Source organism: Pseudophryne corroboree, unplaced genomic scaffold (genome assembly GCF_028390025.1).
Source record: "Pseudophryne corroboree isolate aPseCor3 unplaced genomic scaffold, aPseCor3.hap2 scaffold_1444, whole genome shotgun sequence".
Classification (NCBI taxonomy): Eukaryota; Metazoa; Chordata; class Amphibia; order Anura; family Myobatrachidae; genus Pseudophryne; species Pseudophryne corroboree.
In genome coordinates this window covers 65,611-133,051 of record NW_026968073.1, presented here as the reverse complement: position 1 = coordinate 133,051, position 67,441 = coordinate 65,611, and the positions used below count along the sequence as shown (strand labels likewise).

General features: G+C 48.2%; 24 non-coding genes and 1 pseudogene across 24 annotated transcripts; 24 read left to right on the top strand and 1 right to left on the bottom strand.

Annotated features, from left to right (window-relative positions):
* Positions 1–20,653: 20,653 nt before the first annotated feature.
* On the top strand, positions 20,654–20,817 carry LOC134997532 (U1 spliceosomal RNA). The gene has a single exon (XR_010200011.1). It is a non-coding gene; the product is annotated as a U1 spliceosomal RNA (small nuclear RNA).
* Positions 20,818–20,969: 152 nt separating this feature from the next.
* On the top strand, positions 20,970–21,132 carry LOC134997545 (U1 spliceosomal RNA). Its single transcript, XR_010200023.1, has one exon. It is a non-coding gene; the product is annotated as a U1 spliceosomal RNA (small nuclear RNA).
* A 646-nt stretch (positions 21,133–21,778) lies between these two features.
* LOC134997533 (U1 spliceosomal RNA) lies at positions 21,779–21,942 on the top strand. Its single transcript, XR_010200012.1, has one exon. It is a non-coding gene; the product is annotated as a U1 spliceosomal RNA (small nuclear RNA).
* Positions 21,943–22,094: 152 nt separating this feature from the next.
* On the top strand, positions 22,095–22,257 carry LOC134997548 (U1 spliceosomal RNA). Its single transcript, XR_010200026.1, has one exon. It is a non-coding gene; the product is annotated as a U1 spliceosomal RNA (small nuclear RNA).
* A 671-nt stretch (positions 22,258–22,928) lies between these two features.
* On the top strand, positions 22,929–23,092 carry LOC134997534 (U1 spliceosomal RNA). Its single transcript, XR_010200013.1, has one exon. It is a non-coding gene; the product is annotated as a U1 spliceosomal RNA (small nuclear RNA).
* Positions 23,093–23,244: 152 nt separating this feature from the next.
* On the top strand, positions 23,245–23,407 carry LOC134997541 (U1 spliceosomal RNA). Its single transcript, XR_010200019.1, has one exon. It is a non-coding gene; the product is annotated as a U1 spliceosomal RNA (small nuclear RNA).
* A 671-nt stretch (positions 23,408–24,078) lies between these two features.
* LOC134997540 (U1 spliceosomal RNA) lies at positions 24,079–24,242 on the top strand. The gene has a single exon (XR_010200018.1). It is a non-coding gene; the product is annotated as a U1 spliceosomal RNA (small nuclear RNA).
* Positions 24,243–24,394: 152 nt separating this feature from the next.
* LOC134997543 (U1 spliceosomal RNA) lies at positions 24,395–24,557 on the top strand. The gene has a single exon (XR_010200021.1). It is a non-coding gene; the product is annotated as a U1 spliceosomal RNA (small nuclear RNA).
* Positions 24,558–25,228: 671 nt separating this feature from the next.
* On the top strand, positions 25,229–25,392 carry LOC134997539 (U1 spliceosomal RNA). The gene has a single exon (XR_010200017.1). It is a non-coding gene; the product is annotated as a U1 spliceosomal RNA (small nuclear RNA).
* A 152-nt stretch (positions 25,393–25,544) lies between these two features.
* On the top strand, positions 25,545–25,686 carry LOC134997552 (U1 spliceosomal RNA; annotated as a pseudogene).
* Positions 25,687–26,378: 692 nt separating this feature from the next.
* Positions 26,379–26,542, top strand: LOC134997538 (U1 spliceosomal RNA). The gene has a single exon (XR_010200016.1). It is a non-coding gene; the product is annotated as a U1 spliceosomal RNA (small nuclear RNA).
* Positions 26,543–26,694: 152 nt separating this feature from the next.
* Positions 26,695–26,857, top strand: LOC134997550 (U1 spliceosomal RNA). The gene has a single exon (XR_010200028.1). It is a non-coding gene; the product is annotated as a U1 spliceosomal RNA (small nuclear RNA).
* A 673-nt stretch (positions 26,858–27,530) lies between these two features.
* Positions 27,531–27,694, top strand: LOC134997537 (U1 spliceosomal RNA). The gene has a single exon (XR_010200015.1). It is a non-coding gene; the product is annotated as a U1 spliceosomal RNA (small nuclear RNA).
* A 152-nt stretch (positions 27,695–27,846) lies between these two features.
* On the top strand, positions 27,847–28,009 carry LOC134997553 (U1 spliceosomal RNA). The gene has a single exon (XR_010200029.1). It is a non-coding gene; the product is annotated as a U1 spliceosomal RNA (small nuclear RNA).
* Positions 28,010–28,623: 614 nt separating this feature from the next.
* LOC134997531 (U1 spliceosomal RNA) lies at positions 28,624–28,787 on the top strand. Its single transcript, XR_010200010.1, has one exon. It is a non-coding gene; the product is annotated as a U1 spliceosomal RNA (small nuclear RNA).
* Positions 28,788–28,939: 152 nt separating this feature from the next.
* LOC134997547 (U1 spliceosomal RNA) lies at positions 28,940–29,102 on the top strand. The gene has a single exon (XR_010200025.1). It is a non-coding gene; the product is annotated as a U1 spliceosomal RNA (small nuclear RNA).
* A 671-nt stretch (positions 29,103–29,773) lies between these two features.
* Positions 29,774–29,937, top strand: LOC134997529 (U1 spliceosomal RNA). Its single transcript, XR_010200008.1, has one exon. It is a non-coding gene; the product is annotated as a U1 spliceosomal RNA (small nuclear RNA).
* Positions 29,938–30,089: 152 nt separating this feature from the next.
* Positions 30,090–30,252, top strand: LOC134997549 (U1 spliceosomal RNA). Its single transcript, XR_010200027.1, has one exon. It is a non-coding gene; the product is annotated as a U1 spliceosomal RNA (small nuclear RNA).
* Positions 30,253–30,866: 614 nt separating this feature from the next.
* Positions 30,867–31,030, top strand: LOC134997530 (U1 spliceosomal RNA). The gene has a single exon (XR_010200009.1). It is a non-coding gene; the product is annotated as a U1 spliceosomal RNA (small nuclear RNA).
* A 152-nt stretch (positions 31,031–31,182) lies between these two features.
* LOC134997546 (U1 spliceosomal RNA) lies at positions 31,183–31,345 on the top strand. The gene has a single exon (XR_010200024.1). It is a non-coding gene; the product is annotated as a U1 spliceosomal RNA (small nuclear RNA).
* A 671-nt stretch (positions 31,346–32,016) lies between these two features.
* Positions 32,017–32,180, top strand: LOC134997528 (U1 spliceosomal RNA). Its single transcript, XR_010200007.1, has one exon. It is a non-coding gene; the product is annotated as a U1 spliceosomal RNA (small nuclear RNA).
* Positions 32,181–32,332: 152 nt separating this feature from the next.
* LOC134997542 (U1 spliceosomal RNA) lies at positions 32,333–32,495 on the top strand. Its single transcript, XR_010200020.1, has one exon. It is a non-coding gene; the product is annotated as a U1 spliceosomal RNA (small nuclear RNA).
* A 671-nt stretch (positions 32,496–33,166) lies between these two features.
* Positions 33,167–33,330, top strand: LOC134997536 (U1 spliceosomal RNA). The gene has a single exon (XR_010200014.1). It is a non-coding gene; the product is annotated as a U1 spliceosomal RNA (small nuclear RNA).
* A 152-nt stretch (positions 33,331–33,482) lies between these two features.
* LOC134997544 (U1 spliceosomal RNA) lies at positions 33,483–33,645 on the top strand. The gene has a single exon (XR_010200022.1). It is a non-coding gene; the product is annotated as a U1 spliceosomal RNA (small nuclear RNA).
* A 773-nt stretch (positions 33,646–34,418) lies between these two features.
* LOC134997527 (U1 spliceosomal RNA) lies at positions 34,419–34,582 on the bottom strand. The gene has a single exon (XR_010200006.1). It is a non-coding gene; the product is annotated as a U1 spliceosomal RNA (small nuclear RNA).
* Positions 34,583–67,441: the final 32,859 nt, after the last annotated feature.

Sequence of the window (67,441 nt, the reverse complement as noted above, 5' to 3'; positions counted from 1 at the left end):
GGAGGAGAAGCGTAAACTTGCCAATATGCCATTTACCACACGGAGTGGCAAGGAACGGCTGAGGCCCTGGCCTATGTTCATGGCTAGTGGTTCAGCTTCACATGAGGATGGAAGCACTCAGCCTCTCGCTAGAAAAATGAAAAGACTCAAGCTGGCAAAAGCACAGCAAAGAACTGTGCGTTCTTCGAAATCCCAAATCCACAAGGAGAGTCCAATTGTGTCGGTTGCGATACCTGACCTTCCCAACACTGGACGTGAAGAGCATGCGCCTTCCACCATTTGCACGCCCCCTGCAAGTGCTGGAAGGAGCACCCGCAGTCCATTTCCTGATAGTCAGATTGAAGATGTCAGTGTTGAAGTACACCAGGATGAGGAGGATATGGGTGTTGCTGGCGCTGGGGAGGAAATTGACCAGGAGGATTCTGATGGTGAGGTGGTTTGTTTAAGTCAGGCACCCGGGGAGACACCTGTTGTCCGTGGGAGGAATATGGCCATTGACATGCCTGGTGAAAATACCAAAAAAATGAGCTCTTCGGTGTGGAAGTATTTCAACAGAAATGCGGACAACAGGTGTCAAGCCGTGTGTTGCCTTTGTCAAGCTGTAATAAGTAGGGGTAAGGACGTTAACCACCTCGGAACATCCTCCCTTATACGTCACCTGCAGCACATTCATAATAAGTCAGTGACAAGTTCAAAAACTTTGGGCGACAGCGGAAGCAGTCCACTGACCAGTAAATCCCTTCCTCTTGTAACCAAGCTCACGCAAACCACCCCACCAACTCCGTCAGTGTCAATTTCCTCCTTCCCCAGGAATGCCAATAGTCCTGCAGGCCATGTCACTGGCAATTCTGACGAGTCCTCTCCTGCCTGGGATTCCTCCGATGCATCCTTGCGTGTAACGCCTACTGCTGCTGGCGCTGCTGTTGTTGCTGCTGGGAGTCGATGGTCATCCCAGAGGGGAAGTCGTAAGCCCACTTTTACTACTTCCACCAAGCAATTGACTGTCCAACAGTCCTTTGCGAGGAAGATGAAATATCACAGTAGTCATCCTGTTGCAAAGCGGATAACTGAGGCCTTGACAACTATGTTGGTGTTAGACGTGCGTCCGGTATCCGCCGTTAGTTCACAGGGAACTAGACAATTTCTTGAGGTAGTGTGCCCCCGTTACCAAATACCATCTAGGTTCCACTTCTCTAGGCAGGCGATACCGAGAATGTACACGGACGTCAGAAAAAGACTCACCAGTGTCCTAAAAAATGCAGTTGTACCCAATGTCCACTTAACCACGGACATGTGGACAAGTGGAGCAGGGCAGGGTCAGGACTATATGACTGTGACAGCCCACTGGGTAGATGTATGGACTCCCGCCGCAAGAACAGCAGCGGCGGCACCAGTAGCAGCATCTCGCAAACGCCAACTCCTAGGCAGGCTACGCTTTGTATCACCGGTTTCCAGAATACGCACACAGCTGAAAACCTCTTACGGCAACTGAGGAAGATCATCGCGGAATGGCTTACCCCAATTGGACTCTCCTGTGGATTTGTGGCATCGGACAACGCCAGCAATATTGTGTGTGCATTAAATATGGGCAAATTCCAGCACGTCCCATGTTTTGCACATACCTTGAATTTGGTGGTGCAGAATTATTTAAAAAACGAGAGGGGCGTGCAAGAGATGCTGTCGGTGGCCAGAAGAATTGCGGGACACTTTCGGCGTACAGGCACCACGTACAGAAGACTGGAGCAACACCAAAAACGCCTGAACCTGCCCTGCCATCATCTGAAGCAAGAAGTGGTAACGAGGTGGAATTCAACCCTATATATGCTTCAGAGGTTGGAGGAGCAGCAAAAGGCCATTCAAGCCTATACAATTGAGCACGATATAGGAGGTGGAATGCACCTGTCTCAAGCGCAGTGGAGAATGATTTCAACGTTGTGCAAGGTTCTGCTGCCCTTTGAACTTGCCACACGTGAAGTCAGTTCAGACACTGCCAGCCTGAGTCAGGTCATTCCCCTCATCAGGCTTTTGCAGAAGAAGCTGGAGACATTGAAGGAGGAGCTAACACAGAGCGATTCCGCTAGGCATGTGGGACTTGTGGATGGAGCCCTTAATTCGCTTAACAAGGATTCACGGGTGGTCAATCCGTTGAAATCAGAGCACTACATTTTGGCCACCGTGCTCGATCCTAGATTTAAAACCTACCTTGGATCTCTCTTTCCGGCACACACAAGTCTGCTGGGGTTCAAAGACCTGCTGGTGAGAAAATTGTCAAGTCAAGCGGAACGCGACCTGTCAACATCTCCTCCTTCACATTCTCCCGCAACTGGGGGTGCGAGGAAAAGGCTCAGAATTCCGAGCCCACCCGCTGGCGGTGATGCAGGGCAGTCTGGAGCGACTGCTGATGCTGACATCTGGTCCGTACTGAAGGACCTGACAACGATTACGGAGTCGGACATGTCGTCTACTGGCACTGCATATGATTCTCTCCCCATTGAAAGAATGGTGGAGGATTATATGAGTGACCGCATCCAAGTAGGCACGTCAGACAGTCCGTACTTATACTGGCAGGAAAAAGAGGCAATTTGGAGGCCCTTGCACAAACTGGCTTTATTCTACCTAAGTTGCCCTCCCACAAGTGTGTACTCCGAAAGAGTGTTTAGTGCCGCCGCTCACCTTGTCAGCAATCGGCGTACGAGGTTACTTCCAGAAAATGTGGAGAAGATGATGTTCATTAAAATGAATTATAATCAATTCCTCCGTGGAGACATTGACCAGCAGCAATTGCCTCCACAAAGTACACAGGGAGCTGAGATGGTGGATTCCAGTGGGGACGAATTGATAATCTGTGAGGAGGGGGATGTACACGGTGATATATCGGAGGATGATGATGAGGTGGACATCTTGCCTCTGTAGAGCCAGTTTGTGCAAGGAGAGATTAATTGCTTCTTTTTTGGTGGGGGTCCAAACCAACCCGTCATTTCAGTCACAGTCGTGTGGCAGACCCTGTCACTGAAATGATTGGTTGGTTAAAGTGTGCATGTCCTGTTTATACAACATAAGGGTGGGTGGGAGGGCCCAAGGACAATTCCATCTTGCACCTCTTTTTTCTTTCATTTTTCTTTGCGTCATGTGCTGTTTGGGGAGTATTTTTTTGAAGGGCCATCCTGCGTGACACTGCAGTGCCACTCCTAGATGGGCCAGGTGTTTGTGTCGGCCACTAGGGTCGCTTATCTTACTCACACAGCTACCTCATTGCGCCTCTTTTTTTCTTTGCGTCATGTGCTGTTTGGGTAATGTTTTTTGGAAGGGCCATCCTGCGTGACACTGCAGTGCCACTCCTAGATGGGCCAGGTGTTTGTGTCGGCCACTAGGGTCGCTTATCTTACTCACACAGCTACCTCATTGCGCCTCTTTTTTTCTTTGCGTCATGTGCTGTTTGGGGAGTGTTTTTTGGAAGGGCCATCCTGCGTGACACTGCAGTGACACTCCTAGATGGGCCAGGTGTTTGTGTCGGCCGCTAGGGTCGCTTAGCTTACTCACACAGCTACCTCATTGCGCCTCTTTTTTTCTTTGCGTCATGTGCTGTTTGGGGAGTGTTTTTTGGAAGGGCCATCCTGCGTGACACTGCAGTGCCACTCCTAGATGGGCCAGGTGTTTGTGTCGGCCACTAGGGTCGCTTAGCTTAGTCATCCAGCGACCTCGGTGCAAATTTTAGGACTAAAAATAATATTGTGAGGTGTGAGGCGTTCAGAATAGACTGAAAATGAGTGGAAATTATGGTTTTTGAGGTTAATAATACTTTGGGATCAAAATGACCCCCAAATTCTATGATTTAAGCTGTTTTTTAGTGTTTTTTGAAAAAAACACCCGAATCCAAAACACACCCGAATCCGACAAAAAAAATTCGGTGAGGTTTTGCCAAAACGCGGTCGAACCCAAAACACGGCCGCGGAACCGAACCCAAAACCAAAACACAAAACCCGAAAAATTTCAAGTGCACATCTCTAATAGAGGGGTCAGTAATGCAGTGATGGTTATAGAAAGGTCAGTGATGTAGTGTAGGGTATAGAGGGGTCAGTTATGTAGTGTGGGGTAAAGAGGGGTCAGTAAAGATACTAAGCTGAAGTACTTAGAACACTTCTTGAATTAAGACACAACCTGCAAGACAAAAGTATGCAATATGGGTGAAAAGGCAAATGTCAGAGGTCTGATACAAGTGACCAGCTCCACACCTTGCACCACACAGCGTTATGTTAAACTGGGATATGTTCTTTTTTGTGTGTGTGTGTGTGTGTGTGTGTGTGTGTGTGTGTGTGTGTGTATGTATGTGTGTGTGTGTGTGTGTGTGTGTGGGGGGGGGGGTGCCAAAGGAAATTTTTGCCATTGGCTCCTTTGGTCTAGAACCAGCCCTGATCACAAAATATTTTTGTCTGAGCAGACTGGACACTGATCAGCGTTGGCTCATTCTCAGCCCCCCGCCCAGCCTCTGCTGCCAACAGACTGCTATTAGCTAGTTAACCTTCTGCCTTCCCTATCTATGACACAGACTGCTGCTAATGCTACCAGAATGTTCCCAGTGGCTTCACACCAACAGTGAATCCCAGCCGATGATGTAGGGCAGCGTGTGGGGGAGGGGGTCAGTTGCTGTGGCTCCAACATGGTAACCGCCAATAGACTGCAATGCTTTATCGAAAGGGGGGGCGCCAGTCCCTTACTTTGCCAGGGGCGCTTGGACCCCTAGCTACACCTCTGTTGACCCTAACCGATACCCCTAAACTAACCATAATTCCTGCAGTAAAAATCCATGTTTCTATGTATATAGGGGGTCATTCCGAGTTGATCGCTTGCTGCCGTTGTTCGCTGCGTAGCAATCAGTTGAAAAAAAATGGCTAATCTGTGCATGCGCATGCTCCGTAATGTGCATGCGCATCGTACGGGTACAAAGTCCATTGTGGTTTTGCACTAGTTCTAGCGATTATTCCAATCACAGAACAGGCCACAAGGAGATTGACAGAAAGAGGGCGTTTCTGGGTGTCAACTGACCGTTTTCAGGGAGTGCTTGGAAAAATGCAGGCGTGGCAGAAGAAATGCAGACGTGGCTGGGCATTCGCTGGATGGGTGTGTGACATCAAAAGCCGTCCCTCGGTTGTTAGAATCAACGCACACGAAGTGTAACTACAGTGCTGGTCTTATTTTGAAACGATTTTGCAGGCGCTCTGCTACTCAAGTATTCGCACTTCTCCAAAGTGAATATACACTCTCCAGTGGGCAGCGACAATGCGTTTGCATGGCTGCTAAAAACTGCTAGCGAGCAATCAACTCAGAATGACCCCCATAGTGTATTGCAAGAAAATATCTGTAAATCCAATGGTACCGTAAGTGCGGTATATACTCGCACTTCTTTGCGGGGTGAGAACATCTCCCCTAAGTGAAGTCAGCCCTATGAATAGAGTTTGTGTGATCCCTGTGCAGCAGTCACAGAAAGGGTTCATCTCTGCAGTTTGTCACTCAAATTACATTGCTGCATTTTTTCTAGAAGTGGATCTGAGAGCTGTTACCCGCAGACCAGCTACAATAATTATCCTGGGTACTCACTAGACCAGTGGTTCTCAAACTGCACCCTGGGGTGCCTCAGGACACTTGCAGGGGTGCCTTGGATTGGTGGTCCAGGACCAATTCAAAATATTTATAGTTAGTGTTATAGGCAAAACCAGTGCTGTTGGCTGGCAATCATAACATATGTGCACAAGCAGAAGCAAATCCTGTCCCCTACCAAAGGGCCAGTGCTAGGGTGTTTGGCGCCTCCCTGCAAACTATTAATTTGGGCCCTCTCTCCAATACTTAATAAAGGGACAGTGCGCTCCTTAAAAAAAGAAGGTGTGGTATCACAAGGAAGGGGCATGGCCACACAATAGCACCCCAAATCAAAATACGCCACACAGTAGCACTATCTTATTGTCATTACACCGCATGTAATAATAATAATAATAATACCCACAGTCGCAGTGCCCTTTATACACATAACCACCATATCAGTGCAGCTTACACACATAATGCCAACAGTAGCAGTGCCCCTTCTACACATGCCCACGGTGGCAATCCTTTACATGGCAAATATCAACCTGGTTTTGCCATGTAAAGGATTGCCACTTTAAAAACAAACAATCAAAAAAAAAAAAAACAACAGGAAAAAACACAAAATCTCTCACTTTCTGATTCTCACACCCTATTACATTCCTCCCTATATATTTAAATGTTTCTATTACTGTATGTTCCCTCTTCCCTTCTCCAAACTATACACATCAACATTTTTTAGTATTTCCAGGTAAGTTTTGTGATGTAGGCCATGCACAATTTTAGTTGCCCTAATTACAGCCCTAATTACAGCCCTAATTACAGCCTTCTGGAGATATGGCTTCTGGAACTGAACACAGGATTCTAAATGTGGCTGTACCAAGGACCTATACAGTGGCATTACAGGTTGAGTATCCCTTATCCAAAATGCTTGGGACCAGAGGAATTTTGGATATCAGATTTTTCTGTATTTTGGAATAATTGCATACCATAACGAGATATTATGGTGATGGGACCTAAATCTAAGCACAGAAGGCATTTATGTTTCATATACACCTTATACACACAGCCTGAAGGTCATTTTAGCCAATATTTTTTATAACTTTGTGCATTAAACAAAGTGTGTGTACATTCACAGAATTCATTTATGTTTCATATACACCTTATACACACAGTCTGAAGTTCATTTAATACAATATTTTTAATAACTTTGAGTATTAAACAAAGTTTGTGTACACTGAGCCATCAAAACACAAAGGTTTCACTATCTCAGTCTCACTCAAAAAAGTCCGTATTTCGGAATATTCCGTATTTCTGAATATTTGGATATGGGATACTCAACCTGTATTACTTTTTTCTGCTACTGGTTCTTTAACCTATGCAAACAAGCATCTGACTTGCCTTTCCTATTGCTTTGTTACATTGCTCACCTGAAATAGTAATACTTAGATAGCTTTCCTCTTGCCATTATAATGCCCTTAATATTATAGTTAGCCTTTGCATTTTTGAGACGTGTATGATTTTGCATTTTTTGGCATTAAATGTTGCCATGTTCTTGACCATTCCTCTAGTCCAGGGGCGGAACTGCCAGAGACAACGGAGTCAGTTGCCGCCGGGCTCCAGCCCTAAAGGGGCTTCCTCCATTGCCCCCCGGCTGTTACGTGCCCTTCCTACTAAATAGACAAAGGCGCTACCAGCAGGGTCTCGCAGTTTGTACATTCCATGCCGTAACACCCTTCTTTCCACCTTCACAATGAAGCTATTGGTACTTTGCAAAAAAAAAATTATTAGCATTGCAACTCAGCAGATCAATGCAGTGTGCAGCCACACACTCCATATATCTGCTCAGCCACAAAGCTGATTATTTCTTCACAAAGTACAAGGTGAGCTCCAAATAGAATTCTCTAGCTTAGATTATACCTTTCTATGCAAGGGTAAATAGCTCAATTGTTTGACTGCAATGCCACAGGAAATGGTTTGGATCCAAGACAGTGTGACTGAATAATAAAGAAACCTTAAGATGAGTTCATGAATGTTGTATAAGTATTAGTGAGAGAATGGGTCAGGAGCATGCTAGGCTGCAAAAAATAAGGTAGGCTGCAAGTGAAAGTAATGATCTCCTATATATTTTCCCAGATCTGTCACTCTGTGTGGCTAACTCTGGGGGAAGTCACAGCAATGGGCGGAGACGGCATCTGCAGGACGATACACCAGTGCCAGCAGCAGACCGTAACAAAGTGACAGATCAGGGAGAATATATAGGAGGTAGGGAGGTGGCCATGGTACATGGCTGGCCAAGGGACACTAGCTCATGTACCCCTTTACCACTGAGGCTGGCCACCAAGGATGGACCTGTCACCAGTGCACATGCAATAACCTCTTCTGCTGCCCTCTTTGCAACTCAGATTGCCCAGTGCTCCCCTTCGCTAACAGTCCACAAAGTTTCTCCATCTCACGATCTGCCTCCTCACCCCCACTTTCATCTCTACAGCACACGCGCATATCATACAAGATCCCATCATGCGTACGTAGGTCTGAAATGCAAGAGGGAGGTTGGGGGGAGATTGGCATGCGCCAGAAACACCACACAGCTCACTGTGACCACAGTGGAGAGGCGCTGCAACAGAACAATACACCAACCTCGGAGCAAGGAACTGCGTCGGTCAGGAGGAGAACTATTTCAATAGCATAAAAAGGTTAATGCGTCCCACCCTATGGACACCAGACTCATCAAGTCACTGTTGCCAGAGTCTCATACAATGACTCTGAACCTCTAAGCACACTATTTGACTGTCCACACCCTGCTGTGCCTAATACCCATCTCCTCCACCACCCTCAACACTGACCCACACATCATTCACCCACAAAGATACAATAAAGGTAGTTTGGATAAATTAGCTAAATGAAATGGATTTAACCAATTTATCTAAATGACCATTTTTGGATGTTTTCCAGTGTTTGTGAGCAAATGGTCAATTGTCATTTGCTGCCACATATTAGCATAATTTTGTTTCAACTAGAAAAAAAAAATTGGACAGATAATCTAAGTGTGGATCCAGTTTAAAGGTCCGTATTCACGGCCCGATTTTGGGGAGAGATGTGTGCTGAGCGAACTGCTCAGCACACATCTCTGCCCCCGCTCAGCACAGCGTGATGTGTGCTGAGCGTACGGGGGGTGGGGGGGGGGGGGCGCTCATTTCACCCCCTGTGTAGGGCATTCTGTGTGTATCCAGTTTTCCAGGTGTGAGCATGATACAACTACTGACTTGCGAGTAACTATACAGCAGCTCCATACCTTGTGACTTGAAGAAACACCAGTTAACCCCGGGAATGCTGCAGTCAAAGCAACAATTCCTCTTCTTACATTCCGCTGCACTTATTGTGGGGTAGCCGCAATCCCTTCTGCTGTACGGTTCCACATTACATTGTTTCTTGTCACTTCCTGTTGATGCAGTAAGGAAACATCCAGGAATTACAGCAGCTTAGTTTTTTTTTTTTTAACTGGGGCAATTTAGCTAGATCACAGGGCAATTTAGCTCCTTTGGTCCTTTTTTAGGACAAGTTAATCAGACAGTTGAGCAAACTGAAAAACAGCTAACAGGAAATTTCCACTTAAATGGTATTTTCTAATCTTATCTGACCATGACTAAAAATAAAGGATACACAAGATAAACTCTTAGAGCCATGGACCTTATCCATGTTTAAGCTCCATCAAATCTGTAATCAATAGCACTACATGCTCCCACTTTACCACTGTACTATATACTCTACCTGTGTTTTTAAGGTAAAAACACCATTTAACCCCAGTGACACTTGAATTAAAGCAGCAGCCTCTGGAATAGCATTCCTTAGCATTAATCCCAGGAAATCTGCAATCTTCACGCTCTTTGATAGCCATGCTACATTGCTGTTTACTTGGATGGAGCAGAGAGCACAACATCAGGACATAGGAAATATTACAATGCATGATAAGAAAGGTGTGAGCTCTACAGCAAGGCCTCTAACCCTTTGCCAGTGCCAAATACATAGGGCTTAACTCAGATCTGATCACAGCAGCAAATTTATTAGCTAAAACCATGTACACTGCAGGGGGGGGGGTGTATAATATGTGCAGAGAGAGTTAGATTTTGGTGCGGTGTGTTCAAACTGAAATCTAAATTGCAGTGTAAAAACAAAACAGCCAGTATTTACCCTGCACACAAACAATATAACCCACCTAAATCTCTCTGCAAATGTTATATCTGCCCCCCCCCCCCAACCCTGCAGTGCACATGGTTTTGCCCACTAGCTAACAAATTTGCTGCATCTGGGAATTACAGCAGCTTAATATTTCTTTTTACAGAAGGTTCAGCAAATTAAATTATTTAGTGAAATACTGTAATCATAACAGTTACAGGGATATTGTAGGTAGATTTATTGTCAGTGGATAAATGTAAAAATTAAACCCTTAGGCATAGTTCCAAAATGCTGTCATTGCAATCCAGATTTTAAGGATATCATGCTTGAGCACAGGTGACTTAATTAGAACTTCGGTCAATGTGAATTAACCATTGGACTCAACCATGGTTATCCTTAAAACCCAGGGGTCTATTTAAGATCGATCTTAATCGATGTTGGGCTTCCAGGTTGAAAAAAAAACACACATTTACTAACATTTTAAAATTTATATAAAAAATCATCTGTTCGTAAATGCAGTGCACATGGTTTTGCCCAACTGCTAACAAAAATCCTGCTGCGATCAACTCAGAATTACCCCCCATGGCCCTCATTCCGAGTTGTTCGCTCGCAAGCTGCTTTTAGCAGCATTGCACACGCTAAGCTGCCGCCTACTGGGAGTGAATCTTAGCATCTTAAAATTGCGAACGAAAGATTTGCAATATTGCGATAAGACATCTCTGTGCAGTTTCTGAGTAGCTCGAGACTTACTCTGCCAGTGCGATCAGTTCAGTGCTTGTCGTTCCTGGTTTGACGTCACAAACACACCCAGCGTTCGCCCAGACACTCCTCCGTTTCTCCAGCCACTCCCGCGTTTTTCCCAGAAACGGTAGCATTTTTTCCCACACGCCCCTAAAACGGCCTGTTTCCGCCCAGAAACACCCACTTCCTGTCAATCACATTACGATCACCAGAACGATGAAAAAACCGTGAGTAATATTCCTAACTGCACAGCAAATTTACTTGGCGCAGTCGCAGTGTGAACATTGCGCATGCGCATTAAGCGGAAAATCGCTGCGATGCGAAGAAAATTACCGAGCGAACAACTCGGAATGACCACCTATGTGCACTGCAGGGAAGGCAGATTTAACATGTGCAGAGAGAGTTAGATTTGGGTGTGGTGTGTTCAATCTGCAATCTAATTTGCAGTGTAAAAATAAAGCAGTTAGTATTTACCCTGCACAGAAACAAAATAACTCACCCAAATCTAACTCTTTCTGCACATGTTATATCTGCCTCCCCTGCAGTACACATGGTTTTGCCCAACTGCTAACAAAATTCCTGCTGCGATCAACTTGGAATTACCCCCATCGATTGATGTTTTCACACTGCTCGTGTATATAAGACATAGGGCCTAATTCAGTTTGGATCGTAATACGCGTTCCAACCGCAAAAACTATGAAGAGGATGGGGGCATATACGCAGGGTCCATCCTGTGCGTGTGCCTACATTTTCTCCGGGTGCCCCGCAGAAAATGCGAATGCCTCTGCCTGTCAATCAGTAGAGGGCGTACCTTTGCAGGTATATCGCGATCATGAGCCATGTCTCCCATTTTTGTAATTATAGGTGCTCTGTGAGCTGCTGGCCATGCCCCAGCCCCTCTGTCTCCCGTGAATAGAGATTGAGGCTTATTCAGACCAGATCGCTTCAATTTATTTTCACCCAGCGGGCAATCTGGTTTGCACAGCACATGCGTATGCGCCACAATGCGTAAGTGCGACGGTCCGGAGATCACAAGAAGATTGACAAGAAGAGGGTGTTTGTGTGGGTGGCAACTGAATGTTTCTAGGGAGTGTCCGGAAAAACACTGGAGGGACCCGGCGTTTTGTGGGAGGATTTGTGACGTCACCTCAATGGCTGAGTAAGTGCTGAGCTGTGCAGCTCTTGTGCACATGTGATCACACACCTGCACAGCAAATTTTCCCTTCCGCTGTAGGCGACAACTACCTGATTACAGGGATGCAAAAAACACACCCTAGCGATCAGGTCTGAATTACCCACAATGTGCATATTTGCAGAGCAACAAGCTACAGGGAGCCTTCCACCCCCCCCCCTTTCCCATGGGAAGGGGGGGGGGGTTGTTTGGGTTAGCTGGACATTCCCCAAAAAAGTGACTGTCCTGCAAAAATTGGGATAGTTGGGAGGTATGTTCAAATACATTTATTGTTTTGCATGCAGGGTAAATACTGGCTTCTTTGACATTTAGCCACAAATGCTGCACAGCTGAATTACAGTATTACACTGCAATTAACAGTTATGCTAGGACATTCCCCCTCCCAAATCTACCTCTCTCTGCATGTTACATCTGTCCCACAGTGGCGTGCGGTGAGGTCAGTGGCTAGTGAGGCACTACAGCCATAATGTCCGCCGAATCCTGCCGATGACCCTTAGCCAATGCCCGCTACTGCCTCTGAGCCGATACCCGCTGCCACCGCCAATAGCTTACAAACTCGCCCACAATCAACTGACCCAGCCCTCCACCACTAATTTCTATCTCAGTCCGATGCCGCCAATGCCCGCTGCCTGCCTGCTCATTGTTCTCGTTATATATTATAAATTTTTAAAGAAAAAAAAAATGAGTGTTTGGGACTGGGAAGGGTGAGGGAGGAGGACATGAATGCAATTTTGTTGTCCAGGGCTTCCATTAACTTAAAGGAGAAGGGTCTGAATGGGTTAAAAAAAATGCGTGAGGCCCCCCCTCCTTAGTATAACCAGCCTCGGGCTCTTTGAGCCGGTCCTGGTTATTTAAATACTGGGGGAAAAATTGGACAGGGGTTCCCCGTATTTAGACAACCAGCACCGGGCTCTTAGACCGGTCCAGGTTCCAAAAATACGTGGGACAATAGATGTAGGGGTCCCCCATATTTTTAAAACCAGCACCGGGCTCCACTAGCCAGAGAGATAATGCCACAGCCGGGGGACACTTTTATGTAGGTCCCTGCGGCCCTGGCATTACCCCTCCAACTAGTCACCCCTGGCCGGGGTTCCCTGGAGGAGTGGGGACCCCTTAAATCAAGAGGTTCCTCCCCTCGAGGCACCCAAGGGCCAGGGGTGAAGCCCGAGGCTGTCCCCAGCACCCCTGGGTGGTGGGTGCCGGGCTGATAGCCATGTGTGTAAAAAAAGAATATTGTTTTTTCGTTGTGGAACTACAAGGCCCAGCAAGCCTCCCCCGCTTGCTGGTACTTGGAGAACCTCAAGTACCAGCAGGCGGGGAAATAACGGGCTTGCTGGTACCTGTAGTTCTACAACAACAAAAAATACCCAAATAAAAACACAAACACACACAGCGTGACAGTAAAATTATTGAGACAGGCTGTAGCATGTGGGTGCATGTAACCCTATAAAAGTGATGGATTGGGTGACTATTACAATACCCACTGTTGCTGTCTGAAAAATGATGGATTTATAGATTGCTCTGCCGAGACATGTTTTTTTCTAAAATGCACCACAGGTATGGATGGATAGTATACTTGACGACACAGAGGTAGGTAGAGCAGTGGCCTACTGTACCGTACTGCTATGTATTATATTATTTATTATTATTATTATCCTTTATTTATATGGCGCCACAAGGGTTCCGCAGTGCCCAATTACAGAGTACATAAACAAATAATCAAACAGGAAAACAGCAACTTACAGTTGACGACAATATAGGACAAGTACAGGGTAAATAAACATAGCTACATCAGCAGATGACACTGGAATAAGTATCAGGTGGCAGAAGACTGCTGGATTTGGTGCAGCTGAAGATTATTAAAGTAAGAAAAGAGTAAGCACATGAGGGAAGAGGGCCCTGCTCGTGAGAGCTTACATTCTAAAAGGGAGGGGTAGACAGACAGGGTGAGACAGATGGGGTACATAGAGAGCATGGAACAGAGGTTTAGGATGAGATTTGGCTGGGTTTGGTGAAGAAGTGGGTCTTGAGAGCCCGTTTGAAGTTTTGTAGAGAGGTGGAGAGTCTGAGGGGGAGAGGTAGGGAATTCCAGAAAAGTGGTGCAGCACGTGAAAAATCTTGGAGGTAGGAGTGGGAGGAAGTAATCCGTAGGCAGGAGAGTCGGTGTGCATTAGCAGAGCGAAGAGGACGGGTGGGAGTGTAAAGCGAGATAAGATCAGAGATGTAGATGGGAGAGGAGTGGGTGAGGGCTTTGTAAGCAAGTGTGAGAAGCTTGAAATGGATTCTGAAAGGGAAGGGGAGCCAGTGAAGGACTAGTAAGAGAGGAGAGGTGGACGTAGTGCGTTTGGTGAGGAAAATGAGCCGGGCAGCAGCATTGAGGATAGATTGGAGTGGAGAGAGGTATTTGTCAGGAATGCCAGTCAGGAAGAGATTACAGCAGTCCAGTCTGGAGATGACCAGTGAGTGGATAAGAGTCTTAGTAGCATCCTGGGTCAGAAAGGGTCTGATCCTGGAAATATTTTTTAGATGAAAACGGCAGGTTTGTGAGAGGTGCTGAATGTGTGGTTTGAAGGAGAGGGAGGAGTCAAGGATTACTCCAAGACAGCGCGCTTGGGGGGTAGAGGAGATAGTAGTGCCATCAATAGATAATGAGATTGTAGGAGGTGAGATTATGCGGGAGGGAGGGAAGATGATCAGCTCGGTCTTAGACATGTTAAGTTTAAGAAAGCGCTGGGACATCCAGGAAGAGATAGCAGAGAGACAGTTGGAGATACGAGTGAGGAGAGTAGGGGAGAGGTCTGGAGAGGAAAGATAGATTTGAGTGTCATCAGCATAGAGATGATATTGGAAACCAAAAGAACTAATGAGCTTACCTAGTGAGGACGTATAGAGAGAGAAGAGAAGAGGACCAAGGACAGAACCTTGGGGTACCCCTACAGTTAGTGGAAGTGAGGGGGAGGTGGAGTCATGAGAGGAGACAGAGAATGAACGGTCAGAAAGGTAGGACGACAACCAAGAGAGGGCAGTGTTACGCAAACCAATGGAGTGAAGGATTTGCAGTAGGAGAGGATGGTCCACAGTGTCAAAAGCAGCAGAGAGATCAAGTAGAATAAGTAGAGAGTAGTGTCCCTTAGATTTAGCAGCATGGAGGTCATTGCATACTTTTGTAAGGGCAGTTTCAGTGGAGTGGAGAGGACGGAAGCCAGACTGGAATGGGTCAAGCAGTGAGTGTGAGGAAAGAAAGGAAGTAAGGCGGTTGTAGACAATACGCTCAAGGAGTTTGGAGGCAAAAGGGAGGAGAGAGATGGGTCGGTAGTTGGAGATAGTGTTTGGATCAAGGGTAGGTTTTTTAAGAATAGGAGAGATGAGAGCGTGCTTGAAGGCAGAGGGGACAGTGCCTGATGAGAGGGAGAGATTGAGAAGGTGGGAAAGATGGGAACAAGCAGAAGAAGAGAGGTGGCAAAGGAGGCGGGAGGGGATAGGGTCAAGTGGGGAGGTGGTGAGGGGACAGGAACGAATGAGGGCCATGACTTCCTCTCCAGATGCATGGGAGAAAGATGACAGAGTTGGTGCGAGGGATGGGGAGGGTTGGTAAGGGATGGGAGAAGGCTGGTTACTGATAGTCTGGTGTGATGTGATGTCCTGACGTATGGAGTCAATTTTGGATGTGAAGTAAGTGGCAAAGTCAAGAGCAGAGAGTGAGGAAGGGAGACGAGGTGGAGGTGGGCAGAGGAGTGAGTTGAGAGTGGCAAAGAGGCGCCGGGGGTTGGAAGACTGGGAGGAGATGAGGTTCTTGAAGTATGACTGTTTAGCAAGAGAAAGGGCAGCACTGAAGGATGAGAGCATAAGTTTGAAATGGAGGAAGTCTGCCTTAGAGCGTGATTTCCTCCAGTGTCGCTCAGCAGTACATGAGCATTTTTGCAGATATCTGGTGCATTTGGTGTGCCAGGGTTGAGGTGTTAATTTGCAAGGGTGAATAGTGGTTGGTGGAGCAACAGAGTCAAGAGCAGAAGTAAGGGAAGCATTGTATGTGGAAGTGGCTTGTTCAGGGCATGAGAGAGAGAGAATAGGAGAGAGAAGTGAGTCAAACAGGGAGGAAAGGAATGTGGTGTCAATAGCTTCAATGTTACGCTTAGTGATGGTAGCCTTAGGAGGTAGAGATGGGGAAGTCGAGAGAGATAGGTTGAAGGAGAGCAGGTGGTGGTCAGAGAGGGGAAATGGGGAGTTGGAAAAATCAGAAATATCACAGCGGTGAGTGAAGACCAGATCCAGTGAGCTCCCATTCACATGGGAGGGTGAGGAGGTCCACTGGGAGAGACCAAGTGAAGAGGTGAGGTTAAGGAGTTTAGAGGCAGGGGATTGTGTGGGGATGTCAATAGGGATGTTGAAATCGCCTAGGATAATGGTGGGAATGTCAGAAGAGAGGAAGTGAGGAAGCCAGGAAGCAAAGTTGTCGATGAATTTGGAAGCAGTGCCAGGGGGCCGGTAAATGACAGCTACTCTAAGATGGACTGGTTGGAAGAGGCATATGGTGTGGACCTCAAATGTAGAGAATATAAGGGATGGTTCTGGTGGTATGAGTTGGTAGGAGTAACTAGAAGGTAAAAGGACCCCAACACCACCCCCATGGCGACCCCCAGGTCGGGGTGTGTGTGTGAATGTAAGGCCCCCAGCAGAGAGAGCAGCAGCAGAAGTAGTGTCAGAGGGCATAATCCAAGTTTCAGTAATGGCTAGTAGGTGTAGGGAGTTGGAAATGAAAAGGTCATGAGTGGGGACCAGTTTGTTACAAACAGATCTGGCATTCCAGAGGGCACAGGATAGGGGGTATGAGTTTGTGGGAGAGATGTGAATTAGATTTTCAGGGTTGCTGTAGCGATGAGGTGGGATTAACTTTGAGGGCAGGGATGATGAGAGAGTAGTGATGGTACGGGTGCCTGAGCTAGGAGGGGAAACTGCAGGAGGTGGGCAGGGAGGGAGGTCAGTGTGATGTGGATGGGGGTGTGGGGAGGTGACAGGGAAGGGAGAGAGGGAGCAGGGCTGAGTTGTGGGGTAGCAGGACCATGGGGCAGAGGTGAATGAAAGTGGGGTAACAGGAAAGGTGGGGGAAGGAAACAGAGGGATGGAGGGGAGACAGAGGAGGGGAGAGAGGAGGAGGTGGAGGAGACTAGTGGGGAAGGATAAAGATACATTATTAGGTAGACACTGAGTGATGTGGGGAGTATAAGAAAACCTTGACATAGTGTTAAGTAGGTAAATAGGTTGAAGTAGTGGAAGTAGGAGAGGAGACTGTAAGGCAATCCGAGCAGAAGAATTGCAGAAATGCAGGTGAGAAAAGCAGTGTAGGCTCAAGGGGTGTAGATTTAGTATGAAATGAGTCAAAAGCGTAGATAAAGTGGGTGCAGAAATGTATTTGGAGTGTAAGAAATGAAAGGATTGTGAGAGGTTTAAGAAGCAATGGTAATTATGTTAGATGTTTTAAGTGTTTGCAGGTAAAATTGCATTGGTGCAGCTGTGCTTAAAAAACAAAATTACAATAATACAGATACAGGCATTTGTAGGTGAAATGGATGGTTTATGAAATGTCCAAGTAAGGTAGTTCTGTGCTATGTAATCAGATGCAACAATCAGGAGGTGAGTGATCTGAGGAGTAAGTGACTCACATTTGTTATTAGTTCTTCAGTTTTCTTTGTTTTGTTAGATTGGTGTGCTTCTGTTTTCCTTCTTTTTCACTTCGATTGAACGCTGATTGAACACTGCTGTTATGTGTCAATTTTATCACGCTTTGATAAAAATGCACGCTTAGATCAATAAATGCACAGCCTACACCATTGGACTTAAGTAGAAGACTATTACAAGTGAAACCAATAATTGAAATCTGTAACCACACCCCACCCCCTCAAATGCCAGGCAATAAATTACCTTAAAAACAACAACCAGGCATTCCACAAAGATTAAACTGGGTCTATATCATTCAAAACTTTAAAAAAGTACTTAAAAATCACATACTATGCGATAATGTTTCAATTTGCATTACCCAGCAGAATTAGCTTTGCATATATAGATATAGTGCAGCAGAATATATTGGTGGTTGTAGTCAATTGTAATTACCTGTAGGTGACAAGAAGAGAAGAAACGTCAATTCACAATCGATATCAGCTGAAGATAAATTAACGCTGATTGAACGCTGCTGTTATGTGTCAATTTTATCACGCTTTGATAAAAATGCACGCTTGGATCAATAAATGCACAGCCAAACGGCTTTGCACAGCCTACACCATTGGACTTAAGTAGAAGACTATTACAAGTGAAACCAATAATTGAAATCTGTAACCACACCCCACCCCCTCAAATGCCAGGCAATAAATTACCTTAAAAACAACAACCAGGCATTCCACAAAGATTAAACTGGGTCTATATCATTCAAAACTTTAAAAAAGTACTTAAAAATCACATACTATGCAATAATGTTTCAATTTGCATTACCCAGCAGAATTAGCTTTGCATATATAGATATAGTGCAGCAGAATATATTGGTGGTTGTAGTCAATTGTAATTACTCAGCAGAATTAGCTTTTCATATATAGATATAGTGCAGCAGAATATATTGGTGGTTGTAGTCAATTGTAATTACCCAGCAGAATTAGCTTTGCAAATATAGATATAGTGCAGCAGAATATATTGGTGGTTGTAGTCAATTGTAATTACCCAGCAGAATTAGCTTTGCATATATATAGTGCAGCAGAATATATTGGTGGTTGTAGTAAATTGTAATTACCCAGCAGCAGCTCTACTGCACTCAACATCACCAGTGCTCACAATATATATAATGCTATATACTATGCCATAGTGGTGCTTACTATATAACACCCCCTACTGCGTTCCCCCTGGCAATGAGCATGACACCCAGAGAGTGAAACCCCTGGCAATGAGCATGACACCCAGCACGTGAAACTCTTGGCATTGAGCAGTTTTTGTAAAAGTAATTAGAAGCTTTACTGTAGGGCATAGTGTATCACAGATATTGTGGTGAGTGACATAATATGTTCCAAAGGGCATTAATGTGTGGGGCTTACCCTGCACAGAAACAAAATAACTCACCCAAATCTAACTCTTTCTGCACATGTTATATCTGCCTCCCCTGCAGTACACATGGTTTTGCCCAACTGCTAACAAAATTCCTGCTGCGATCAACTTGGAATTACCCCCATCGATTGATGTTTTCACACTGCTCGTGTATATAAGACATAGGGCCTAATTCAGTTTGGATCGTAATACGCGTTCCAACCGCAAAAACTATGAAGAGGATGGGGGCATATACGCAGGGTCCATCCTGTGCATGTGCCTACATTTTCTCCGGGTGCCCCGCAGAAAATACGAATGCCTCTGCCTGTCAATCAGTAGAGGGCGTACCTTCGCAGGTATATCGCGATCATGAGCCATGTCTCCCATTTTTGTCATTATAGGTGCTCTGTGAGCTGCTGGCCATGCCCCAGCCCCTCTGTCTCCCGTGAATAGAGATTGAGGCTTATTCAGACCAGATCGCTTCAATTTATTTTCACCCAGCGGGCAATCTGGTTTGCATTGCACATGCGTATGCGCCACAATGCGTAAGTGCGACGGCCCGGAGATCACAAGAAGATTGACAAGAAGAGGGTGTTTGTGTGGGTGGCAACTGAATGTGTCTAGGGAGTGTCCGGAAAAACACTGGAGGGACCCGGCGTTTTGTGGGAGGATTTGTGACGTCACCTCAATGGCTGAGTAAGTGCTGAGCTGTGCAGCTCTTGTGCACATGTGATCACACACCTGCACAGCAAATTTTCCCTTCCGCTGTAGGCGACAACTACCTGATTACAGGGATGCAAAAAACACACCCTAGCGATCGGGTCTGAATTACCCACAATGTGCATATTTGCAGAGCAACAAGCTACAGGGAGCCTTCCACCCCCCATCCACCCCCTTCCCCATGGGAAAGGGGGGGGGGGGGTGTTTGGGTTAGCTGGACATTCCCCAAAAAAGTGACTGTCCTGCAAAAATTGGGATAGTTGGGAGGTATGTTCAAATACATTTATTGTTTTGCATGCAGGGTAAATACTGGCTTCTTTGACATTTAGCCACAAATGCTGCACAGCTGAATTACAGTATTACACTGCAATTAACAGTTATGCTAGGACATTCCCCCTCCCAAATCTACCTCTCTCTGCATGTTACATCTGTCCCACAGTGGCGTGCGGTGAGGTCAGTGGCTAGTGAGGCACTACAGCCATAATGTCCGCCGAATCCTGCCCATGACCCTTAGCCAATGCCCGCTACTGCCTCTGAGCCGATACCCGCTGCCACCGCCAATGGCTTACAAACTCGCCCACAATCAACTGACCCAGCCCTCCGCACTATCCTGACTTCTCCCGTCTGCTTACTTTGTGCTTTCCAATGCACAATGCAAACTACAGGTAGTACTGCAGGGCCCACACCCTTTTACTTGCCTTACAGAGCAGCTCTGGGTCTGTTACAGTGCCCAGCTGCTGCAAGAAATCAGCTTGAATGCTTCAGGGGCTGGGGCATAGCCAACATGAGCCCCACACCGAAGGAGGGTGGAGGTGTTTAATGCGAACTAGGGGTCATCCAAGCGCCGCAAAAGGCCGCCATGCCCTGCACGCCCCTTTTCTCTTTTCATATGCAGACGAGAGTTGAAGCCAACTTTGACCCACTGCTTGGATGGCATTACCATATGCAAATCAATCTGCTGCAGGCCTTCCCCCAGGAATGCTTGCACTAGTTGTTGCATTTGGTTTGTTGTTTGGGGGTGCTTCAGTATTAGGCAGCCTTCTGCCCTCCCATGTTCATCTGAAAATATGTGTTCTCCCTGCAGTTGTTGTCCCCAGATGAGAGTTCCCTTGTGCTGCCTCAGTTGAATCTCCTTTACTTGACAGAGATGTGCCTGAGCAGCGGCCCTCCCCAGCCCTATCTCAAATCATACTTATTTTGCATAGGAGATACCATGGTCATGAAGATTGTTTTCCCAGGGTGAGGTTCATTCATTGCATTCTGGGTATGCTGACCCCTGTGATTTCCCCAAATGTGGGAAACTCGACTGCATTATTTGTGGTAGTGGGGGACTGTGTTTGTGCTTTCCTCTGGTCAGCTCTGGTAAAAGTCAGATTTCTTTGTCTCAGATCTTCCTCTAGCCTTGTTCTTCTTTCGAGAGTTCCCTTGTGCTGCCTCAGTTGGATCTCCTTCACTTGACAGGGGGGTGCACGAGCAGCGACCCTCCCCAGCTCTAGCCCAACTCCTATTTACCTGCCAGGTGAGATACTATGATCAGGAAGGTGCTTCTCCCAGGGCAAGGCTCACCCATTGCACTCTGGGTGTGCTGCTCCTGCGATTTCCCCAAATGTGGGACACTTGACTGCATAATTTGTGTTTCCTCTGGTCGGCTCTCATATAATTCAGATCTCTTTGTCTCAGGTCTTTCTCCAGCCTAGTTTGCTGTCTGTTTCCACTTCTCTTTTCTTGAGCCGCTCCCTTCTATGCAGTTGCGCACTATCCTGACCTCTCCCGTCTGCTTACTTTGTGCCTTCCAACGCACAATGCATACTACAGGTAGTGCTGCAGGGCCCACACCCTTTTACATGCTTTACAGAGCAACTCTGGAGCTGTTACAGTGCCCAGCTGCTGCAAGAAATCATCTTGAATGCTTCAGGGGCTGGGGCATAGCCAACATGAGCCCCACACCGAAGGAGGGGTCATCCAAGCGCCACAAAAGGACACCATGCCCTGCACATCCCTTTTTTCTTTTCATATGCAGACGAGGGTTGAAGCCAACTTTGACCCACTGCTTGGATGACATCACCATATGCAAATCCATCTGCTGCAGGCCTTCCCCCAGGAATGCTTGCACTAGTTGTTGCATTTGGTTTGTTGTTTGGGGGTGCTTCAGTATTAGGCAGCCTTCTGCCCTCCCATGTTCATCTGAAAATATGTGTTCTCCCTGCAGTTGTTGTCCCCAGATGAGAGTTCCCTTGTGCTGCCTCAGTTGAATCTCCTTTACTTGACAGAGATGTGCCTGAGCAGCGGCCCTCCCCAGCCCTATCCCAAATCATACTTATTTTGCATAGGAGATACCATGGTCATGAAGATTGTTCTCCCAGGGTGAGGTTCATTCATTGCATTCTGGGTATGCTGACCCCTGTGATTTCCCCAAATGTGGGAAACTCGACTGCATTATTTGTGGTAGTGGGGGACTGTGTTTGTGCTTTCTTCTGGTCAACTCTGGTAAAAATCAGATTTCTTTGTCTCAGATCTTCCTCTAGCCTTGTTCCTCTTTCGAGAGTTCCCTTGTGCTGCCTCAGTTGGATCTCCTTCACTTGACAGGGGGGTACCCGAGCAGCGACCCTCCCCAGCTCTAGCCCAACTCCTACTTACCTGCCAGGTGAGATACTATGATCATGTAGGTGCTTCTCCCAGGGCAAGGCTCACCCATTGCACTCTGGGTGTGCTGCCCCTGTGATTTCCCCAAATGTGGGAAACTTGACTGCATAATTTGTGTTTCCCCTGGTCGTCTCTCGTATAATTCAGATCTCTTTGTCTCAGGTCTCTCTCCAGCCTAGTTTGCTGTCTGTTTCCACTTCTCTTTTCTTGAGCCGCTCCCTTCTATGCCCTTGCGCACTATCCTGACTTCTCCCGTCTGTTTACTTTGTGCCTTCCAACACACAATGCAAACTACAGGTAGTGCTGCAGGGCCCACACCCTTTTACTTGCCTCACAGAGCAGCTCTGGAGCTGTTACAGTACCCAGCTGCTGCAAGAAATCAGCTTGAATGCTTCAGGGGCTGGGGCATTGCCAACATGAGCCCCACACCAAAGGAGGGTGGGGGTTTTTAATGCGAACTAAGGGTCACCCAAGCGCCGCAAAAGGCCGCCATGCCCTGCACGCCCCTTTTCTCTTTTCATATGCAGACGAGGGTTGAAGCCAACTTTGACCCACTGCTTGGATGGCATTACCATATGCAAATCAATCTGCTGCAGGCCTTCCCCCAGGAATGCTTGCACTAGTTGTTGCATTTGGTTTGTTGTTTGGGGGTGCTTCAGTATTAGGCAGCCTTCTGCCCTCCCATGTTCATCTGAAAATATGTGTTCTCCCTGCAGTTGTTGTCCCCAGATGAGAGTTCCCTTGTGCTGCCTCAGTTGAATCTCCTTTACTTGACAGAGATGTGCCTGAGCAGCGGCCCTCCCCAGCCCTATCCCAAATCATACTTATTTTGCATAGGAGATACCATGGTCATGAAGATTGTTCTCCCAGGGTGAGGTTCATTCATTGCATTCTGGGTATGCTGACCCCTGTGATTTCCCCAAATGTGGGAAACTTGACTGCATTATTTGTGGTAGTGGGGGACTGTGTTTGTGCTTTCCTCTGCTCAGCTCTGGTAAAAGTCAGATTTCTTTGTCTCAGATCTTCCTCTAGCCTTGTTCTTCTTTCGAGAGTTCCCTTGTGCTGCCTCAGTTGGATCTCCTTCACTTGACAGGGGGGTGCCCGAGCAGCGACCCTCCCCAGCTCTAGCCCAACTCCTACTTACCTGCCAGGTGAGATACTATGATCAGGAAGGTGCTTCTCCCAAGGCAAGGCTCACCCATTGCACTCTGGGTGTGCTGCTCCTGCGATTTCCCCAAATGTGGGAAACTTGACTGCATAATTTGTGTTTCCTCTGGTCGGCTCTCGTATAATTCAGATCTCTTTGTCTCAGGTCTTTCTCCAGCCTAGTTTGCTGTCTGTTTCCACTTCTCTTTTCTTGAGCCGCTCCCTTCTATGCCCTTGCGCACTATCCTGACCTCTCCCGTCTGCTTACTTTGTGCCTTCCAACGCACAATGCATACTACAGGTAGTGCTGCAGGGCCCACACCCTTTTACATGCTTTACAGAACAGCTCTGGAGCTGTTACAGTGCCCAGCTGCTGCAAGAAATCATCTTGAATGCTTCACGGGCTGGGGCATAGCCAACATGAGCCCCACACCGAAGGAGGGTGGAGATGTTTAATGCGAATTAAGGGTCATCCAAGCGCCACAAAAGGACGCCATGCCCAGCACATCCCTTTTTTCTTTTCATATGCAGACGAGGGTTGAAGCCAACTTTGACCCACTGCTTGGATGACATCACCATATGCAAATCCATCTGCTGCAGGCCTTCCCCCAGGAATGCTTGTACTAGTTGTTGCATTTGGTTTGTTGTTTGGGGGTGCTTCAGTATTAGGCAGCCTTCTGCCCTCCCATGTTCATCTGAAAATATGTGTTCTCCCTGCAGTTGTTGTCCCCAGATGAGAGTTCCCTTGTGCTGCCTCAGTTGAATCGCCTTTACTTGACAGAGATGTGCCTGAGCAGCGGCCCTCCCCAGCCCTATCCGAAATCATACTTATTTTGCATAGGAGATATCATGGTCATGAAGATTGTTCTCCCAGGGTGAGGTTCATTCATTGCATTCTGGGTATGATGACCCCTGTGATTTCCCCAAATGTGGAAAACTCGACTGCATTATTTGTGGTAGAGGGGGACTGTGTTTGTGCTTTCCTCTGGTCAGCTCTGGTAAAAGTCAGATTTCTTTGTCTCAGATCTTCCTCTAGCCTTGTTCTTCTTTCGAGAGTTCCCTTGTGCTGCCTCAGTTGGATCTCCTTCACTTGACAGGGGGGTGCCCGAGCAGCGACCCTCCCCAGCTCTAGCCCAACTCCTACTTACCTGCCAGGTGAGATACTATGATCAGGAAGGTGCTTCTCCCAGGGCAAGGCTCACCCATTGCACTCTGGGTGTGCTGCTCCTGCGATTTCCCCAAATGTGGGACACTTGACTGCATAATTTGTGTTTCCTCTGGTCGGCTCTCGTATAATTCAGATCTCTTTGTCTCAGGTCTCTCTCCAGCCTAGTTTGCTGTCTGTTTCCACTTCTCTTTTCTTGAACCGCTCCCTTCTATGCCCTTGCGCACTATCCTGACTACTCCCGTCTGCTTACTTTGTGCCTTCCAACGCACAATGCATACTACAGGTAGTGCTGCAGGGCCCACACCCTTTTACATGCTTTACAGAGCAGCTCTGGAGCTGTTACAGTGCCCAGCTGCTGCAAGAAATCAGCTTGAATGCTTCAGGTGCTGGGGCATAGCCAACATGAGCCCCACACCGAAGGAGGGTGGAGGTGTTTAATGCGAATTAGGGGTCATGCAAGCGCCGCAAAAGGCCGCCATGCCCTGCACATCCCTTTTTTCTTTTCATATGCAGACGAGGGTTGAAGCCAACTTTGACCCACTGCTTGGATGACATCACCATATGCAAATCCATCTGCTGCAGGCCTTCCCCCAGGAATGCTTGCACTAGTTGTTGCATTTGGTTTGTTGTTTGGGGGTGCTTCAGTATTAGGCAGCCTTCTGCCCTCCCATGTTCATCTGAAAATATGTGTTCTCCCTGCAGTTGTTGTCCCCAGATGAGAGTTCCCTTGTGCTGCCTCAGTTGAATCGCCTTTACTTGACAGAGATGTGCCTGAGCAGCGGCCCTCCCCAGCCCTATCCCAAATCATACTTATTTTGCATAGGAGATATCATGGTCATGAAGATTGTTCTCCCAGGGTGAGGTTCATTCATTGCATTCTGGGTATGATGACCCCTGTGATTTCCCCAAATGTGGGAAACTCGACTGCATTATTTGTGGTAGTGGGGGACTGTGTTTGTGCTTTCCTCTGGTCAGCTCTGGTAAAAGTCAGATTTCTTTGTCTCAGATCTTCCTCTAGCCTTGTTCTTCTTTCGAGAGTTCCCTTGTGCTGCCTCAGTTGGATCTCCTTCACTTGACAGGGGGGTGCCCGAGCAGCGACCCTCCCCAGCTCTAGCCCAACTCCTACTTACCTGCCAGGTGAGATACTATGATCATGTAGGTGCTTCTCCCAGGGCAAGGCTCACCCATTGCACTCTGGGTGTGCTGCCCCTTTGATTTCCCCAAATGTGGGAAACTTGACTGCATAATTTGTGTTTCCCCTGGTCGGCTCTCATATAATTCAGATCTCTTTGTCTCAGGTCTCTCTCCAGCCTAGTTTGCTGTCTGTTTCCACTTCTCTTTTCTTGAGCCGCTCCCTTCTATGCCCTTGCGCACTATCCTGACTTCTCCCGTCTGCTTACTTTGTGCCTTCCAACGCACAATGCGAACTACAGGTAGTGCTGCAGGGCCCACACCCTTTTACTTGACTTACAGAGCAACTCTGGAGCTGTTACAGTGCCCAGCTGCTGCAAGAAATCAGCTTGAATGCTTCAGGGGCTGGGGCATAGCCAACATGAGCCCCACACCGAATGAGGGTGGAGGTGTTTAATGCGAACTAGGGGTCATCCAAGCGCTGCAAAAGGCCGCCATGCCCTGCACGCCCCTTTTCTCTTTTCATATGCAGATGAGGGTTGAAGCCAACTTTGACCCACTGCTTGGATGACATCACCATATGCAAATCCATCTGCTGCAGGCCTTCCCCCAGGAATGCTTGTACTAGTTGTTGCATTTGGTTTGTTGTTTGGGGGTGCTTCAGTATTAGGCAGCCTTCTGCCCTCCCATGTTCATCTGAAAATATGTGTTCTCCCTGCAGTTGTTGTCCCCAGATGAGAGTTCCCTTGTGCTGCCTCAGTTGAATCTCCTTTACTTGACAGAGATGTGCCTGAGCAGCGGCCCTCACCAGCCCTATCCCAAATCATACTTATTTTGCATAGGAGATACCATAGTCATGAAGATTGTTCTCCCAGGGTGAGGTTCATTCATTGCATTCTGGGAATGCTGACCCCTGTGATTTCCCCAAATGTGGGAAACTCGACTGCATTATTTGTGGTAGTGGGGGACTGTGTTTGTGCTTTCCTCTGGTCAGCTCTGGTAAAAGTCAGATTTCTTTGTCTCAGATCTTCCTCTAGCCTTGTTCCTCTTTCAAGAGTTCCCTTGTGCTGCCTCAGTTGGATCTCCTTCACTTGACAGGGGGGTGCCCGAGCAGCGACCCTCCCCAGCTCTAGCCCAACTCCTACTTACCTGCCAGGTGAGATTCTATGATCATGAAGGTGCTACTCCCAGGGCAAGGCTCACCCATTGCACTCTGGGTGTGCTGCTCCTGCAATTTCCCCAAATGTGGGACACTTGACTGCATAATTTGTGTTTCCCCTGGTCGGCTCTCGTATAATTCAGATCTCTTTGTCTCAGGTCTCTCTCCAGTATAGTTTGCTGTCTGTTTCCACTTCTCTTTTCTTGAGCCGCTCCCTTCTATGCCCTTGCGCACTATCCTGACTTCTCCCGTCTGCTTACTTTGTGCCTTCCAATGCACAATGCAAACTACAGGTAGTGCTGCAGGGCCCACACCCTTTTACTTGCCTTACAGAGCAGCTCTGGAGCTGTTACAGTGCCCAGCTGCTGCAAGAAATCAGCTTGAATGCTTCAGGGGCTGGGGCATAGCCAACATGAGCCCCACACCGAAGGAGGGTGGAGGTGTTTAATGCAAACTAGAGGTCATCCAAGCGCCGCAAAAGGCCGCCATGCCCTGCACGCCCCTTTTCTCTTTTTTGATATGCAGACGAGGGTTGAAGCCAACTTTGACCCACTGCTTGGATGGCATTACCATATGCAAATCAATCTGCTGCAGGCCTTCCCCCAGGAATGCTTGCACTAGTTGTTGCATTTGGTTTGTTGTTTGGGGGTGCTTCAGTATTAGGCAGCCTTCTGCCCTCCCATGTTCATCTGAAAATATGTGTTCTCCCTGCAGTTGTTGTCCCCAGATGAGAGTTCCCTTGTGCTGCCTCAGTTGAATCTCCTTTACTTGACAGAGATGTGCCTGAGCAGCGGCCCTCCCCAGCCCTATCCCAAATCATACTTATTTTGCATAGGAGATACCATGGTCATGAAGATTGTTCTCCCAGGGTGAGGTTCATTCATTGCATTCTGGGTATGCTGACCCCTGTGATTTCCCCAAATGTGGGAAACTCAACTGCATTATTTGTGGTAGTGGGGGACTGTGTTTGTGCTTTCATCTGGTCAGCTCTGGTAAAAGTCAGATTTCTTTGTCTCAGATCTTCCTCTAGCCTTGTTCTTCTTTCGAGAGTTCCCTTGTGCTGCCTCAGTTGGATCTCCTTCACTTGACAGGGGGGTGCCCGAGCAGCGACCCTCCCCAGCTCTAGCCCAACTCCTATTTACCTGCCAGGTGAGATACTATGATCAGGAAGGTGCTTCTCCCAGGGCAAGGCTCACCCATTGCACTCTGGGTGTGCTGCTCCTGCGATTTCCCCAAATGTGGGACACTTGACGGCATAATTTGTGTTTCCTCTGGTCGGCTCTCATATAATTCAGATCTCTTTGTCTCAGGTCTTTCTCCAGCCTAGTTTGCTGTCTGTTTCCACTTCTCTTTTCTTGAGCCGCTCCCTTCTATGCCCTTGCGCACTATCCTGACCTCTCCCGTCTGCTTACTCTGTGCCTTCCAACGCACAATGCATACTACAGGTAGTGCTGCAGGGCCCACACCCTTTTACATGCTTTACAGAGCAGCTCTGGAGCTGTTACAGTGCCCAGCTGCTGCAAGAAATCATCTTGAATGCTTCAGTGGCTGGGGCATAGCCAACATGAGCCCCACACCGAAGGAGGGTGGAGATGTTTAATGCGAATTAGGGGTCATCCAAGCGCCACAAAAGGACGCCATGCCCTGCACATCCCTTTTTTCTTTTCATATGCAGACGAGGGTTGAAGCCAACTTTGACCCACTGCTTGGATGACATCACCATATGCAAAACCATCTGCTGCAGGCCTTCCCCCAGGAATGCTTGCACTAGTTGTTGCATTTGGTTTGTTGTTTGGGGGTGCTTCAGTATTAGGCAGCCTTCTGCCCTCCCATGTTCATCTGAAAATATGTGTTCTCCCTGCAGTTGTTGTCCCCAGATGAGAGTTCCCTTGTGCTGCCTCAGTTGAAATCATACTTATTTTGCATAGGAGATACCATGGTCATGAAGATTGTTCTCCCAGGGTGAGGTTCATTCATTGCATTCTGGGTATGCTGACCCCTGTGATTTCCCCAAATGTGGGAAACTCAACTGCATTATTTGTGGTAGTGGGGGACTGTGTTTGTGCTTTCTTCTGGTCAACTCTGGTAAAAATCAGATTTCTTTGTCTCAGATCTTCCTCTAGCCTTGTTCCTCTTTCGAGAGTTCCCTTGTGCTGCCTCAGTTGGATCTCCTTCACTTGACAGGGGGGTACCCGAGCAGCGACCCTTCGCAGCTCTAGCCCAACTCCTACTTACCTGCCAGGTGAGATACTATGATCATGTAGGTGCTTCTCCCAGGGCAAGGCTCACCCATTGCACTCTGGGTGTGCTGCCCCTGTGATTTCCCCAAATGTGGGAAACTTGACTGCATAATTTGTGTTTCCCCTGGTCGGCTCTCGTATAATTCAGATCTCTTTGTCTCAGGTCTCTCTCCAGCCTAGTTTGCTGTCTGTTTCCACTTCTCTTTTCTTGAGCCGCTCCCTTCTATGCCCTTGCGCACTATCCTGACTTCTCCCGTCTGCTTACTTTGTGCCTTCCAACACACAATGCAAACTACAGGTAGTGCTGCAGGGCCCACACCCTTTTACTTGCCTCACAGAGCAGCTCTGGAGCTGTTACAGTGCCCAGCTGCTGCAAGAAATCAGCTTGAATGCTTCAGGGGCTGGGACATTGCCAACATGAGCCCCACACCGAAGGAGGGTGGGGGTGTTTAATGCGAACTAAGGGTCACCCAAGCGCCGCAAAAGGCCGCCATGCCCTGCACGCCCCTTTTCTCTTTTCATATGCAGACGAGGGTTGAAGCCAACTTTGACCCACTGCTTGGATGGCATTACCATATGCAAATCAATCTGCTGCAGGCCTTCCCCCAGGAATGCTTGCACTAGTTGTTGCATTTGGTTTGTTGTTTGGGGGTGCTTCAGTATTAGGCAGCCTTCTGCTCTCCCATGTTCATCTGAAAATATGTGTTCTCCCTGCAGTTGTTGTCCCCAGATGAGAGTTCCCTTGTGCTGCCTCAGTTGAATCTCCTTTACTTGACAGAGATGTGCCTGAGCAGCGGCCCTCCCCAGCCCTATCCCAAATCATACTTATTTTGCATAGGAGATACCATGGTCATGAAGATTGTTCTCCCAGGGTGAGGTTCATTCATTGCATTCTGGGTATGCTGACCCCTGTGATTTCCCCAAATGTGGGAAACTCGACTGCATTATTTGTGGTAGTGGGGGACTGTGTTTGTGCTTTCCTCTGCTCAGCTCTGGTAAAAGTCAGATTTCTTTGTCTCAGATCTTCCTCTAGCCTTGTTCTTCTTTCGAGAGTTCCCTTGTGCTGCCTCAGTTGGATCTCCTTCACTTGACAGGGGGGTGCCCGAGCAGCGACCCTCCCCAGCTCTAGCCCAACTCCTACTTACCTGCCAGGTGAGATACTATGATCAGGAAGGTGCTTCTCCCAGGGCAAGGCTCACCCATTGCACTCTGGGTGTGCTGCTCCTGCGATTTCCCCAAATGTGGGACACTTGACGGCATAATTTGTGTTTCCTCTGGTCGGCTCTCATATAATTCAGATCTCTTTGTCTCAGGTCTTTCTCCAGCCTAGTTTGCTGTCTGTTTCCACTTCTCTTTTCTTGAGCCGCTCCCTTCTATGCCCTTGCGCACTATCCTGACCTCTCCCGTCTGCTTACTCTGTGCCTTCCAACGCACAATGCATACTACAGGTAGTGCTGCAGGGCCCACACCCTTTTACATGCTTTACAGAGCAGCTCTGGAGCTGTTACAGTGCCCAGCTGCTGCAAGAAATCATCTTGAATGCTTCAGTGGCTGGGGCATAGCCAACATGAGCCCCACACCGAAGGAGGGTGGAGATGTTTAATGCGAATTAGGGGTCATCCAAGCGCCACAAAAGGACGCCATGCCCTGCACATCCCTTTTTTCTTTTCATATGCAGACGAGGGTTGAAGCCAACTTTGACCCACTGCTTGGATGACATCACCATATGCAAAACCATCTGCTGCAGGCCTTCCCCCAGGAATGCTTGCACTAGTTGTTGCATTTGGTTTGTTGTTTGGGGGTGCTTCAGTATTAGGCAGCCTTCTGCCCTCCCATGTTCATCTGAAAATATGTGTTCTCCCTGCAGTTGTTGTCCCCAGATGAGAGTTCCCTTGTGCTGCCTCAGTTGAAATCATACTTATTTTGCATAGGAGATACCATGGTCATGAAGATTGTTCTCCCAGGGTGAGGTTCATTCATTGCATTCTGGGTATGCTGACCCCTGTGATTTCCCCAAATGTGGGAAACTCAACTGCATTATTTGTGGTAGTGGGGGACTGTGTTTGTGCTTTCTTCTGGTCAACTCTGGTAAAAATCAGATTTCTTTGTCTCAGATCTTCCTCTAGCCTTGTTCCTCTTTCGAGAGTTCCCTTGTGCTGCCTCAGTTGGATCTCCTTCACTTGACAGGGGGGTACCCGAGCAGCGACCCTTCGCAGCTCTAGCCCAACTCCTACTTACCTGCCAGGTGAGATACTATGATCATGTAGGTGCTTCTCCCAGGGCAAGGCTCACCCATTGCACTCTGGGTGTGCTGCCCCTGTGATTTCCCCAAATGTGGGAAACTTGACTGCATAATTTGTGTTTCCCCTGGTCGGCTCTCGTATAATTCAGATCTCTTTGTCTCAGGTCTCTCTCCAGCCTAGTTTGCTGTCTGTTTCCACTTCTCTTTTCTTGAGCCGCTCCCTTCTATGCCCTTGCGCACTATCCTGACTTCTCCCGTCTGCTTACTTTGTGCCTTCCAACACACAATGCAAACTACAGGTAGTGCTGCAGGGCCCACACCCTTTTACTTGCCTCACAGAGCAGCTCTGGAGCTGTTACAGTGCCCAGCTGCTGCAAGAAATCAGCTTGAATGCTTCAGGGGCTGGGACATTGCCAACATGAGCCCCACACCGAAGGAGGGTGGGGGTGTTTAATGCGAACTAAGGGTCACCCAAGCGCCGCAAAAGGCCGCCATGCCCTGCACGCCCCTTTTCTCTTTTCATATGCAGACGAGGGTTGAAGCCAACTTTGACCCACTGCTTGGATGGCATTACCATATGCAAATCAATCTGCTGCAGGCCTTCCCCCAGGAATGCTTGCACTAGTTGTTGCATTTGGTTTGTTGTTTGGGGGTGCTTCAGTATTAGGCAGCCTTCTGCCCTCCCATGTTCATCTGAAAATATGTGTTCTCCCTGCAGTTGTTGTCCCCAGATGAGAGTTCCCTTGTGCTGCCTCAGTTGAATCTCCTTTACTTGACAGAGATGTGCCTGAGCAGCGGCCCTCCCCAGCCCTATCCCAAATCATACTTATTTTGCATAGGAGATACCATGGTCATGAAGATTGTTCTCCCAGGGTGAGGTTCATTCATTGCATTCTGGGTATGCTGACCCCTGTGATTTCCCCAAATGTGGGAAACTCGACTGCATTATTTGTGGTAGTGGGGGACTGTGTTTGTGCTTTCCTCTGCTCAGCTCTGGTAAAAGTCAGATTTCTTTGTCTCAGATCTTCCTCTAGCCTTGTTCTTCTTTCGAGAGTTCCCTTGTGCTGCCTCAGTTGGATCTCCTTCACTTGACAGGGGGGTGCCCGAGCAGCGACCCTCCCCAGCTCTAGCCCAACTCCTACTTACCTGCCAGGTGAGATACTATGATCAGGAAGGTGCTTCTCCCAGGGCAAGGCTCACCCATTGCACTCTGGGTGTGCCGCTCCTGCGATTTCCCCAAATGTGGGAAACTTGACTGCATAATTTGTGTTTCCTCTGGTCGGCTCTCGTATAATTCAGATCTCTTTGTCTCAGGTCTTTCTCCAGCCTAGTTTGCTGTCTGTTTCCACTTCTCTTTTCTTGAGCCGCTCCCTTCTATGCCCTTGCGCACTATCCTGACCTCTCCCGTCTGCTTACTTTGTGCCTTCCAACGCACAATGCATACTACAGGTAGTGCTGCAGGGCCCACACCCTTTTACATGCTTTACAGAACAGCTCTGGAGCTGTTACAGTGCCCAGCTGCTGCAAGAAATCATCTTGAATGCTTCAGGGGCTGGGGCATAGCCAACATGAGCCCCACACCGAAGGAGGGTGGAGATGTTTAATGTGAATAAGGGGTCATCCAAGCGCCACAAAAGGACGCCATGCCCTGCACATCCCTTTTTTCTTTTCATATGCAGACGAGGGTTGAAGCCAACTTTGACCAACTGCTTGGATGACATCACCATATGCAAATCCATCTGCTGTAGGCCTTCCCCCAGGAATGCTTGTACTAGTTGTTGCATTTGGTTTGTTGTTTGGGGGTGCTTCAGTATTAGGCAGCCTTCTGCCCTCCCATGTTCATCTGAAAATATGTGTTCTCCCAGCAGTTGTTGTCCCCAGATGAGAGTTCCCTTGTGCTGCCTCAGTTGAATCTCCTTTACTTGACAGAGATGTGCCTGAGCAGCGGCCCTCCCCAGCTCTATCCCAAATCATACTTATTTTGCATAGGAGATACCATGGTCATGAAGATTGTTCTCCCAGGGTGAGGTTCATTCATTGCATTCTGGGTATGCTGACTCCTATGATTTCCCCAAATGTGGGAAACTCGACTGCATTATTTGTGGTAGTGGGGGACTGTGTTTGTGCTTTCCTCTGGTCAGCTCTGGTAAAAGTCAGATTTATTTGTCTCAGATCTTCCTCTAGCCTTGTTCTTCTTTCGAGAGTTCCCTTGTGCTGCCTCAGTTGGATCTCCTTCACTTGACAGGGGGGTGCCCTAGCATCAACCCTCCCCAGCTCAAGCCCAACTCCTACTTACCTGCCAAGTGAGATACTATGATCATGAAGGTGCTTCTCCCAGGGCAAGGCTCACCCATTGCACTCTGGGTGTGCTGCTCCTGCGATTTCCCCAAATGTGGGAAACTTGACTGCATAATTTGTGTTTCCCCTGGTCAGCTCTCGTATAATTCAGATCTGTTTGTCTCAGGTCTCTCTCCAGCCTAGTTTGCTGTCTGTTTCAACTTCTCTTTTCTTGAGCCGCTCCCTTCTATGCCCTTGCGCATTATCTTGACTTCTCCCATCTGCTTACTTTGTGCCTTCCAATGCACAATGCGAACTACAGGTAGTGCTGCAGGGCCCACACCCTTTTACTTGCCTTACAGAGCAGCTCTGGAGCTATTACAGTGCCCAGCTGCTGCAAGTAATCAGCTTGAATGCTTCATGGGCTGGGGCATAGCCAACATGAGCCCCACACCGAAGTAGGGTGGAGGTGTTTAATGCGAACTAGGGGTCATCCAAGCGCCGCAAAAGGCCGCCATGCCCTGCACGTCCCTTTTCTCTTTTCATATGCAGACGAGGGTTGAAGCCAACTTTGACCCACTGCTTGGATGACATCACCATATGCAAAACCATCTGCTGCAGGCCTTCCCCCAGGAATGCTTGTACTAGTTGTTGCATTTGGTTTGTTGTTTGGGGGTGCTTCAGTATTAGGCAGCCTTCTGCCCTCCCATGTTCATCACCCAGAGTGCAATGGGTGAGCCTTGCCCTGGGAGTAGCACCTTCATGATCATAGTATCTCACCTGGCAGGTAAGTAGGAGTTGGACTAGAGCTGGGGAGGGTCGCTGCTCGGGCACCCCCCTGTCAAGTGAAGGAGATCCAACTGAGGCAGCACAAGGGAACTCTTGAAAGAGGAACAAGGCTAGAGGAAGATCTGAGACAAAGAAATCTGACTTTTACCAGAGCTGACCAGAGGAAAGCACAAACACAGTCCCCCACTACCACAAATAATGCAGTCGAGTTTCCCACATTTGGGGAAATCACAGGGGTCAGCATACCCAGAATGCAATGAATGAACCTCACCCTGGGAGAACAATCTTCATGACCATGGTATCTCCTATGCAAAATAAGTATGATTTGGGATAGGGCTGGTGAGGGCCGCTGCTGTCCCGCTCAGAAACAAATAATTAATTACGCTGGCGGGGTAAGGACAGTGCCCAGGCACTAATGTCCACTTTTGCCAGCCTTTTGTGAGGAATTTATGCTGCCCAGGGTGCCCCCCCCCCCCCCCCACCCACATGCCCTGCACCCTGCAGTGCCTGTGTTTGTGTGGAAGCATGGCGCACAGCATTCCGCTCGCTGCGTGGTACCTCAGAATGCCGTCACTGGAGAAGAAGTCTTCTGTTCTTCTGCTACTCGCCTGTCTTCTGACTTCTGGCTCTGTAAGGGGGTGATGGCAGGCTACGGGAGTGGGCATCTAGGCGTACCCAGCGATCAGCACCCTCAGGAGCTAATGGTGTCCTGTCAGCCAGAAGCAGAGCCATTGAACTCACTAGAAGTTGGTCATACTTCTCTCCCCTAAGTTCCACGAAGCAGGGAGACTGTTGCCAGCAGCCTCCCTGAAAATAAGAAAAACTAACATAAGTCTTTTCAGAGAAACTCAGTAGAGCTCCCCTGTAGTGCATCCAGTCTCACTGGGCACAATTCTAAAACTGGAGTCTGGAGGAGGGGCATAGAGGGAGGAGACAGTTCACACCCTTTGAAAGTCTTAAAGTGCCCATGTCTCCTGCGGATCCCGTCTATACCCCATGGTTCTTAATGTGATCCCAGCATCCTCTAGGACGTATGAGAAAACAAATAACGCACACACGAGGAGGAGAGAACAAAGGAAGCTATAAGGAGGGGAGGGGAGGGGAGGGGGGGGGGAGGTAAGGTAGTAAAGGGATATTGGATAAACTACAACCTTATACATATTCATTAATGTACCAGTAGTTAGAAGTAGAAGAGCTCTAACAGAAACCACAAAGCTTATCTAAAGCCACACCACACTGGATATGCCCAATCTCATTTGATCTTTGAAGCAAAGCAGTATTGGACTTTGTTACTACCAAGCAGTCTCTCATCCATGTATTATCAGATTCTTTAGGTGTTTTTAAACTACCAACACCCTTTTCTTGGTACTGTACATTTCATTTTTACACATATTCTTTTATGTACCAGAAGTTAGAAGTAGAAGAGCTCTAACAGAAACCACGAGCTCATCTACAGCCACAGCACACTGGATTTGCCCAATCTCTCCTGATCATGGAAGCTGAGCAGTGTTGGTCCTGGTTTTAGTACTTGGATGGGAGACCACCAGGAAATACCAGGAGCTGTGTGTATTTTTACAATACCAACACCGTTCTCTTGATGCATTCCATTTTGAAACATTGGGGCAGATCTATTAAGCCTGGTGAACTGATAAAGTGCAAGGTGATAAAGTACCAGCCAGTCAGCTCCTAACTGTCATTTTTCAAACCCAGCCTGTGACATGGCAACTAGGAGCTGATTGGCTGGTACTTTATCACCATGCAAATTATCATTTCACCAGGTTTAATAAATCGTCCGCTTATTCATTTATGTACGAGTAGTTAGAAGTAGAAGAACTCTAACAGAAACCACTAAACTCATCTACAGCCACACCACACTGTATATGCCCAATATCACCTGATCTTAGGCCTGGTTTGTTCTTGGATGTGAGACCACCTGGGAATACCCGGTGCTGTAGGTAGTTTTATACTACCAACACCGTTCTCTTGATGCATTCTATTTTGAAACTTATTCATTGATGTAGAAGTTAGAAACAGCAAAAATCATCTACAGCCGCATCACACTGGATATGTCCAATCCAGTGGCGTAACTAGAAATTTTTCTCCCCCAAGCCAAAAAATTCTTCGGCGCCCCCCCCCCCCCCTTCATGCTCCATAATTGGGAGCAAGAAAGGGATAAATATGCGCGCGCCCAAGGCGCGCGCGTCAAAAAAGGGGCGTGGTTTTGTTGGAGTGGGAGTGGTTTCACATAACGGGGCGTGGCATTGCAGGAAAAGACTACCTTATACCCCAGTTTTGCAACCTGCACGCCCATACGTTGGCCACCACAGGAAAGAAAAATAATCCTGATTCATGCCCCTTATTTGTCATTTTTCCTCCTTATAGTAATGCCCAGTATACATTATGCCACATACTGCAATGGCCCTTAGACATTATGCCGCACACAATAATGCACGACACAATATGCACACACTGTAATGCCCCCGACACATTATGCCACACACCGTAATGTCTGTGACACATTATGCCACACACCGTAATGCCTGTGACACATTATGACAGGAATCGCAATGCCCGTTATACATTATGCTACACACTGCAATGCCCCTGATACATTATAGCACATACAATGCCTGTGACACATTATGACACACACCGCAATGTCCGTGATACATTATGCCACACACTGCAATGCCCGATACATTATAGCACATACAATGCCTGTGACACATTATGCCACACACTGCAATGACCTTGAGACATTATACCACAATGCCCGTGATATAGTATACCATACACCGTAATGCCTGTGACACATACCGCAATGCCCTGCCCGTTATACCCTATGCCACACATCGCAATGCCCGTTATGTATTATGCCACACTGCAATGACCCTGAGACATTATACCACATACCACAATGCCCGTGATATAGTATACCACACACCGTAATGCCTGACACATTATGACACACACCGCAATGTCCGTGATACATTATGCCACACACTGCAATGACCCTGAGACATTATACCACATATCACAATGCCCGCGATATAGTATACCATACACCGTAATGCCTGCGACACATTATGACACACACCGCAATGTCCGTGATACATTATGCCACACACCGTAATGCCCATTACACATTAAGTCCTACAGTAAGGCTTCTAATTACTTTTCAATTACCTGCTCGTTGTCAGGGGTTTCATGCACTGGGTGTCATGCTCGTTGCCAGGGGTTTCATGCTCTTGGTTCCATGCACGGTGCCAGGGGTTTTCATGCTCAGGGTGTCATGCTCGTTGCCAGGGATTTCATGCACTGGGTGTCATGCTCGTTGCCAGGTGTTTCATGCACTGGGTGTCATGCTCGTTGCCAGATGTTTCATGCACTGGGTGTCATGCTCGTTGCTAGGAGGTAGTCCTTGTTGCTAGGGCTGTGCTCCCAGTGCCACATATGTCCCCAGTGCCAGATATTCCCCCACGGTGCCAGGTACTTACATGCCTTAGTGCCAAATATAGTCCCCCCCCCCATGTGCCAGGTACACATATGCCCCCAGTGCCAGATATTCCCCCCCAGTGCCATATATGCCCCCAGTGCCAGATATTCCCCCCAGTGCCATATATGCCCCCCATGCCATATATGCCCCCAGTGCCAGATACCCCCCCCAGTGCCATATATGCCCCCAGTGCCAGATATTCCCCCCCAGTGCCATATATGCCCCAGTGCCAGATATCCCCCCAGTGCCAGATATGCCCCCAGTGCCAGATATTCCCCCCAGTGCCAGAAATGCCCCAGTGCCAGATATTCCTCCCTCCCCCCCCGTGCCATATATGCCCCCAGTGACAGATATTTACCGCCCCCCCCCCCGCCGTCGCTTTTTGGAGGGACACGGAGGGCACAGCTCGTCTCTCCTGTGTCCCTCCTGCTGCATCATCTCCGGCGGCCGCGGGTCTAATAGGGGGAAGTGCCGGTTCGTGAGCCAATTAGAGCTGTGTGCCCTCCGTGTCCCTCCAAAAAGCGGCGGAGGGAAGGAGACTGCAGACTGACATGCGGACGCTCGTCCGCATGTCAGTCTGTTGTAAATCAGTGGCGCACCCGCAGCCCCTCGCCCCCAAGCCACCGCGAGGACTGCGGAGGCAGTAGTTACGCCACTGGTCCAATCTCATCTGATGATGGAAGCTAAGCAGTGTTGTGCCTGGTTTGTTTTTGGATTTCAAGTCCTGCCTTCTGGTTTGGCCACGGCACCTCGGATATTCACCAAGGTCATGGCCGTGATGACGACCCTTCACCATCAGAGAATCAGGATCCTGCCAAATCTGGACGACTTGCTGATCCTGGTGAACTCCCAAGAGGTTCTCCACAGTTATCTGGAACTGGCAGTCCAATTCCTAAAAGTCCACGGGTGGCTCATCAACTGAAAAAAGTCCTCGCTGGTCCCTGCTCGGAACATTGTGCACCTAGGGGCACTGCTGGACACACACAGCCAACAATTGTTTCTGTCTCCAGAGAAAGTCCTGAAAATTCAGGACAGTATCGTCCTCTCTCGCCCAAGAGTGTTGATACACACAGCGAAGTACTAGACCTCATGGTGTCGGCTTTCGATATGGTAGAGTACGCTCAATTTCATTACCGCCCTCTGCAGAGGTTAATCCTCTCCAAGTGGGACGGCCTGCCTCATCGGATGATGTCTCAAATGATCTCCTTGACTCCGGAGGTTCGTCTGACACTGAGCTGGTGGCTACAGGACCAACAGTTGAGCAGGGGCCATCCCTTCTGGATCTCCAACTGTGTCCTCCTGACAATGGATGCCAGTCTTTTGGGCTGGGCCATGGTGTTGGAGCAACACTTTCTCCAGGGTCGGTGGACCAGGGAGGAATCTCTCCTCCTGATATACATTCTGGAATTGCAGGCAGTGTTCAATTAATTGACACTGGCCCTGCCTCTAGTACAGAACAGGCCTGTTCAAGTACAATCTGACAACGCCACCACGGTAGTGTACACAAATCATCAAGGCGGCACTCGAAACTGCATGGCAAAGCTGGAAGTATCAAAAATCCTCCGTTGGGTAGAAAGTCATCTGACAGCAATATCGGCAGTGTTCATTCCCGGAGTCCTCAACTAGGAAGCGGATTTCCTCAGTCGTCAGGACGTTCACGCTGGAGAGTGGAGAGGCCGCAGCAGAAATGTCAGCACTGGTGTCAGTAGGTGACTGAGGCAGGGATGACTGGGAGATAGTGGATGACTGAAGCATGTATGAGTGGGAGATAGTGGGTGACTGAGGCCGGGGTGACTGGGAGATAGTGGGTGACAGGGAGATAGTGGGTTACTGAGGGAGGGGTGATAGGAAGGGGTTGGGTAAGTATGGGAAGAAAGTGGGTGACAGGTATAATAAATGACTAAGGCAGGGGTGATAGGGAGATAGTGGATGACTGTGGCAGGGGTGACAGGGACAGTAAGAGACTGAGGCAGGGGTGACAGGGATAGTGGCTGACTGAGGCAGGGGTGACTGGGAGATAGTGGGTGACTGAGGCAGGGTTGACAGGGAGATAGTGGGTGACTGAAGCAGGGGTGATAGGGTGACAGTGGGTGACTAAAGCAGGGGTGACTGGTATAGTGGGTGACTGAGGCAGGGATCGCAGATATAGTGGTTGACTGAGGCAGCGGTGACTGGGAGATAGTGGGTAACTGAGGCAGGGGTGACAGGGAAAGTGTGTGACTCAGGCAGGGGTGATAGGGAGATAGTGGGCTGCATATCTCTGCCTCACTGCAGCAGCACATTCCTGCTTCAATGACAGCAGCACATCCCTACCTCACTTATAGCAGCACATCCCTGCCTCGCTGACAGCAGCACATCCCTGCCTCACTGACAGCAGCACATCCCTGCCTCGCTGACAGCAGCACATCCCTGCTTCGCTGACAGCAGCACATCCCTGCTTCGCTGACAGCAGCACATCCCTGCCTCGCTGACAGCAGCACATCCCTGTCTCGCTAACAGCACCACAGCACTGCTTCGCTGACAGCAGCACATCACTGCTTCACTACCAGCAGCACCAATGTGTTTCTTCGTTGGTTGATAGAAGAAACATCTTACAAAAACTCTCCAGATTATTGACTTTTTTAAGTTTTTCTAGGAAACGTTTTAGATGAATGCTTATTAGCATTTGTCAGTATGTACTTTTGCAAAGTGTCTCTGTGGCGCAATCAGTTAGTGTGTACGGCTATTAACCAAAAGGTTGGTGGTTCAATCCCACCCAGGGACGTAATTGACCTTGTTATCAGATTTTGGTGATCTTTAAGTAGACAAGTCAAATTTCATACCCCCTGTTATGGTGTAGGGTACCTGGCCTTCTCTGATGTAATCAGAGTTAGATTTGATTCAATGATTTTATAAAAACATCTAGGAAGCACAATTTAGCAGTGGGTTGCAGAGAAAAAGAAATATGCTGGCAAAAAAATCAAATTGCGTGATTAAACAGCTCTTCATTTTCTGGCTTTATTTTTATGCTAACAAATTTGTTCTCTGAAAAGTGTCCACAAAGCCAAGTCTCTGATTAACACCTTTGTAGGGATGGTTTTTCACCTATTACTAAATTAAACTTGCTTCATTGGAAAAGCAGCAAGATGCATCCTCATTTCAATGTCTACTGAAATAATACAGGTTGAAACCAGGAAACATTAACGCCACTGCATCCTTGCTGCTTTCTCATGTGGAAGTCTGTTTAATGTGAAAACAAGGTGATATCTAATTAGCACACAGGTAAGGAATTACGAAAATCTTTATTTAAGGGTGAAGATGTTTCTCACAAAATTGTTGCCCCAATGCATCATTGAAATTCAAGCTGGAAAGATGATTTTAATATATCACTTGTACATTTTGTATTGCTCTTCTGGTGACAATGTAGTTTTTTTTGTCAATTACCATTTTAATAATAGGGTAAAGAAAATTAAGTGGATTTTTGAAAGAAAACTATACTGTCAATATACTATTAAAACAAATTAAAATGGTAAAAGTTATTGTACTTTAAGTAAAAATAAAAGAGCAAAAAAATCAATCCCAGTTTTGATTACTTAAATTAACAAAAAAAAATGCATATAGCAAAGGATAGTTTCAATCTGCCTACCTCTGGGTTATGGGTCCAGCATGCTTCCATTGCAGTACTCTGCTGCACATGTAAGTGCAAGAGATCCTGAAGCACTCACTCATCATGGGAAAGTACCAATGTGTTTATTCGTTGGTTGATGGAAGAAACATCTTACAAAAACTCTCCAGATTATTGATTTTTTAATGTTTTTCTAGGAAACGTTCTAGATGTATGCTTATTAGCCTTTGTCAGTATGTACATTTTGCAAAGTGTCTCTGTGGCGCAATCGGTTAGTGTGCTCGACTATTAACCAAAAGGTTGGTGGTTCAATCCCACCCAGGGACGTAATTGACCTTGTGATCAGATTTTGGTGATATTTAAGTAGACAAGTCAAAATTTCAAACCCCCTCTTATTGTGTAGGGTATCTGGCCTTCTCTGATGTAATCAGAGTTAGATTTGATTCAGTGATTTTATAAAAAACAGCTAGGAAGCACAATTTAGCAGTGGGTTGCAGAGAAAAAAAATATGCTGGCAGAAAAATCCAATTGAGTGATTAAACAGCTCTTCATTTTCTGGCTTTATTTTTATGCTAACAAATTTGTTCTCTGAAAAGTGTCCACAAAGCCAAGTCTCTGATTAACACCTTTGTAAGGATGGTTTTTCACCTATTACTAAATTAAACTTGCTTCATTGGAAAGGCAGCAAGATGCATCCTCATTTCAATGTCTACTGAAATAATACAAGTTGACACCAGGAAACATTAACGCCACTGCATCCTTGCTGCTTTCTCATGTGGAAGTCTGTTTAATGTGAAAACAAGGTGATATCTAATTAGCACACAGGTAAGGAATTAAGAAAATCTTTATTTAAGGGTGAAGATGTTTCTCACAAAATTGTTGACCCAATGCATCATTGAAATTCAAGCTGGAAAGATGAATTTAATATATCACTTGTACATTTTGTATTGCTCTTCTGGTGACAATGTAGTTTGTTTTTGTCAATTACCATTTTAATAATAGGGTAAAGAAAATGAAGTGGATTTTTGAAAGAAAACAATACTGTCAATATACTATTAAAACAAATTAAAATGGTAAAAGTTATTGTACTTTAAGTAAAAATAAAAGAGACAAAATATCAATCCCAGTTTTGGATTACTTTAATTAACAAAAAAAAAAAAGCATATAGCAGAGGATAGTTTCAATCTGCCTACCTCTGGGTTATGGGCCCAGCATGCTTCCATTGCAGTACTCTGCTGCACATGTAAGTGCAAGAGATCCTGAAGCACTCACTCATCATGGGAAAGTACCAATGTGTTTCTTCGTTGGTTGATGGAAGAAACATCTTACAAAAACTCTCCAGATTATTGACTTTTTAAAGTTTTGCTAGGAAACGTTTTAGATGAATGCTTAAAAGCCTTTGTCAGTATGGAATTTTGCAAAGTGTCTCTGTGGCGCAATCAGTTAGTATGTACGGCTATTAACCAAAAGGTTGGTGGGTCAATCCCACCCAGGGACCTAATTGACCTTGTTATCAGATTTTGGTGATCTTTAAGTAGACAAGTCAAAATTTCAAACCCCCTGTTATGGTGTTGGGTACCTGGCCTTCTCTGATGTAATCAGAGTTAGATTTGATTCAGTGATTTTATAAAAACAGCTAGGAAGCACAATTTAGCAGTGGGTTGCAGAGAAAAAAAATATGCTGGCAGAAAAATCCAATTGAGTGATTAAACAGCTCTTTATTTTCTTGCTTTATTTTTATGCTAACAAATTTGTTCTCTGAAAAGTGTCCACAAAGCCAAGTCTCTGATTAACACCTTTGTAAGGATGGTTTTTCACCTATTACTAAATTAAACTTGCTTCATTGGAAAGGCAGCAAGATGCATCCTCATTTCAATGTCTACTGAAATAATACAGGTTGACACCAGGAAACATTAACGCCACTGCATCCTTGCTGCTTTCTCATGTGGAAGTCTGTTTAATGTGAAAACAAGGTGATATCTAATTAGCACACAGGTAAGGAATTAAGAAAATCTTTATTTAAGGGTGAAGATGTTTCTCACAAAATCGTTGCCCCAATGCATCATTGAAATTCAAGCTGGAAAGATGATTTTAATATATCACTTGTACATTTTGTATTGCTCTTCTGGTGACAATGTAGTTTGTTTTTGTCAATTACCATTTTAATAAAAGGGTAAAGAAAATTAAGTGGATTTTTGAAAGAAAACTATACTGTCAATATACTATTAAAACAAATTAAAATGGTAAAAGTTATTGTACTTTAAGTAAAAATAAAAGAGCAAAAATATCAATCCCAGTTTTGATTACTTAAATTAACAAAAAAAATGCATATAGCAAAGGATAGTTTCAATCTGCCTACTTCTGGTTTATGGGTCCAGCATGCTTCCATTGCAGTACTCTGCTGCACATGTAAGTGCAAGAGATCCTGAAGCACTTACTCATCATGGGAAAGTACCAATGTGTTTCTTCGTTGGTTGATGGAAGAAAAATCTTACAAAAACTCTCCAGATTATTGACTTTTTAAAGTTTTTCTAGGAAACGTTTTAGATGAATGCTTATTAGCCTTTGTCAGTATAGACTTTTGCAAAGTGTCTCTGTGGCACAATCAGTAAGTATGTACGGCTATTAACCAAAAGGTTGGTGGTTCAATCCCACCCAGGGACCTAATTGACCTTGTTATCAGATTTTGGTGATCTTTACATAGACAAGTCAAAATTTCAAACCCCCTGTTATAGTGTAGGGTACCTGGCCTTCTCTGATGTAATCAGAGTTAGATTTGATTCAGTGATTTTATAAAAACAGCTAGGAAGCACAATTTAGCAGTGGGTTGCAGAGAAAAATAAAAATGCTGGCAAAAAAATCCAATTGAGTGATTAAACAGCTCTTCATTTTCTGGCTTTATTTTTATGCTAACAAATTTGTTCTCTGAAAAGTGTCCACAAAGCCAAGTCTCTGATTAACACCTTTGTAGGGATGGTTTTTCACCTATTACTAAATTAAACTTGCTTCATTGGAAAGGCAGCAAGATGCATCCTCATTTCAATGTCTACTGAAATAATACAAGTTGACACCAGGAAACATTAACGCCACTGCATCCTTGCTGCTTTCTCATGTGGAAGTCTGTTTAATGTGAAAACAAGGTGATATCTAATTAGCACACAGGTAAGGAATTAAGAAAATCTTTATTTAAGGGTGAAGATGTTTCTCACAAAATCGTTGCCCCAATGCATCATTGAAATTCAAGCTGGAAAGATGATTTTAATATATCACTTGTACATTTTGTATTGCTCTTCTGGTGACAATGTAGTTTGTTTTTGTCAATTACCATTTTAATAATAGGGTAAAGAAAATTAAGTGGATTTTTGAAAGAAAACAATACTGTCAATATACTATTAAAACAAATTAAAATGGTAAAAGTTATTGTACTTTAAGTAAAAATAAAAGAGCCAAAATATCAATCCCAGTTTTGGATTACTTCAACAAACAAAAAAATGCATATAGCAGAGGATAGTTTCAATCTGCCTACCTCTGGGTTATGGGCCCAGCATGCTTCCATTGCTGTACTCTGCTGCACATGTAAGTGCAAGAGATCCTGAAGCACTCACTCATCATGGGAAAGTACCAATGTGTTTCTTCGTTGGTTGATAGAAGAAACATCTTACAAAAACACTCCAGATTATTGACTTTTTTAAGTTTTTCTAGGAAACGTTTTAGATGAATGCTTATTAGCATTTGTCAGTATGTACTTTTGCAAAGTGTCTCTGTGGCGCAATCAGTTAGTGTGTACAGCTATTAACCAAAAGGTTGGTGGTTCAATCCCACCCAGGGACGTAATTGACTTTGTTATCAGATTTTGGTGATCTTTAAGTAGACAAGTCAAATTTCATACCCCCTGTTATGGTGTAGGGTACCTGGCCTTCTCTGATGCAATCAGAGTTAGATTTGATTCAGTGATTTTATAAAAACATCTAGGAAGCACAATTTAGCAGTGGGTTGCAGAGAAAAAGAAATATGCTGGCAAAAAAAACAAAATGCGTGATTAAACAGCTCTTCATTTTCTGGCTTTATTTTTATGCTAACAAATTTGTTCTCTGAAAAGTGTCCACAAAGCCAAGTCTCTGATTAACACCTTTGTAGGGATGGTTTTTCACCTATTACTAAATTAAACTTGCTTCATTGGAAAGGCAGCAAGATGTATCCTCATTTCAATGTCTACTGAAATAATACAGGTTGACACCAGGAAACATTAACGCCACTGCATCCTTGCTGCTTTCTCATGTGGAAGTCTGTTTAATGTGAAAACAAGGTGATATCTAATTAGCACACAGGTAAGGAATTAAGAAAATCTTTATTTAAGGGTGAAGATGTTTCTCACAAAATTGTTGACCCAATGCATCATTGAAATTCAAGCTGGAAAGATGATTTTAATATATCACTTGTACATTTTGTATTGCTCTTCTGGTGACAATGTAGTTTGTTTTTGTCAATTACCATTTTAATAATAGGGTAAAGAAAATGAAGTGGATTTTTGAAAGAAAACAATACTGTCAATATACTATTAAAACAAATTAAAATGGTAAAAGTTATTGTACTTTAAGTAAAAATAAAAGAGACAAAATATCAATCCCAGTTTTGGATTACTTTAATTAACAAAAAAAAATGCATATAGCAGAGGATAGTTTCAATCTGCCTACCTCTGGGTTATGAGCCCAGCATGCTTCCATTGCAGTACTCTGCTGCACATGTAAGTGCAAGAGATCCTGAAGCACTCACTCATCATGGGAAAGTACCAATGTGTTTCTTCGTTGGTTGATGGAAGAAACATCTTACAAAAACTCTCCAGATTATTGACTTTTTAAAGTTTTTCTAGGAAACGTTTTAGATGAATGCTTATTAGCCTTTGTCAGTACAGACTTTTGCAAAGTGTCTCTGTGGCGCAATCAGTTAGTATGTACGGCTATTAACCATAAGGTTGGTGGTTCAATCCCACCCAGGGACCTAATTTCCCTTGTTATCAGATTTTGGTGATCTTTAAGTAGACAAGTCAAAATTTCAAACCCCCTGTTACGGTGTAGGGTACCTGGCCTTCTCTGATGTAATCAGAGTTAGATTTGATTCAGTGATTTTATAAAAACAGCTAGGAAGCACAATTTAGCAGTGGGTTGCAGAGAAAAAAAATATGCTGGCAGAAAAATCCAATTGAGTGATTAAACAGCTCTTCATTTTCTGGCTTTATTTTTATGCTAACAAATTTGTTCTCTGAAAAGTGTCCACAAAGCCAAGTCTCTGATTAACACCTTTGTAAGGATGGTTTTTCACCTATTACTAAATTAAACTTGCTTCATTGGAAAGGCAGCAAGATGCATCCTCATTTCAATGTCTACTGAAATAATACAAGTTGACACCAGGAAACATTAACGCCACTGCATCCTTGCTGCTTTCTCATGTGGAAGTCTGTTTAATATGAAAACAAGGTGATATCTAATTAGCACACAGGTAAGGAATTAAGAAAATCTTTAGTTAAGGGTGAAGATGTTTCTCACAAAATCGTTGCCCCAATGCATCATTGAAATTCAAGCTGGAAAGATGATTTTAATATATCACTCGTACATTTTGTATTGCTCTTCTGGTGACAATGTAGTTTGTTTTTGTCAATTACCATTTTAATAATAGGGTAAAGAAAATTAAGTGGATTTTTGAAAGAAAACAATACTGTCAATATACTATTAAAACAAATTAAAATGGTAAAAGTTATTGTACTTTAAGTAAAAATAAAAGAGCCAAAATATCAATCCCAGTTTTGGATTACTTGAATTAACAAACAAAAAAATGCATATAGCAGAGGATAGTTTCAAGCTGCCTACCTCTGGGTTATGGGCCCAGCATGCTTCCATTGCTGTACTCTGCTGCACATGTAAGTGCAAGAGATCCTGAAGCACTCACTCATCATGGGAAAGTACCAATGTGTTTCTTCGTTGGTTGATAGAAGAAACATCTTGCAAAAACTCTCCAGATTATTGACTTTTTTAAGTTTTTCTAGGAAACGTTTTAGATGAATGCTTATTAGCATTTGTCAGTATGTTGTTCTGCAAAGTGTCTCTGTGGCGCAATCAGTTAGTGTGTACGGCTATTAACCAAAAGGTTGGTGGTTCAATCCCACCCAGGGACGTAATTGACCTTGTTATCAGATTTTGGTGATCTTTAAGTAGACAAGTCAAATTTCATACCCCCTGTTATGGTGTAGGGTACCTGGCCTTCTCTGATGTAATCAGAGTTAGATTTGATTCAGTGATTTTATAAAAACATCTTGGAAGCACAATTTAGCAGTGGGTTGCAGAGAAAAAGAAATATGCTGGCAAAAAAATCAAATTGCGTGATTAAACAGCTCTTCATTTTCTGGCTTTATTTTTATGCTAACAAATTTGTTCTCTGAAAAGTGTCCACAAAGCCAAGTCTCTGATTAACACCTTTGTAGGGATGGTTTTTCACCTATTACTAAATTAAACTTGCTTCATTGGAAAGGCAGCAAGATGTATCCTCATTTCAATGTCTACTGAAATAATACAGGTTGACACCAGGAAACATTAACGCCACTGCATCCTTGCTGCTTTCTCATGTGGAAGTCTGTTTAATGTGAAAACAAGGTGATATCTAATTAGCACACAGGTAAGGAATTAAGAAAATCTTTATTTAAGGGTGAAGATGTTTCTCACAAAATTGTTGACCCAATGCATCATTGAAATTCAAGCTGGAAAGATGATTTTAATATATCACTTGTACATTTTGTATTGCTCTTCTGGTGACAATGTAGTTTGTTTTTGTCAATTACCATTTTAATAATAGGGTAAAGAAAATGAAGTGGATTTTTGAAAGAAAACAATACTGTGCCCAGTGGAGACTGGGTGCTTTTCAGGAGCTCTCCTGAGCTTTCTGACAGAAAGTATTTTGTTAGGTTTTTAATTTTCAGGGAGCACTGCTGGCAACAGACTCCCTCATCGAGGGACTGAGGGGAGAGAAGCAGCCCTACTCTCTGAGTTGCAAGGTCCTGCTTCTTAGGCTACTGGACACCATTAGCTCCAGTGGGATTGGTACGCAGGATCTCACCCTCGCCGTCCGTCCCAGAGCCGCGCCGCCGTCCCCCTCGCAGAGCCGGAAGATAGAAGCCGGGTGAGTATGAGAAGAAAAGAAGACTTCAGAGGCGGCAGAAGACTTCATGATCTTCACTGAGGTAACGCACAGCACTGCAGCTGTGCGCCTTTGCTCCCATACACCTCACATACTCCGGTCACTGTAAGGGTGCAGGGCGCAGGGGGGGCGCCCTGGGCAGCAATATAAACCTCTTTCGCAAAAATATAACATATATACAGCTGGGCACTTTATATATGTATAAGCCCCCACCAATTTTACAGTTTAAGCGGGACAGAAGCCCGCCTCCGAGGGGGCGGGGCTTCTCCCTCAGCACTCACCAGCGCCATTTTTTCTCCACAGCACCGCTGAGAGGAAGCTCCCCGGACTCTACCCTGCTTATACCACGTTAGACAAGAGGGTTGAAAAGAGGGGGGGCATATAAGAGATGCTGTCCTATATATGTGTGTATGCAAACTACAGGTGGTGCTGCAGGGCCCACACCCTTTTACTTGTCTTGTAGAGCAGCTCTGAAGCTGTTACAGTGCCCAGCTGCTGCAAGAAATCAGCTTGAATGCTTCAGGGGCTTGGGCATGGCCAACATGAGCCCCACACCGAAGGAGGGTGGGGGTGTTTAATGCAAACTTGGGGTTATCCAAGCGCCGCAAAAGGCCGCCATGCCCTGCATGCCCCTTTTCTCTTTTCATATACAGATGAGGGTTCCAGCCAACTTTGGCCCATTGCTTGGATGACATCACCGTATGCAAATCCGTCTGCTGCAGACCTTCCCCCAGGAATGCTTGCAATAGTTGTTGCATATGGTTTAATGTCTGAGGATGCTTCAGTATTAGGCAGCCTTCCGCCCTCCCATGTTCATCTGAAAAGATGTGGTCTCCCTGCAGTTGTTGTCCCCAGACGAGAGTTCCCTTGTGCTTCCTCAGTTAAATCTCCTTAACTTGACGGGGGTGTGCCCGAGCAGCCACCCTCCCCAGCCCTATCCCAACACATACTTATCTTGCATATGAGATCTCTTGATCATGAAGATAGTTCTCACAGGTTGAGGTTCATCCTGGCCCCGCTCCCCGCTGGAGAGCGCTGATGGGGACAGCAGCGGGGCTTCAGCAGAAGGGTGAGTACGTGTGGCCAGAGACCTCCCTTCCCATGTGCAGGCCTGCAGAGTCTGCCGCGCAGGATGGGGCATGTGGCATGTGGCACTCTCCCTCCCAGGGGCTCTTCCAGATGTAGCTCCTCAGCAGTATTTTTCCCGGGCTGCGCGGCGCTCTCCCCGACTGGCATCCGCCCTGGAACACTGCCTTCCTCAACGCAACATCAGCAGGGGGCCCTGGCCTCATCACCATCCCAGGTCTTTCTCATGTATGTATCATGTATGTGTGTGTGATATATGTATGAATCATATATGTTTGTGATATCTATCTATCTATCTATCTATCTATCTATCTATCTATCTATCTATCTATCTACCTATCGTATGTGTGTGTGTGTATATATATGTATCTATAATGTATGTATGTATCTATCTTGTATGTATGTGTTCTATCTATCTATCCTATCTATCGTGTGTGTGATATATGTATGTATCTATCATGTATGTGTTATATGTATGTATCACACCTTCCTCTATACATATACATACATACATACATACACACACACACACACACACACACACACACACACACACACACACACACACACCTATATCTGTACGTACACTGACATACACACACCAACATCTATACATTAACACGCTGACCCCTAAACGTACACCAACGTACCCACACCTGCATCTATACCTACACATGCTGACACGTGGACGTACACCGGCTTACCCACATGTGAATCTATACATACATGTGCTGACACATAGATAGATAGATAGATAGATAGATACATATTATAAGGGCACGGTCGTGCCCTTATATTAAGGCTGAATCGAACAAACGGAATTCTCCCATAGGGAACTTCTGAGATGGGGGCATGGTGTTTGAGGGGCTACACCTCAAAACTGATTGGACGTACTGAGCTGAAATTTGGCCTGGGCGTGTAGAATCGTCACCCGGTGCTGCATGCCAAATTTCAGGGCAAAATAATAAAAAATGAGGAATTGGGAGTAACCTAAAGTTCCAACTGTCAGTTTTTTCTGTGACTTCCTTTGTGGCTTTTTGACACCGTTTTCCTATAGAGTGAATTAGATATTTTTTGGGAAGGCATAACTCCGGATAGAGGACGAATTAAGACTTGGGGTTTGTTTTACTAGATAGAGTATGCCCCAGTGTAGTGCCTTTTGGGGTTGTGGTTTTTCAGAAAGTTATAGGGTTTTTTTAATTAAGAGAAATATGCCCCATTATAGAGATAGGGCTTTTCAATTTGTTGCGGCTGCGCAGTGGCCGCCAGGAGAGCGAGAGTGAGTGAGGGAAGGGGTCTCGTGCAGGCTGAGGTTATAAAAGTAGCTGCTGGCGGCAGGAGGAGAGCCAGCGGTTCCTGGGTGTGTGCACCTGCGGTCCCTTACAGACTGCAGCGACCCATTAGGACTGTGGAGGAGAGGGGTAGCGGCATAGCAGCCGCAGGCTTACCGAAAGTGCTCACTACTGAGCAATATGGTCCCCTTACCCGAAGTGGGAGCCGCAGCGGGAGGAATAGCTGGAGTTGCGCCGCAGGAGAAAGTCAGAGGACATCCAGAAGAGACATCCGGTGCAGCGCTGACTCCTGACTGGCAGCGCTTGCCTACTGAGCGGTGTGGTACCCCCACACCTGAAGCGGGTGCGGGAGCGGCAGCCGGAGAAGACAGCTGTGCTGCACGGAAGAAGTCAGGCAGCAGCAGCAGCACCAGCGGGCTGAGGTGGGGAGGATCAGTATGGTCCCTTACGTGCGGCTCACATTCAGATCCATCCGGCTCCCTTCCCCTCCTCCCCTGCACCCTTAGCAGCCTGCCCCCACATCTCATTCACCCACCGCCGCAGACTCCTCCCCCACACGGTTATTATAATAAGGCCACCCCCTAACCCCTTCCCTCCCTGCTGTGTGTCCAGCCACCCCCCCCTCACCTGCTGTGTGTCCGGCCTACCCCCCCCCCCTCACCTGCTGTGTGTCCAGCCCCCCCCCCTCACCTGCTGTGTGTCCAGCCCCCCCCCTCACCTGCTGTGTGTCCGGCCTACCCCCCCCTCCCTGCTGTGTGTCCAGCCACCCCCCCTCACCTGCTGTGCGTCTGGCCTACCTCCCCCCCTCCCTGCTGTGTGTCCAGCCACCCCCCCCTCACCTGCTGTGCGTCTGGCCTACCCCCCCTCCCTGCTGTGTGTCCAGCCACCCCCCCCCTCACCTGCTGTGCGTCTGGCCTACCCCCCCCCCTCCCTGCTGTTTGTCCGGCCTACCCCCCCCCTCCCTGCTGTTTGTCCAGACCCCCCCCCCTCACCTGCTGTGTGTCCAGCCACCCCCCCCTCACCTGCTGTGTGTCCGGCCTACCCCCCCCTCCCTGCTGTTTGTCCGGCCACCCTCCCCTCCCCTGCTGTGTGTCCGGCGGCCTACCCCCCCCCCTCCCTGCTGTGTGTCCGGCCTACCCCTCACCTGCTGTGTGTCCAGCCCCCCCCTCCTCCCCTGCTGTGTGTCCGGCCTACCCCCCCCTCCCTGCTGTTTGTCCGGCCACCCTCCCCTCCCCTGCTGTGTGTCCGGCCACCCTCCCCTCCCCTGCTGTGTGTCCGGCCACCCTCCCCTCCCCTGCTGTGTGTCCGGCCACCCTCCCCTCCCCTGCTGTGTGTCCGGCCTACCCCCCCCCCTCACCTGCTGCGTGTCCAGCCCCCCCCCTCACCTGCTGCGTGTCCAGCCCCCCCCCCTCACCTGCTGCGTGTCCAGCCCCCCCCTCACCTGCTGCGTGTCCAGCCCCCCCCTCACCTGCTGCGTGTCCAGCCCCCCCTCACCTGCTGCGTGTCCAGCCCCGCCCCCCTCACCTGCTGTGTGTCCAGCCCCCCCCCTCACCTGCTGTGTCCAGCCCCCCCCTCACCTGCTGTGTCCAGCCCCCCCTCACCTGCTGTGTCCAGCCCCCCCCCTCACCTGCTGTGTGTCCAGCCCCCCCAACTCACCTGCTGTGTGTCCAGCCACCCCCCCTCCCCTGCTGTGTGTCCGGCCTACCCCCCCCCCTGCTGTTTGTCCGGCCACCCTCCCCTCCCCTGCTGTGTGTCCTGCCTACCCCCCCTCCCTGCTGTGTGTCCAGCCCCCCCCCCTCACCTGCTGTGTGTCCGGCCTCCCCTCCCCCCCCTCCCCTCCCCTGCTGTTTGTCTGGCCACCATCCCCTCCCCTCCCTCTGTGTGTTCGGCAACTCCCCCCTCTTCCTGCTGTGTTCGGCCACCCCCTACCCCCTCCCCTCCCTGCCGTGTGTCCGGTCACCCTCCCCTCTCTGCTGTGTGTCCAGCCACCCCCCCCCCTCTCTGCTGTGTGTCCGGCCACCCCCCCCAGACACGCAGCACCTGACACACACAGACATGCAACGCCTGACACGCATACGCATATGCAGCGCCTGACACACACGCACACACACAGCACCTGACACACACACACACACACACACACACAGCACCTGACACACACGCACACACACAGCACCTGACACACACACACAGCACCTGACACTAACATGGACCTGACACACGCGCATACACTCACACGCAGCACCTGACACACACGCAGCACCTGACACACACACACACAGACGCAGCACCTGACACTCACACGGACCTGACACACACGCACACACTCACACGCGGCGCCTGACGCACATAGACACGCGGCGCCTGGCGCACACGCGGCGCCTGATGCACACGCGGCGCCTGACGCACACGCGGCGCCTGACACACACGCACAGGCAGCGCCTGGCACACACGCACAGGCAGCGCCTGGCACACACGCACAGGCAGCGCCTGGCACACAAGCAGCGCCTGACACACACAGACACGCAGCGCCTGACACACACAGACACGCAGCGCCTGACGCACAGGCAGCGCCTGACACACACGCACACGCAGCGCCTGACACACGCAGCGCCTGACACACGCAGCGCCTGACACACACACGCACCTGACACTCACATGCTCCTGACACACGCAGCACCTGACATACTCACACGCAGCACCTGACACACACGCAGACACGCAGCATCTGACACACACACACGCAGCACCTGACACACACACGCAGCACCTGACACACAAACACGCAGACACGCAGCGCCTGACACACACGCAGACACGCAGCGCCTGACACACACGCAGACACGCAGCGCCTGACACACACGCAGACACGCAGCGCCTGACACACACGCAGCGCCTGACACACACGCAGCGCCTGACACACACGCAGCGCCTGACACACACGCAGGCACGCAGCGCCTGACACACACGCAGACACGCAGCGCCTGACACACACGCAGCGCCTGACACACACGCAGCGCCTGACACACACGCAGACACGCAGCGCCTGACACACACGCAGACACGCAGCGCCTGACACACACGCAGACACGCAGCGCCTGACACACGCAGACACGCAGCGCCTGACACACACGCAGACACGCAGCGCCTGACACACACGCACACACACACACACACACACACACACACACAGCACCTGACACAGATATGCAGCGCCTGACACACACACGCAGACATACAGCGCCTGACACACACACACACACGCAGACATGCAGCACCTGACACACACATGCAGCACCTGACAGACACACACACACCCACACACACCCACACACACACACAGACATGCAGCACCTGACACACCCACACACACACACATGCATCACCTGACACACCCACACACACAGACATGCATCACCTGACACACCCACACACATATACAGACATGCAGCACCTGACACACACACACACACACACACACACAGACATGCAGCGCCTGACACACACACATACAGACATGCAGCACCTGACACACACACACACACACATACAAACATGCAGCACCTGACACACACACACACACACACACACACACGCAGCACCTGACACACATATATACATGTGGCATTTAACGCACACACGCACAGCACCTGACACACAATCATATACACTCAGAGCACCTAACACACACATACACTCGCAGCACCTCACACACACTCGTATACACACGCAGCACCTGCCACTCACACATATATACACATGCAGCACCTGCCACTCCCACATACATGAACAGCACCTGACACACACATACACGCGCAGCACCTGACAGTCACACACATACAGATGCGACAGCTGACACAAACACATACACGCTCAACACCTGACACCCACGTGGCAGCTGACGCATACAAATGCAGCACCTGAAATACACACATATACACGTGCAGCACCTGAGACACACACATACACGTACAGCACCTGAGACACACACACACACACATGTATGTACACGCGTGGCTCCAGGCACACACATACGTACGTACACACACGGCACTTGACACACACACGTACACGCGCGGCACCTGACATACACACACACGTACGTACGTACGTACGTACGTACGTACGTACGTACGTACGTACGTACGTACATGTGTGGCACCTGACACACACACGTATGCACACGTGTGGCTCCTGACACACACGCGCGTTGCTCCTGACACACACACATGTACGTACGCGCTCGGCTCCTGACACACACACGTATGTATACGCGCGGCACCTGAAACCTACACGTATGTACGTATACGCGCGGCTCCTGACACCCTCACGCATGTACACGCGTGGCTCACTGGCACACACACACACACACACACACGTACACGCGCGGCACCTGACACATACACGCGTGTACGTACACACATGCACAGCACCTGACATACACACATGTAGGTACGCGCCACCTGACACACACACACACACACACGTACATGCACGACACCTGACACACACGTACGTACGCGCACGGCACCTGACACACACGTACATACTAGTGATGAGTGGGTTCGGTTCGTCGGAATCCGGACCCCCCGAACTTCACCCATTTTACATGGGTCCGAGGCAGGTTCGAACCTTCCCGCCTTGCTCGGCTAACCCGAGCGCGCCCGAACGTCATCATCCCGCTGTCGGATTCCCGCGAGATTCGGATGTCTGCATTCGTGGAAAGGGGTCCCATGTGTAAACATGGGACCCCTTTCAGTCCGTCTGGTCCGGGTGTTCGGTTTGTTGTTTTGCCAAGTACGTGGAGTTAATCTGGAACCTGGATCAGGTGAGTATAATTATCTTTTATTTTCAGGTACCCGTGGATTCTACTTGGAGAAGAGGACCGACTGCTTCGTGTCAACATAGGTAAGTATGTGTGTGTCGGCAGGTGTGAAATAAAGTTATACTTTCACGGTGTCTGTGTCCTGTTTTTATTTGGGTATTTTTTCCCCAGTAGAACTACAGGTACCAGCGGGCCCGTTTTTCTCCCGCATGCTGGTACTTGTGGTTCTCAAAGTACCAGATTGCGGGGGAGGCTTGCTGGGACTTGTAGTACTACTGCAAAAAACAATATTCTTTCAATTTTCTCAAGGCTATCAGCCTCCCATCCGCAGCCCTTGGATGGGGGGGACAGCCTCGGGCTTCACCCCTGGCCCTTGGGTGGCTGGGGGGGGGGGCCCTTGATTGAAGGGGTCCCCACTCCCCCAGGGTACCCCGGCCAGGGGTGACTAGTTGGATATTTAATGCCACGGCCGCAGGGCACTGTATAAAAGTGACCCCCGGCTGTGGCATTATCTGTCCAGCTAGTGGAGCCTGATGCTGGTGTAAAAATAATGGGGGACCCTACTCTTTTTGTCCCCCGTATTTTTTGCACCAGCACCAGGCGCAGAGCCCGGAGCTGGTTTTAAAAATACGGGGGATCCCCTGTCCGTTTTTCCCCCGGATTTTTAGAACCAGGACCGGCTCGAAGAGCCCGAGGCTGGTTATGCTTTGGAGGGGGGACCCCACGCAATTTTTCTTTTCCGGGTTTTTCACATTCCATTTAAAAAATAATAATAATAATAATAATAATAATCTTTTAAAAAATATATAAATAATACTTGTGCCTCCAAAAAAGACAAACCAAGTACCTAATCCCTTCTAATATAAATAGATATGCTATTACCCCAAAAAAATATTATTTTTTATTAGATTCCGCCTGCAAAGTGTGGCGGATTGAAAATGACGAATTTACTGTTTAAAAGCACTGTTGTCGAATTTACAAACTTCAATTGAATATACTTTTGTTGAATTGCCGCATTTGTACCATTGCAGAAAAGTCGAATTTGTCAAATGTCGAATTTTAAAAAGTCGAATTTTGAAAGGATGCAAGAATAGGCCCCGCCCCCTTCTTCACATCAGCCGTCCCCTTCTACCCCTGTACCTTGCTCTCTCCTGTCTGTGCTCTCTCCCGTCTGTAGGACTAGGCCCCGCCCCCTTCTTACCCTCCAGTGACTGCTCTCTCCTGACAAGTGGACCAGGCCTGCCCCCTACACGCTGCTGGTGTCTTCATTGTTACTTGGTCTGGAGCTCCGTTGGGGAGAGAACTCACGTGAGCTCATTAAGAATGAGGAACTGGGATGTTTTAATTTTATTGTGAGTAGTGTAGTGTGGTGATGTAGTATGTTGTATGGGGGGTATAGTGTAACTATGAAGTGCAGCATATGGGAGGGCTATAGCATAGTGATGTAGTGTGGCATATGGGGGGTGGTAGCACATAGGCGTGCGTACAGGGCGCACAGGCACTCCCTAATGTCCAGCACCGCTGCACGCCACGCTTGCTGTGGCACAGTGATCGCTGAGTGTGTGATCGGTGGAGCCTAGCCTGTAGCTCATTTCCGTACCTCCCACCACCGCTGCGCCCGCCCCCCCTCTGCCTGCTGCTAATACTATGCTGAGTGCATTCGTCGGCGGCCTCACTGGGGGGACTGGTGTCACCTTGCAATGTGACGTGGTGATGTCCGCCTATGCTCTCCTCCCGCCCACCCGTGCTTTCCCTCCCGCTGCGGTCTCTCAGTCCTAGTGTGCCGCGGCTGCCACACCACTAGCAGTGTTCCTCTAGGGGGGGACTGGGAGCCGCCGGCAGACACATTCTGCTGAGACTTACTTGTCAGTGCGGGTTCCGGATGGCAGGCGGCGGGTGGGAGGGCAGACGGGGAGCAGGTGTCACAAGGAGTGTGTGGGTAACTAATTCACAATACTTCCGCTCAACGTGGCACTGCTGGTCCTTCATCTCCCATGTCTCTTCACCAGGTGGCGGGCGGCCCGGAAATTAAGTGATGTGTTGTGCAGCAGTCAGTGTGAAGTGACTGTGAGTAACACTGATGGTGCTGATGCTGCTGCTGCAGAATCGGGAAGCAATTAATTCATAAATATAATGTACTCAGTGTATTATACATACATAAACATGTACATACGTGTATTTGTGTATACATGTATATACATGAGTGTGTGTGCATAAATATATATTATATATATATATACAGCCAGTTCCCAGGAACAAAAGTCCTCCCCCGCTTCCGCTAAGTCCACAGCATGACGCTGGGGCTCCACTGGTGGAGCCAGGTGCGGTGGGGGCCCGTCTCAAGTGCTTCAGCAATCAGTGGGCTTGCTCACAGGTGGATCCCTGGATTCTACAAGTAGTGTCTCAGGGATTCAAGCTGGAATTCGAGACGTCTCCCCCTCGCCGTTTCCTAAAATCTGCCTTGCCAACATCTCCCTTGGACAGGGAGGCTGTGATAGAGGCAAATTCACAAGCTGTATTTGCAGCAGGTGATAGTCAAGGTACCCCTCCTTCAACAAGGAAGGGGTTACTATTCCACAATGTTTGTGGTACCGAAACCGGACGGTTCGGTGAGACCCATTTTAAATTTTAAATCTTTGAACACGTATATAAAACGGTTCAAGTTCAAGATGGAATCGCTCAGGGCGGTTATCTCAAGCCTGGAGGAAGGGGATTACATGGTATCACTGGACATCAAGGATGCTTACCTGCATGTCCCCATTTACTCTCCTCACCAGGAGTACCTCAGATTTGTGGTACAGGACTGTCATTCTGCGGCGGGACTGCCGCATTCTAGATCAGTAAAAGCCCATTCCACGAGGAAGGTGGGCTCTTCTTGGGCGGCTGCCCGAGGGGTCTCTGCTTTACAACTTTGCCGAGCTGCTACTTGGTCGGGGTCAAACACATTTGCAAGATTTTACAAGTTTGACACCCTGGCTGAGGAGGACCTAGAGTTCGCTCATTCGGTGCTGCAGAGTCATCCGCACTCTCCCTCCCGTTTGGGAGCTTTGATATAATCCCCATGGTCCTTACGGAGTCCCAGCATCCACTTAGGACGTCAGAGAAAATAAGATTTTACTCACCGGTAAATCTATTTCTCGTAGTCCGTAGTGGATGCTGGGCGCCCATCCCAAGTACTTGTACATAGTTATTGTTAACAAAAGGGTTATTGTTGAGAGCCATCTGTGCAGAGGCTCCGTTGTTGTCATACTGTTAACTGGGTATAATATCACGAGTTGTACGGTGTGATTGGTGTGGCTGGTATGAGTCTTACCCGGGATTCAAAATCCTTCCTTAGTGTCAGCTCTTCCGGGCACAGTATCCTAACTGAGGTCTGGAGGAGGGTCATAGGGGGAGGAGCCAGTGCACACCAGGTAGTCCTAAAGCTCTCTTTAGTTGTGCCAAGTCTCCTGCGGAGCCGCTATTCCCCATGGTCCTTACGGAGTCCCAGCATCCACTACGGACTACGAGAAATAGATTTACCGGTGAGTAAAATCTTATTATATATATATATATATATATATATATGACTTGGGGTTTGTTTTATTAGATAGAGCATGTCCCTGTGAAGTGCCTTTTGGGGTTGTGGTTTTTCAGAAAGTTACAGGTTTTTTTTAATTAAGAGAAATATGCCCCATTATAGAGATCGGGCATTTCAATTAGTTGCGCCTGCGCAGTGGCCGCCAGCAGGGGGTGTACTAGAGTGCCTTCTCTTGAGAGCCGCAATATGGCCGCCTTCTCCCCGGTTATTCTGTAAATAGGAAAATAACCTCACAGGTTCACATAGGGCAGAGTTGCCACTACTAGTGCAGGGCTGTAACTTACAGTACTAAGGAAAAGCCATATACTAAAGCGGCACGGTGACCTCACCCCTCTCAGAGACACCAGGGCGCAGCACACTGGTGCACACACCTGTTAGCTCAGGGCAGCACTATAGGACCCTCCTGTAATGCTGTGCTGGCGGCGTGTAGTGATCAGGGCACTGGGAGACTGGCTGGCTGGTCTCCGTCTCTGCTGCCTATAGAACTTCCACCTCTGTTATATATCAGGGCTGCTCTCCTGTTATGATTCCAATACTCTGGTCTGGGGATATCTTACAGCAAGGACCTGAGTACTGGAACGTAATGCTTGGAAACGGAGTGGGAACGGGAATATCCCCTGGCGCCCTATCTCCGTTGTCTCGTCCGTGCTGTCAGAAATCTCTTGCGAGACTATGGTTGCTTGGGCCCATGGCAGCCGCGTTTGAAGGGCGGATTACGTCTGCCCAACTCCGATGCCCCCTCAGGTCTTAATGGGAGACAAAGAGAAATCCGAGACAGGGTGATAACAAGGGGCCCTCTACTAAACAACAAAGCCAGGGGCTCAAAACTAACTTTAAACTAGAGTATGTGCGGAAAACCGCCAGGGAAAAGGACAACCAAAATACCCACTTGTCCACTCTTCTACCCGGCACCGGCGAGTTCCGGAGAGGAGTGTGGGAGCGTAAACCTCCGCAAATGCACCAACACAGAATACAAAATAAAGCGGCCTAGGCCGCAGCACGCGGCAGAGCCGCCACTCACGAAAACCACACGAGATCCTCTAGCGACTGTTGCGGGTAAATGAGGACTGGAAGACTCCTTGGGAAGAGATGACAACACTAAGATTCAGGAACTCTGAGGACAGGAATGACCGGACACAGCAGAACTGGAACAGACGTCAGCAAACCAAAGCAGCATGCAGGAAGCTATTACCGGCGTCTGTGTGAAGCACTGAGAAGGTATTTAGCAGGGAGTCCTTCAATCAGAAGTTCAGAGCCTGATTAGCACAATGCCGTGCAGCTGCCTTGCTGCACGACCAGAAGACAAGTGTGTGTGTGTGTGTAGTTCACTTGATTGACCCTGCAAGGGGAGCGCAGTCCGTCCGTGGCGTCCCCGTTGCTAGGGTCCAGGCGGCTCAGCGCGCCCAGCGTCCTAGCGTTGCTAGGGAGCCGGCGGCTAGCACGCTCGGCGTCCCTAGTTGCTAGGCGCCGGGCCGCGAGGACATCGCGGACCACGGCGCCTAACACCTGTGTGTTCTCTTCCTCTCCTACCTCACACTGGAACTGGCCGCCCAGAGAACGAGAGGGCAGCGGCTGACATCAGAGAGGGTGCAGCAATCTGTGTGGGCAGAGCCCCTCACAGCAAGGTGTCCTTATGCTGTGCCCCGTGTAATCACTGTGATCCATACAGACTCACCCTGGTATGCTCTCTATTATTTTTTTTTTACACTGCGGCATGCTCGAGGGAAGGGAGCAGGCACCACCCCACCGCCACTACTCCTCCGCCAGCATCACTACCGAGCCGGTCAGTGTTCCGGCGGCAATGAGCAGTAGGCAGCCACCAGCAACAACAGTCAGGAAGCTGTTACTCCCGGCAGCAGTAGCGTCAAGCTGCAATTCAGCCAGCGGCACGATGATCCGGGAGACAGTGGCAGCACAGGGAAGCAGTACCCCCTCCAATCGCAGCACCAACTAGGAGACTGAGGCAGCAACCTGCCCCCAGCAGCAGCACCACCCTGATGATAGGTAAGATGCATTTTGGTGTCACAAGAAGGTGGCCGGAGTAGTGGCTGGCTGTGGTCACACCCCGGGGAAAAGTGATAGTGATTTCAGTGTTCCCTTGCGTGGGGATTGGATGTGTAGATGTATGGAGGCTATGTATGTATAGATGTGAGCGGCAGTGTGCGGATGTATGAGAGCGGCAGTGTGCGGATGTATGAGAGCGGCAATGTACGGCTGTATAACTGCGTCGGTGTGCGGCTGTATGAGTGCGATGGTGTGCGGCTGTATGCGTGTGGCGGTGTGCTGCTGTAAGAGTGCGGCAGTATGCGGCTGTAAGAGTACGGCTGTAAGAGTACGGCTGTAAGAGTGCGGCTGTAAGAGTGCGGGGTTGTACGGATGTATGAGAGCGGGGTTGTACGGATGTATGAGAGCGGGGTTGTACGGATGTATGAGAGCGGCAGTGTATGGATGTATGAGAGCAACAGTGTACAGTTGTGTGAGAGCGGCAGTGTGCGGATGTATGAGAGTGGCGGTGTACGGATGTATGAGAGCGGCAGTGTATAGGGAGGGATGTCGGAATGCTGTTATAGGGTTCCTAATACAAAATGCCACGTTGGGCTTGATGGGCAGGTAGTGCGGCAAGCACACCCAAATTGGCATCTGACGTCGCCTGCAGTCCACACTGTTGTGAGGAGTCAGAGTTAATTTTGACTGTGTAGTGTACTCACAGAGGACCTACCGCCCGTCCCCTCCTCGCATCTGAGCAGCAGGTCAGGCTCTTATTTTCTTTTTAATCAGGAGAGGCCGAGTGAACTGTGAGCAGGGGGGCAGAGCTACATGGGACCCAGAGGGGCTGCTGTGCTGTCAGAGAGGGAGAGGAAGAGAGAGATGAAGCTACTGCAGATCCCCAGCTGATTGTGAGGTGCCGGGTTGAAGGGTGATGTGATCACCCTTCTCCCTCGCTGCCGCTGGGGACCGCATCTAGGCTTCCTCCATCGAGGGCATGCGGCGCAGCAGTGGGCAGCGTGTAATGAGTTTGTCTGACTCATTATACTGCTGCCTGTTGTGGACACCTCCGTCCGTACGGACTGGTGTACATGCCCAGCACAGAGGTGACAGTGTTGGTGGAAGTGCTGCCCAGTTCTGACCCTGCAGGCCTCCCTGATCTGACTGCGGCCGCTGCTACTGCTGCGGCCCGAAACCCCTGCCGGTCCCCTCCATAGACTTCTGCCTGTCCAGCGCTGAGGTACTAGGGGTATCCCAGCTGCGGGAAGGGTATGTCTCTGGCTTTCTCTCCGGCAGGGGAAGGTGACAGCGGCGGAGGAAGTGTTGCCCACCTCAGACACTGCAGGCCTCCCCGATCCAGCTGCGGCCACAGCTGATGCTGCCAGAACCCCCTGCTGGTCTCCTTTGTTGACTGCCGCATGGCCAGTGCTGAAGTACTGGGGGTAGGCCAGCTACGGGAAGAGTGTCTCTGCCTCGGGCTCTCTCTCTCTGTCAGGGGAAGGAAGGGCTGATTCTCTGGCACAACAGGGAGGGCTAGGCTGCAGGAACACAGCACTGGAAGAAACAGGAGGCCGAACTCATGACCAAAAAGTGAGCAGTGCAGTGATCAGCCCCCTAGTCTTTCCCTCTCTCTGGGTGCAGAGCTGTATTCTACAGAGAGAGCTGGGATGGGAAGAAGGGGAACGGCACCTGACACACACATACACGCGCGGCACCTGACACACACATACACGCGCAACACCTGACACACACACATACACGTGCGGCACCTGACACACACACACGTAGCATCAGACACAATAAAATAAACATGCAGCACCTGACCCACACATACACGCGCAACACCTGACACACACACATACACGTGCGGCACCTGACACACACACACACACACACACACACGTAGCATCAGACACAATAAAATAAACATGCAGCACCTGACCCACACATACACGCGCAACACCTGACACACACACATATACAAGTGCGGCACCTGACACACACACGTACCATCAGACACAATAAAATAAACATGCAGCACCTGACACATGCATATACACGCAGCACCTGACACATGCATATACACGCAGCACCTGACACATGCATATACACGCAGCACCTGACACATGCATATACACGCAGCACCTGACACATGCATATACACGCAGCACCTGACACATGCATATACACGCAGCACCTGACACATGCATATACACGCAGCACTTGACACATGCATATACACGCAGCACCTGACACATACATATACACGCACACCATCAGACACACACATACACACGCAGTGCCTTACTCACACACACATGTACACGCGCAGCACCTGACGCACACTCATGTACACACGCAGCACCTGACGCACACTCATGTACACGCGCAGCACTTAATGCACACTCATGTACACGCGCAGCACCTGACGCACACTCATGTACACGCGCATCACCTGACACAGACATACGTATTCATGCACAGCACCAGACATACACTTGTACACACGCGGAGCACCTGATACTCACACACATATACACCCGCCACACCTGACACACACACACACACACACGTGCGGCAGCTGACGCATACATACGCACCATCAGACACACTCATATATACACGCAGCACCTGACACACACATACACACAGGAGCTGACACACACATACCCAGGCAGCACCTGACACACACACACATATACACGCGCAGCACCTGACACCACGCACTCACACGTACAAGCAATGCATTTCACGCCTACCTCCAGCCTCAGTTACAGGCTGCTGCCGCCTACCCCCCTCCCTGCATCAGCTGCAAAGGCAGCAAAATATTTTGACCAAAGTCTAAAGGCCCGTACACATTAAACGATGTCGCTCTGTGAGCTACATCGTCTAATGTTTCCCCTCCCGGGCCGGCCGGCGGCCGACTGTACACACTGAGCGATATGACCGCTCATATCGCTCAGTGACGTCACGCCCCCGCCAGCCCTGCATGAAGGTCGTGGACGACAGTCCACATCCTTCCTGCATGCCCTACCGACAGCGAAGATTGTTGCCGACCCGCGGGGCCGCGCATCGTTTGTCGCTGGCTGCATACACACTTAACGATAAAATGAGCGACGTCGCTCATTAAATCGTTAAGTGTGTATGGACCTTAAACAATTTGGTTTGGTTAATAAAATAATTTTGCACAGAACAGTGATGTTATACGAACATTTTCATTAAACATTTAAAAAATTAAATGTTTATTCTTACAGTGAAATTTTACATTTCTGAATAAAAAAAATAAATGTAAAAAAAGCGATGAAATTCTATAGACAAAAAACCTTACGGTTTCACATGTCCCATTAAGGCTTCTTAGACATGATCGAAATTTCAGAAGCCTGTTGTAACTCTTCCACTCAAACTCCAAAAAGCAATGAAATTCCGATCATTAAGGCTGACGCCTTAATGGACGAGTTCCTTGCGCAATACAGATATGGTATGCCATCACAGCCTGTGGGTAAGTGCAGATTCAGCACTCTCACAGAGTGAGATTGCTGTCACTCACACAATGGTGGAGCTGCTAATTCACAGATTTGTGTGCTCATTGGAATACACACATGCAGTCTATGCAACTGAAGGTCTGAGCGGAAGACAACGCTGCTCAGATGAGGTAAGAGTGTTGTTGATTGGAGGGAGGAGAGCGGTGTGGATGGGGGAACAGAAGTGTGTGGATAGAGGGAACACTAAGCAGCACTAATGGGGGGGACAGAGAAACACGGGGTAATTCAGACCGCAGCAGCAGCAGCGATTGCAGTCTGAATTAGTTTGTGAGGTGCGCACGTGCAATGGCCGCACTGCGCGTGCGTACCCCAGGAGCCCAGTGAGATGCTATCACCCTGCCTGATTGATAGGCAGAGGTGGTTGCGGGGAAGGAGGGGGGCGTGCAAACAGCGTTAGAATGCCATTGGCAGGGCATGGTCTGCACAACGGAGGCGTTTCCGGACCACTGGGGGGTGGGCTGTGGCGGTTATCCCCCTGCCAAGAGCGCAGGATCCACTAAATTTACCTTCAGGATGTCAGCTACATGAATAGGGTAAGAGTGGTGTGGATAGGGGGTAGATTAAGCAGCAAGTATGGGAAGGGAGACAGAGCGGTGCAGATGGGGGAAATGGTGCAGATGGGTTGAAAACACTGGCATGGATGGGTAGAAAACTGGTGCAGATGGGAGAGAAGACAGTGTGCCATGTACTGGAGGAGGCAGAGTGACGTTGAAGATGGAAACACTGAGCAGCACAGAGAGAAGAAAACGGTGGTACAGACAATGCACAGGTGGGGAAAGACAGATGGTACAGATAAGTTAGTACAGACTAGCACAGATGGGAGAACACAGCAGTAGGGATTGGGGAAGACCGGGCAGCATGGGGGTGTATAGGGGAAGTAAGTGTAGATGCATAGACCGTAGATGGGGTATTATAGTTTAGCAATTAACCAAGATGTTTGAGGGAGCTAAATGTGTATACTAAGTGAGATGGATGTATGGAGTTAGAAGGATGTTGTAACAAGGTGGCTTTGTTGTGTTGACTGAATGGGATGGTTGTGGGCACTGTGTGGGATGGGAGCACCACAAAACTGCTCAGACCTTCAGTTGCATAGACTGCATGTGTGTATTCCAATGAGCACACAAATCTGTGAATTAGCAGCTCCACCATTGTGTGAGTGACAGCAATCTCACTCTGTGAGAGTGCTGAATCTGCACTTACCCACAGGCTGTGATGGCATACCATATCTGTATTGCGCAAGGAACACGTCCATTAAGGCGTCAGCCTTAATGATCGGAATTTCATTGCTTTTTGGAGTTTGAGTGGAAGAGTTACAACAGGTTTCTGAAATTTCGATCATGTCTAAGAAGCCTTAATGGGACATGTGAAACCGTAAGGTTTTTTGTCTATGGAATATATATATATATATATATATATCACAAACATATATGATTCATACATATATCACACACACATACATGATACATACATGAGAAAGACCTGGGATGGTGATGAGGCCAGGGCCCCCTGCTGATGTTGCGTTGAGGAAGGCAGTGTTCCAGGGCGGATGCCAGTCGGGGAGAGCGCCGCGCAGCCCGGGAAAAATACTGCTGAGGAGCTACATCTGGAAGAGCCCCTGGGAGGGAGAGTGCCACATGCCCCATCCTGCGTGGCAGACTCTGCAGGCCTGCACATGGGAAGGGAGGTCTCTGGCCACACGTACTCACCCTTCTGCTGAAGCCCCGCTGCTGTCCCCATCAGCGATCTCCAGCGGGGAGCGGGGCCAGGATGAACCTCAACCTGTGAGAACTATCTTCATGATCAAGAGATCTCATATGCAAGATAAGTATGTGTTGGGATAGGGCTGGGGAGGGCGGCTGCTCGGGCACACCCCCGTCAAGTTAAGGAGATTTAACTGAGGAAGCACAAGGGAACTCTCGTCTGGGGACAACAACTGCAGGGAGACCACATCTTTTCAGATGAACATGGGAGGGCAGAAGGCTGCCTAATACTGAAGCACCCTCAGACATTAAACCATATGCAACAACTATTGCAAGCATTCCTGGGGGAAGTTCTGCAGCAGACGGATTTGCATACGGTGATGTCATCCAAGCAGTGGGCCAAAGTTGGCTGGAACCCTCATCTGTATATGAAAAGAGAAAAGGGGCATGCAGGGCATGGCGGCCTTTTGCGGCGCTTGGATAACCCCAAGTTTGCATTAAACACCCCCACCCTCCTTCGGTGTGGGGCTCATGTTGGCCATGCCCAAGCCCCTGAAGCATTCAAGCTGATTTCTTGCAGCAGCTGGGCACTGTAACAGCTTCAGAGCTGCTCTACAAGACAAGTAAAAGGGTGTGGGCCCTGCAGCACCACCTGTAGTTTGCATACACACATATATAGGACAGCATCTCTTATATGCCCCAGGGTCAATAAAATAGTATCCTTGTCTAGGCTATCCATCCCCTCAGATAAGGTATTTGTCCATGCCGCTACAGCACTACACACCCAGGCCGACGCAATTGCCGGTCTGAGTAAGGTACCTGAATGTGTATAAATGGACTTCAGGGTAATCTCCTGTTTGCGGTCAGCACACTCTTTGAGGGTAG